Source organism: Trachypithecus francoisi, unplaced genomic scaffold (genome assembly GCF_009764315.1).
Source record: "Trachypithecus francoisi isolate TF-2019V2 unplaced genomic scaffold, Tfra_2.0 Contig00715, whole genome shotgun sequence".
Taxonomy (NCBI): domain Eukaryota; kingdom Metazoa; phylum Chordata; class Mammalia; order Primates; family Cercopithecidae; genus Trachypithecus; species Trachypithecus francoisi.
In genome coordinates, this window is record NW_022680843.1 from 1 (window position 1) to 66222 (window position 66222).

Consider the following 66222-nt stretch of genomic DNA (forward strand, 5'->3'; position numbering starts at 1 on the left):
AATTGCTTGAACTTGGGAGGCAGAGGTTGCAGTGAGCCAAGGTCACACACTGAACTCCAGCCTGGGCAACAGAGCGAGACTCTGTCACAATTTGAAAAAAAACATAAGAAAGAGGAGGAGGAGGAGAGGAGGAGGAGGAGTAGTGTGACCTCTCTAAGGCAAGGCAGTGTCCCACTCTGATTCACTTCCATGTGTAGAACAGGACCTCCACCCTGAAGGCACTCACTCAGGGAGGCTGCTGGGATGGGTGGATGCACAGTTAAGGTCTTCATGGTGGCTGGGGCTGACCCCATCCCCTTGCTCTTTCCACACACCTGCACACTCATCACTCCCACGCTCACACCCACCACTGAAAGCCGGCTGCTAATTTGGTTTGCCTAACAAGGTCCCCAGATGAACAACACATGCTTCCCTACCTCTCCCCTGCTAGGGCCCCACCGTGTTCTGGGATGTACTCAGGGATCAGGAGAACAAAACCTCAAGGAGTGAAAGGACATTCCAGGGTGCAAGCCTCTGCATCCTCCTCCATGCCCTAACCCCTGCCTGACACACCCTCACCCCTGTAACTGGCCAGCTCCTACCAACCCTTAAAGTTTCACCAAGTTCAGTGGTGGCAGCCACACCCTAAAGTGACTGACCCCCCCCATGACCTATGCCCTTACATAGTCTTCCTGACCTTGGGTACGAACAAAACCGGTGACTGGCTTCTAAACAACAGAGCCTGGCAAAGTAAAGGGATATCACCGTCACAGTTCATCACCTTCGCACACTAGAGAGAAAGGTTTCACCTGCATGGGCTGCAGGAGGGAGCTGCTGGGCTGAGGTCACCCCCCAGGACCCGGGCCCAAGCAAGCGCCACACCACGCCCCCCGGTGGCTGAGGGCCCCCGATCGCCGGGGGATGACCCACCTCCCGCAATCCGGGCCCCCAGCAGCCGCCACGTCCCGGCCCCGGCGGCAGTGTTGCTCCTGGCAGTGTTGCTGGGGCTATTCCCCTGGCTTAGTCTTAGGGAAGCACACGCCTTTGAATACTGCTGAAGCTGTGACTACCCAAAGCGCACCGGAGTACTTTTGCCATATGGGGTGTTAGTCACTGATACACGTCTCAGTCAGACCTGATGGATTCTTGACCCCTTCCCTTTTTAATTTTTTAATTTTAATTTAAAGTTTTGTTTTTTAAGAGCACAACCTCTCAGGTGGCCACCGTGAATCTCTGCTGTCTTCAGTTGGTTGAAGCCTATTTGCTGTCAAATATATTCAAACATATTGATCAAACATATTCAAAGCCTGATGATGCTTCCCTCGGTTGTTCTTCTGCTGTGTGACCTCCGCGCCCGCAGGGTTCAAGACTGTCAGAGCTGGGAGCCCCCTTCACAACTACCAGGATTTCGGGAACCTCCTTTATCTAGCCCTGGGGATGGAAGAGATGTCATCGGGGCGGAGGCTTATTAGGTTTACATGCCATTGATAACAAATGAGGAGGTTTTCTTTTATATAAGGGGAGCTTCTTATAATGTGCTTTAGTAGGGTAAAGAAGCTTTTGAGGTTTGCTTTCTCTAGAAGGATAATTTGTGATCCTGCCCTTGCTTTCAACAAAAATATAATTTGCATACCAGTGCATGTTGTATTACTGAGCACTGGCTGACAAACGGTTCTTAGTCATCATTCACTCAGCCACTGTTTCTTGATGGCATGTGTGCCAGCTGTAGTAGGAACTTGCTAAAGCTCTAGGACTAACCCTTATGAAACAGGGGTCCTGGGGGAAGCAAATGCATATAAATATAAACGTTTGTGGGGATATCAGAGGGGGTGACTATAGGTGCAAAACTTTATTAATTCATTGTCGTATCTAGGAGGTTTTGTGTCTTAGCAGCGTGTTCCATAGTCACACATTCCTGCATCAAAATATTCATCATATTATTTTGAAATTCTCTGCTTAGGTATGTATTTTCTCACTAAGTTTAGAACTGGTTAAGGACAGGCTATGGGGTATGTAATATATGTACAACACACACATATATATATATTACCATTGTAATATACAATATATACTTATATATATACACACATATATATTTTCCCCTCTCTATATATACACACAACACACACACACTATATATACACACACACATATATATGAAATACACACACACACACACACACACACACACACTTCTGCCAAGCACAGAAAGTCAAAACTAGGCAAGGGTTCTTTTAGGGTTTATGAAAAAATAGATGTGCTTAGTTGAGAGCGTCCTTAAGTTGCCAGGGGAAAGACAGGATGGATTCACAAAGAGAGATAGTTTTTTTTTTTTTCTCCTTTGTTTAACTCTTGAATTCAAAATAATCCAGACTTACGGAAAAGTTGCAAAAATAGTACAGGGAATTCCCGTATGGTCTTCCCTCAGGTTCCTCAAACATTTCACCACATTTGTACTTTCTTTTTCTCTCTCTGTAGTTTTTTTTTTTTTTCTGAAATGTTTGAGAGTGGAAGGTAGAATGCAGGCAGGGTGAAGGGGGAAGGAGAGAGGTGGATTTGGAGGCTTTTTTTTTTTAACCTTCTGAGATGGAGTTTCGCTCTTGTCACCCAGGCTGCAGTGCAGTGGCACGATCTCGGCTCACTCTAACCTCTGCCTTCTGAGTTCAAGTGATTCTCCTGCTTCAGCCTCCTGAATAGCTGGGATTACCACCACCACCATGCTCGGCTAATTTTTTGTATTTTTAGTAGAGGGGTTTCACCACGTTGGCCAGGCTGGTCTTGAACTCCTGACGTCTGATGATCCACCTGCCTTGGCCTACCAAAGTGCTTGGGATTACAGACATGAGCCACTGTGCCTGGCGATTGGGAGGTTTTTGTAGTAACCCAGAGCGCTATGATGAGGGCTGGACCTGGTTGGAAATGATGAGGAAGGTGAGAAGTGGTTAGGTCTGGCGTATATTTTGAAAGGAGAGTTTAAATGGATTGGATGACAAGAGAGAGAAAAAGAAGTTTTAAGGATGATGTCAAGGATTTTGGCCTGAGTAACTGGAAGACGAGAGATGCTGTTATTGGGATGAGGAAGATTATGGGAGGAGTGGGTTATAGCACGGGGAATCAAAAGTGCGTTTTGGGCATGCTAAATTTGAGGTCCAAAAAGAGATGTTAAGAAGTGTTGGCCGGACACGGTGGCTCACGCCTGTAATTCCAGCACTTTGGGAGGCTGAGGCGGCAGATCACCTGAGGTCAAGAGTTCGAGACCGCCTGATAATTATTAAAATTGATCATTGATGTTTACTAATTAATCATATTATTGCTGCTAATATCGCAGGGGGTGTACACCTACCTGTGATGTTGTTCCTAATATCCAGGGACAGAGGACATGATCTTAGTTTTAATATCGCAGTAGGTGTACACTCACGCTGTGACACTGATCCTAATATCCAGGGGGTAGAGTATGACATGACTCCCAACATAGCAATGAACGGACAGCCACCCGGTGATATTGCTCCTAATATTCATGGAAGAAGCATATGATATTACTCCCAATATCGCAGGGAGGATACAGCTCTTCTGTGATATGGTTCCTAGCATCCGGAGGGGGAGAGGATGATAATAGTTCCAGTATCGCAGGCTGTGTTCACCCGCCCTGTGATATTGTTATGAGGATCCTGGAAAGGATATGACTCCCCATAGAGCAGGAGGCGTACATCCAGCCTGGGATATTGTTCCTAATATCCATGGAGAGGAGAGGCTGATGTTACTCCCAATATGGCAGGGGGTGAACATCCACCCTGTGATATCCTTCTTAATATTCCAAGGCCGAGAGGTTGATATTACTCCCAGTATCGCAGACACTGTACACCCCCATGTGATACTCTTCCTGATATCCGGAAGGGGAGAAGATGGTATTAATCCCCATATCACAGGAGGTGAACACCCACTCTCATATCTTTCCTAGCATGCAGGGGGAGGGGGATAATATTATTCCAATATTGCAGAAGATGTACACGCCCCCCCATGATATTGTCCTTAATATTCCAAGGCACAGAAGATGATATTACTCCCAATATCGCAGAAAGTGTACACCCCCCAGTGATGTTGTTCCCATGATCCAGGAGGGAAGAGGATGATATTACTTTCAACCCCTATACCCTGCAATGCTCTCACCCTGCAACACCGACACCCAGCTCAACCTGACATGGGACCAGAGGTGCTGGCTGGGGGTGTTCATTGCTTCTCTTTTCTCTCTTGCCAGACTCAGTAGAGGAAGCTGAGAAGGAGCAGCCACAGGAACAAGGTAGCTTTTGCCCGTGTCTCAGGCTTCCTCTGGTTATGAGCTGGGCCTTGGAGTAACTCCGGGGGAGGGGACAGAGCTGAGTACGGTGGGCATTGGATGCGGCTGTCACCCCTCTGTGGTGCGGGCTGGGGGCTTGGGGGACGTTGACTGAGGTGGGCCTGAACCTCTCATCTACTCTGACACTGGAGGCTGTGGGGTCCCACACTTCTTCCAATGAACATGCTGGCCCCCGCCTGGTCCCCGACCGAGATGGGACATCCTTTCCACTGCTGGGGCCCACGTGGAGCTGTGGGTTCCTTTCACATGACCTGGAGAGGCTGCAGCTCACCCTGTGCTCTGTCTCAGAGATGGGAGGCCACACTGCCCTCAGCGGGTAGCAGAATTCAGAGCCTTAGGTTGCAGGGGCCTCAACTGAGGTCCCTGAAGGGTCTGCTCTTTCTGAGGGGTTGATTCAGGGAGGCCCTCCCGTCTCCGCTCTGGGGCTCTGTCTCTTCCCCTCACACAGGGTCCGCATGTGAACCCTGGTGATGTGGACGCACCAAGGGCCCTTGGAAGTTCCCTGGGAATGGGATCCATCCCAGTACATTTGGGATGCAGGCACAAGGTCCCAGAGGAGGCCTGGGAAGCCAGTGGGGAAGGGAAGGCTGTAGTAGGTTTAGCCTCGGGGAGGGGGTGGTTCCACCCTCTGCCAAAGTCCCTGGAGCAAAGGCACGTGGCTCTCCAGCTGCTCCAGAGGCCAGGGTAGTGGCTGGGAGGGGCTGTGTGCCTCTGCCGGGTGGGGGAGATTTCTTAGCTAATTTAGTGAAGTCAAGTCAGACATTTGCCTCTAAATCATATTTATTTATTTTTTAATTCCAAGGCTTTACAGATGAATAAGGAGACAGTTTTTGGGTTTTTTTTTTTGTCTTTTTTTTTTGAGACGGAGTCTCGCTCTGTGGCCCAGGCTGGAGTGCAGTGGCTGGATCTCAGCTCACTACAAGCTCCGCCTCCCGGGTTTAGGCCATTCTCCTGCCTCAGCCTCCCGAGTAGCTGGGACGACAGGCGCCCGCCACCTCGCCCGGCTAGTTTTTTTGTATTTTTTAGTAGAGACGGGGTTTCACCGTAGCCAGGATGGTCTCGATCTCCTGACCTCGTGATCCGCCCGTCTCAGCCTCCCAAAGTGCTGGGATTACAGGCTTGAGCCACCGCGCCCGGCCCGAGGAGACAGTTTGTATTGAAAATAGTTTTTACACGTGAGCTTGAAAAAGAGAGTCTGTTTCAATCTAGTTTTTTCCTTCCCTGTAATGCCTCCTTTCATCCCAGGTTTTCCAACAGGAAATGCGCTCGTTTGCTCACCTCTGGGAGGGGGCTTTGGCTAGGAATCCACCAAAGACAGCAGGTGCCAGTAGACTGCTTGAGCAGTCTGGCCTTTGTGAACCCTTTAGGAACTGTGGGCTTCAGGTTTTCAGACCATCCAAGGTGAAGGTGGCCACAGGGACCTGGAAGCTTTTCCATCCTTCCTGCAGGGATGGTCCGTTTCCCCGCACGGAGCTTGGTACGAGGGTACAACACTGCTGTCCTGTGCCGTCGGTGGCTTTACCAATTTTGCATAGCAGCTTTTGAGCTGATCAGTAGCTCTGATTGGCTGTTGAGGATTTCGTGGATTCCTGTACCCCATCAGGGGGCCCATATGCTGACAGAAGTTACATTTGTAGTTGTGGTGCTGCATACACATGGGTCCAGTTAGAAGGCTTGGATTCTTTCTAAAGGGAAAGGCATCTCTGAGGGATCGCTGAGCTGACATAGTCTCCTCAAACCATGCTGTCAGGTGGGCGACAAAGCAGGACAGGAGGGTGATTTCGTAGGAGAGTCAGGCCATGGGCCTGCGTGTTCTCTCTGTCCCCATAGTGCCGGAGTTCCTACGTGCTCCAGGGCCCGGGTTTTCATTGCACATAATTCTCAAGGGCTCATGGCAAGCTGCGCCAGGGACACAGAGGGCGGGGACGGGGGACCCTGCCCCCAGTGGACCAAGGACTCACTGCTGGACTCTAATCTGTCTAAGTATTTTGGTGACTTGCAGAAATACCTCCACCTTGCCTGGGCCTGGAGCCACAGGAGACCTTTCCGAAGGTGAGGAATGTTCTGGAACAATGCAAGGCCTGCCCAGGTTGCCCCCAGGAGCCAGCGTCCTGGGGTCTCTGTGCAGCATCCAGCAACGTGAGCTTGCAGGACCCCGAGGAGCCCTCCTTCTGCTTGGAAGCTGAAGACGACTGGGAGGATCCAGAGGCCCTAAGCTCACGGCTGCTGTTCCTGAACACCTCCAGATACAAGACCAGCTTCCGTGGCCTGTACAACGTGGCGCTGCCATGGCTGAGCGGCATGTTCTGCAGCTTTAGCGATGAGGAGGAGCTGACTGGGCGCCTGGCACAGGCCCGAGGGGCGGCCAAGAAAGCTGGCCTCCTCATGGCCCTGGCCAGGCTCTGCTTCCTCCTGGGGCGGCTGTGCTGCAGGAGGCTCAAGCTGTCCCAGGCCCGGGTGTACTTTGAGGAAACACTGGGGACCCTGGACGGCAGCTTCGCGACCTGTTCCAGGTGGTGGCTGTGTACGTCAACCTGACCAGCATTTACCGGAAGCAGAACCGGGAGAACTTTACACACGTGGTTCCCAAAGCCATGGCCCTGCTCCTGGGGACACCCGGCCACGTCTGCAGCACCAAGGCAGATGGGGAGCTCCTGCAGCTGGCGCTGCAGTGGGCGGTGGGTGGCCAGAGCCTGCAGGCCGAGGCCCGGGCCTGCTTCCTGCTGGCCAGGCACCACGTGCACCTCAAGCAGCCCGAGGAGGCCCTGTCCTTCCTAGAGCAGCTATTGCTTTTGCACAGGGACTCGGGAGCCTCAGACGCTGCGTGGCTCTCAGATTGCTCCCTGCTCCTGGCTGACACCTACAGCCACAAGTGCCTGCCCCACCTGGTGCTGAGCTGTGTCAAGGTAGCCTCATTGAGGACACAGGACTCGCTGGCCGGCTCGCTGAGGAGCGTGAACCTGGTGCTCCAGAACGCCCTCCAGCCCACAGCCTCCCCACCCAGACTTCCCACTATCTCAGGCGAGCGCTGGCCTCCCTAACCCCGGGCACAGGCCAGGCTCTCCGTGGCCTTCTCCACGACAGCCTGGCCCAGCGGTACAGCCACCATGGCTACCATGGCCCGGCCATCACCTTCATGACACAGGTGGTGGAAGCCAGTGCTGTAGCCAGAGTCTGTGCCATCGTGGACACCCTGGTGGCCCTGGCCTGGCTGCACGTGCTTCATGGGCAGAGCCTGGTGGCCTTGAACATCCTGCAGTCTGTCCAGGATGCAGTGGTGGCCAGCGAGCACCAGGAAGGTGTGATTGCCAACATGGTGGCCGTGGCTCTGAAGAGGACGGGCCGGACGAGGCAGGCAGCCGAGGGCTACTACTGCGCCCTATGGGTGGTTTGGGACCTGGGCCAGCGGAGGAACCAGGCAGTGGTGCTGGCCAACTTCAGAACCCTGTGCCTGCACGCGGGTGCCAGCAGGCTGGCCCAGCACTACCTTCTGGAGGCCATGCGTCTGTTCTCAAGGCTTCCCTGTTTGGAGTGTGGCCGGGACTTCACCCACGTACTGCTGCAGCTGGGTCACCTCTGCACCCGCCATGGCCCGGCCCAGCAGTGCAAGGGCTACTGTGAGTGGGCCCTTCTGGTGGCCGTGGAGATGGACCACGTGGACACTGAGTGCCCTAGTTCCTCCTGTGCGCCTTCTGGGGCCACTCGGGTCAGGGCACACCTGGGGTTTGTGATTCGGAAACAAGTGGTGGTTTTTCCACCATCGAAAGTGCTGAGTCATGGCCAGCAGCAGATGTTGACAAGCACCCTGGAGACAGGCAGTTCCCATGCAGGGCCAGGCCATCTGTGCCCTACTGGAGCAGCCAGCTCTTTCGGTTGCTCAGGGACCATCCTGCCTTGAGCACGGAAAATCGTGCGTGCGTGCTGAAATCCCTGGCCATAACCCTGGGATCAAGGCAGGCTCTGCTGAGCTGGGACTTGGGGCCCCTCCATGAGCCAGGCCCTGAACGCCAGTTCTTATGCCTGTGTTATCTGCTTGGTATCTCGGCAGCCCTACGCACCTGTCATCCCAATTCACAGAGGACACAGGGGCGGGTGATTGCCCAAAGCCACAGAGCAGTTCATGCGAAAGCAGCTCGTGCAGAGTGTGCCAGGCCCCACCCACAAATGGAGCTTGTGGGGTCCTCGCGAAGCAGGTGCTGAGCGCGGGAACGTGAACTTCTGGCCAGAGAAGCCACAAAAGGGTGAGTGGCTTGATGGCGGGGCAGCACTTGGCCCCGGGTTAGGGAAGCCTCTTTAGTCTGGGACCAGAGGGTTGAGAGGATTTAGTCAAGTAATAGGTGTGGATGAGGGGCTGGTGGTGGGGGAGGGGCTGGCGGTGTAGCCTGTGTGAAGGCCCAGGGGTGAGCGAGTGGGGTGAGTGAGCGGGGATGAGTGGGTTGTGAGCGGGGGTGAGTGAGTGGTGGTGAGTGAGCGGGGGTGTGATGGGGTGAGTCAGCGGGAGTGTGAGCAGGATGAGTGGCGTGTGAGCGGGGTGGAGTGAGTGGGGTGGTGAGCGGGAGTGTGAGCGGGGATGAGGGGGTGTGAGCGGGGGTGAGTGAGCAGGGCTCACACAGGGAGTGCAGAGTTGGGAGTGGTGGGTTGGGTGCTGGATGGTGAGAAGCTCTTCTGGAGAGCTAAGCAGGGCTGGGGCCTCAGGCTGTGGCTTGGCCTTTTCCCAAGAGCACTGGGGAGCCATGGAGTGCTGTTGAACAGTCACTGCACAATGAGCAGTAAATGGACAGTAGGTGGGCAGGGCTATCCGAAATCTAGGCCGCAGAGAAAAGATGAGGAAGTTGAGTCCAGGGAAATGGCTGAGACAAGGGATACTGTTGAGTCCCCTCTGCCTTGCAGCGCTTTGTCATGGCACAGTGAGACCACTCAGAGGTGCCTCCTGTGGCCTGGACCAGAGCCCCAGGGGCTGTGGCCAAATCTGCCCATTTCCCAGCACAGGCCTGGCACCCACTCCTGGCCCTAGGGGGGATGAGATTTTGGAAAGGACCGTGTGAAGGGGCCCCGGTCCCACACATCTGCCCAAGGAGGGGTGGGGGGTTCATACCCAGGCTTCTTTGCCAGGGGCATTCTCTGACTGGAAGGAGACCCTCCAGGAGCCCAGCACCCCAGCCCCCACTGCAGCCTCCGGTGGCTCCTGGCACAATAGCCTGTGGCACCTCCTCCTACGAGGCCCTCCCAGGGTGCTGGAGGATTCAGACTTGGAAATGCAGGCCAGGGAATAGAGATCATGCGTCCCTGTCTCCCCAACCTGTGCTGAACGGTCGAGGAGACCGAGGGTGGGGTTGATACCCCACATGCTTACTTGGGGTCATTTTTGAGTCACTTTCGGTAGTTCGTGTCCTTCTAGGAGTTTGGCTGTTGTGTCTAGATGGTCTGATTTGTTGGTGTACAATTGTTCGTAGTGTTTTCATGGAATCCTTTTATTTCTGTCAGGTCGGCAATAATGTTTCCTCTTTCATTTCTGATTTTAGAAACTTGGGTTTGTAATTGTTTATTTATTTTTATTAGAGATGGGGTCTCATCATGTCCCCCAGGCTGGTCTTGAATGCTGGCCTCAGCGATCCTTCCACCTCGGCCTCACAAAGCGCTGGGATGACAGGCGTGAGCCATGGTGCTCAGTCTCTGATTTGAGTCATCATCTTTCTTTTCTTGGTCAGTCTGGTGAAAGACTTGTCAATTTTGTTATTATTTTCAAAAACCCACTTTTGGTTCTGTTGACTATCTCTTTTGTTTTTCCATTCTCTGTATTTTACTTCCCATTTCCACTCTCACGTTTATTATTTTCTTCCTTTTATTCACTTTGGGTTTAGTTCATTTTCTAGTTTCTCAAGGTGGAAGGTTAGGTTTTTGATTTGAGATTTTTCTTCTTTCTTTGAATGTAGACATTTACAGTTATAATTTCCCTTTCAGCACTGCCTTAGCTGCATCTTGGAGTTTTGATACGCTGTGCTATTTTTTTTTTTTTTTTTTTTTTTTTTTTAGGTTTTGCTCCATTGCCCAGGCTGGGGTGTAGTGGTGCAATCTTGGCTCACTGCAACTTCTACCCAGGTTCAAGCCATTCTCATGCCTCAGCTTCCCGAGTAGCTGGGATTACAGATGTGCACCACGACACCCGGCTAATTTTTGTATTTTTTTATAGAGACGAGGTTTCACCATGTTTTCCCAGGCTGATCTCAAACTCCTGGACTCAAGCGATCCTCCCGCCTCGGCTCCCCACAGTGCTGGGATGACAGGCAGGAGCCACCGTGCTGGCCCGGGCTGTGCATTTGTTTGCATTCTTCTCAAATTAGTTTTCAGTTTCCCTGATGGTCTCTTCTTTGACTCACTGGTTGTTTAGGAGTGTGTAATTTCCACATATTTTTGAATTTCCCACTTTCCTTCACTCTTGATTTCCAGTTTCGTGCCAGTACAGCTGAAGAACACTTCTGCTTTGGTCTCAGTCCTTCTCCATTCACTGAGGCTCGTTTTGTGGCCTGGCACATGGTCTGTCATTGGGAATGTCCCATAGGCGCTCGAGAGGACTGTGTATTCAGATGTTGTTGGGTGGCGTGTGTGACAGATGTCCATTAGGCATACCTGGTTTCCGGTGTTAATCTTTGGAATGTTTCTGACACTAGAAAATCAGAAGATTTCCACTGTTCCCAGCACCGTGGCTTTGGGAGAGGCCAGTGAGCCTATGGTTTTGGGCCTGGTTGCATGAGAGAAGCATGTATGGAACACCAGGGGCTGGCTTTGAACCCCATTCCCCCAACATGATGCCATGTGTGGCAGACATGATGCTTGGCTTTGCTCTCTCAGGGTTCCATCTGCGACAGGGGCTACTTGTGCCCGTGGCCTCATCAGCTCAGGCTGAAGGCGGCCCTGGTCCTCGCCAGAGGGACTTTGTGAAGCAGAAATAGATGTCCTGGTGCAGGGGCCAAGCCTGGCCAGGACCTCGGCCCTGGGAGTTGTAAAGAAGGCCGGTCTCTACCATGAGCATCTGCACCAAGCTGTGCCCATGTCACGGTGTGCTCGTGTCTGCCCTTGTACAGGTGCATGGCCTGTCTGAGCTCAGGCTCCCCGCCTATGGGGCCCAGGTTCACAGAGGTGTGAAAGAGACAAGCACAGCAGGGGCCGCCGAGCCCAGCCAGCCTCGCTTCGATGCTGGGAGGCTGACATCTTCCATTTTGTCTTCTGCCCAGGCCAGCTGCAGGCCGTCCAGTGGCTGTGCTACTTCTACAGCGTGTCATGCCCAGCGAGGCCCAGTGTGTCCTCTACCACGAGTTCCAGCTCTCTCTGGCCCACAAGGTGACCGACAAGGTGCTGGAGGGGGCAGCTCCTGGAGACCATCATCAGTCAGCTCTACCTGTCCCTGGGCACCGAGCAGTGAGGGCTGGCTTTGCAGTGGTGGGGGTGTGGAGGGGGGCAAGGGGGTTAGGAGGGGCAGGGAGGGGGGCACAGGGAAGCTGGCCCAGGGCCCCATCAGCCCCTTTCCTTTGGATCATTTGGTTCCTTGGCATCAGATGCTTTGAGCTGGTGGGTCTGGGGTCGTCCCAGGGCTGCTGCTGGCCCGTGAGTCCCAGCTTGAGCCTCCCTTGTTGGGTCAAAGGTTATCTCAACCCCAGCAGAGGCAGTACATGCACTCTGGGCTGTTCTTCCTACTATGGTGGCTTTTGTCATCTGACCTCTGCCTGCCCCGAGTCTTCACTCCTGGCCTTCATCTGTCCCCTTAAATGTGACCACAGCAGCCACCTGTGGCTTCTCTCCTACAGAAGACAGAGCCAATAGTGTCACCTGCTTCCCTGGGGCAGGGTTTCATGGTCTCACGTCCCACAGGTGGCCCACTCGGCTTCCCCCGAGCATGGCCCTGGCCACCCCACCCACAGGGCCTGGTGACATTGCTGCAGTCACAGCCCCTCGAGTGTCGGACTTACTGGGACCCGGGAGACTGGCTCCAGTCTTGGCCTCAGGTTCACAGAAGGAAAATGGGCCAGTGTGCTAGAGCCATGCTTCTCAAAGTGTAGTCCCTGGACCAGCAGAGCAGCATCTATCTCACCTAGGAGCTTGTGGCAAGTGGGAGTTCTGGGTCCTGCCCCAGGTCTGTGGAGCCGGAAGCTCTGACGTCAGGGCCAGCAAGCTATACAGACAGGCCTCCGAGTGACTGTGATGCCTGCACACCTTTAGAACCATCGGCCTAGATAGCCTCTGAACACTAACGGCTCCTGGTGCGTCTGGAGAAGACACAGGCCATGTCTGGGAGGCAGGGGAGATGGACTAGCACACTCCTCCTGCCACAGGGCAGCATGATGCTCGATTCCCTCAGAAGGATGTCCTTCATCTTTTCCATGCCGTGTGTGTTCACCCTGGCCCTCCCAGCAGCCTGGGAAGGGCAGAACACTGCACACACAAGAGGGCCGTTCCCAGTCCCACATTCCAGATTCATCTGTCACCAGACCCACGGGAGGAGGCACTGGTTCCAGGAGGATGAGAGCCCTTGTTCTGACACCTGTGTCTGATTCCAGGACCTACAGATCCACTCTGGACTACACCAAACAAAGTCTGGGGATTTTCATTGACCTCCAGAAGAAAGGAGGCGCATGCCTGGCTGCAAGCAGGGAAGATCTACTACATCCTGCGGCAGAGCGAGCTGGTGGACCTGTACATCCAGGTGAGTGGCAAGGGATGCAGGAGGGCCCCTGTGCTGTTCACTCTCTGTCCATCCATCCATCCGTTCATCCTTCCACCCACCTATCCATCATCCATCCATCCATCCATTCCACCCATCTATCATCCATTCATCTTCCATCATCTATCTGTTACCTGTTCATCCTTCCATCCATCATTATCTATTCATCCATCCATCCATTCTTCATCATCTCCCATACATCTGTGGGTCCTTCCATCCATCCATCCCTCCATCCATCCATCATCCATCCATCCATTCACCTGTTCGTCTTTCCACCCACCCATCCATCATCCATCCATCCATCATCCATCCATCCTTTTATCATCCATCCATTCACTTTTCGTCCATCCATCACCTGTTGTCATCCATCCATCCAACTGTTCATCCTTCTATCCATCCATCCGTCATTCATCTGGTCACCTTCATTCACCCTGTTGTCCATCCATCCATCCATCTTTCCATTATCCAGCCATTCAGCTGTTCATCCTTCTATCCATCCATCTTCCATCCATCCATGATCCATCCATTCACCTGTCCATCCACCCATCCATTCATTCATCATCCTTTTATCATCCATCCATTCACCTGTTCATCCATTCACCTGTTCATCCATCCCTCCATCCATTCTTCTATCCATCCTTTCATCATCCATCCATTCACCTGTTCATTCTTCCATGCATCCATCATCCATCCATCATCCATCCACCTATTCATCCTTCCATTCATCCATCATCCTCATCCTCATTCATCATTCTTTTATATCATCCATCCTTCAGCCACCATCCATCCCTGTTCATCCTTCCATCCATCATCATCCATTTATTCATTCATCCATATATCCATCCATCATCCATCCATCCTCCCATCATCCATCCATCCATCATTTATCCATCCGTTTATCCATCCATCCATCCTTCCATCATCCATTCATCCGTTCATCCTTCCATCTATCCATCACCCATCCATTTATCCATTTATCCATCCATCCATCCTTCCATTCATCCATCCATCATCATCCATCCATTCACCTGTCTATCCATCCATTTGCCTGTTAATCCATCCATCTTTCCACCAACCATCCATTCACCTGTTCATCCTTCCATCGTTCATCCATCCACCCATTTATCCATATATCCATCCATCATCGATCTACTCACCTCGTGTTCATCCTTCCATCCATCCATCCGTCCATCTCTCCATCCACCCACTTATCCATCCATGCATCATTCATACATCCTTTTATCATCCATCCTCCATCCATTTATCCATTCATCTATCCATCATCCATCCATTCACCTGTTCCTCCTTCCATCCATCATCCATGCATCCATTTATCCATCCATTCACCTTTCCTCCTTCCATCCATCGTTCATCCATCCATTTATTATCCATCCATCCATCATCATCCATCTTTCCATTATCCATCCACTCACCTCCTGTTCATTCTTCCATCTGTCCATCGATCCATCTATCATTCATCCATCCACCCACCAATCTACCTATTAATCCATCCCTCCATTCATCTGTCTGTTTATCCATCCATTGGTCTATCCATCTATATGTACATACATCATCTACCCTCCACATCCATACTCTCTACCCACCCATACATACATACACACAACATTCCACCACCCATCCCCCCATCCGTCCATCCATTCAAGCTTCATCTATCCACACACCCATCCATCCACGTGTCTACACATCCGCTCATCCATTCATCCATCCATCCACTCATTCCTAAGCCACTGCTGAGCACCGTGTATGCCTTTCCCTCCCTCCAACTGGCTCCCTCACATCCTCCCCCAGTGGCCAGCATCTTCTCCCTGAGGGCAGAGGTGTGGCCCCTCACAGTGCCTAGCACCTGCTGGTATACAGCTCATGCTCAAAGAATGGGACCACTCAGTTAACCACAGAAGAACGTGCTCCAAGCGACACGTGGCCATCTCCTTACAAAATGAATCTGTCATAGCGGCTGTTTTCAGAGGCTTTCCCAACACAGTGTGATCTGGAACAAACTGTGAAGCCCACGACCCTGGTGAAGCTTTCATTATTGAGCACCTGCTGTATACCTCCTTGAGCTGAGGAGAAGGATCAAGAGCTCATGGCCAAGAGGGACCAGGCCCACCCACAACACTGTTGATGTGCGCCCTGAGCTGCGGCAGGGATGTGGCAACGCAGAAAGGAACCAGGTGATGGGCTCCCAGCAATCTGGGGGCCACGGAGACTGAGTGTGGGGGAGGGGGTGGGCTAGGGCTATCCTGGTGGTAGGATTCACAGGTGTCGGGCTCCTGGGCTGCAGCTGCTCAGTCACCTCCTGGCACTCAAGTGCATCATTTCATTGTCCTCATGCCAGTGGTGGGGCAGCCCTAATGCACAGGTCTGAAAAATGCTCAGGTGTACCTGCAGTGTGTGAGAGAAGGAGGCTGGCGAAGATGGGTATGGCCACCTTGCAGTGTGGGTCTTGAGGGAACTTCTGCTCCTTTCAGGTGGCACAGAATGTGGTCCTGTACACAGGCGACTCCAACCTGGGCTGGAGCCGTTTGAGGCAGCTGGAGACATCTTCAACGAGGCCTGGGAGTGGAGAAAGCCGTGTCCTTCTACCGGTGAGCTGGCCTGTGGGCTGATGTATGTGGGCCTCAGGGGGTCACCTGGAGGGCAGAGGCCTCCCACCTGGAGGCAGGCCACCCTGCACATGCTTAGTTTCCCAGTGGTCTCACCGGAATGATATTGACTGTGCCCCTGCCCGGACAAACGCTTGGGGCCTGGATGTGGCAATGGCCCTATCTTTGCCTAGTGGTCTCACCGGGAATGATATTGACTGTGCCCCTGCCCGGACAAACGCTCGGGTCTGGACATGACAGTGGCTCTACCCTTGCACCTGATGATCTCAGCAACCATGAGTGGGAAGTCCTGTTCCCATCTTCCAGATGAGGAAGCTGAGGCTCAGAGAAGCACAGGGACATGTCAAAGGACACACAGCATGTCAGTGGGAGGCCCAGGGCCAGGGCCCAAGTCTGCCCACACCCCGAAACGGGGACGGCTTCTCCCTTCCTCTGAGCTCACGATGTGGCTAAGCCCTGGGCACAGATAAATGTGTTTTTAGAGCAGAGAGGAGTGCTGCTCCCCCTAGTCAGACCCCCAGTGCCCAGGTGGGAGAGGCTGGTCTGAGGCTGCCGGGTGTAGCTAGATGGGCCTCAGGTGACTCTTCAACTCCCAACTTGGGTGTCTGAACCGTGCGTTATCCCAAGAGCACAGAGCTCTGCAGACGTGCAGGAGGTGCAGGGGTAACTGGGGCGTAGGATGCTCCAAGCACATGTTTGAGCTCTGAGGAAGGCGCTGGGCAAGGTGGGTGCTGCGGGAAGCCTGACCCCACCTACCTGTGTGGTAGGACCCGACCCTGCCCCTGGCAGTGACTATGGGCAACCACAAGGCGGAGCCGCAGCTGCAACTGTGCAACAAGCTGGTGGCACTGCTGGCCACGCTGGAGGAGCCCCAGGAGGGCTTGGAGGTTGCCCACATGGCCCTAGCACTCAGCATCACTCTGGGTAAGTCCCCTGAGCCCCCGTCCTGCCAGGATCCACACTTTGGCAGAGCCCAGCCTCCAGGTCTGTAGGGCAGTAGCTGAAACACTGCTGGATTTTCCTGGTCTCCTGTCCAGGCAGGCAGATCTGCCCAGCTGGCTTCCCCGTCCGCCGTGCGGCAGAGCCTGAGGTCTCTCACGCAGTGCTGAGCTCTGCTTCCTCTGTCTCTTCCCGCTGCTGACCACAAGGGCCACCCAGTGTGCCCTCTGCCTTCCAGACATGCCAGGCATCTCGGTCCCGTGCCAGGCTGAGTGGCACATTCCCTTTGTCTTGTGCCCTTTCCACCCTCATCACCACACAGCTCTCTGGCTGATGAAATCCCAGTTCCCCTTCCAGCAGCCCCCCTTAAGGCTGGGCATCCCCTGTGCTGTGCCAGGATCGTCTGTCCTCCTCCAGAGACAGGAAACCCTGGGCTGGCCGCATGTCCCAACGCCTTGTGCCTTGGGGCACAGTACACAGGCGTGCAGCTGTGTGGGAATGCATTGAATGCAGGCTCCACAGCACTCGCCCTGCAAAGGGGAGGACATCAGAGACAGCCTAGGTGGGTTTGTGCATCTGTGGGGGGACCTGGAGCTCAGGCATGCGGTGACTCCCCAAGGTAAGGGGCTCTGATCATGACACACCCAGGAGTCGGATGTCACGTCTGTGGGCTGCATGAAGCCGGGGTTCCCGGGAGCACCTGGACTGCATGGGTTGTGGGCTCCCCTGGTTAAAAACCAGTGAACAAAGGCAGGTGGCTATGTTGGCAGAGCTGGGCCTTCCAAATCCGACTTTGCCAAAGCCTCACAGTAGACAGGGGCAAGCCTTATTGTTCTGCGTTGCAGATGGGAAAGTAAGTCTGAGAACCCAGAAGGGACGGCCAGAGCTGCCCAGGTGACCACAGGTGCCTGGAGGCAAGCCAGGTGCTGCCGGGGCTCTGCATACCTGCTCCTGAGGGGCCTGTGCCCTGACTGCCCCAGGGAGCCACGTCCTCACACCTGCCCCTTTGGCCTGCACCCCAGGGGACCGGCTGAACGAGCACGTGGCTTACCACTGGCTGGCACCCTGCACCACTTGCTGGGCCATGTAAGCTGGCGGAGCACTTCTACCAAGGCCCGTAGCTCTGCAACTCGCCGCTGGAGTTTGACAAGGCGACCCTCTACTACGTGAAGGTGTACCTGGTGCTCGGTGACATCTTCTATGACCTGAAGGTCGGTGGGAGGGGCAGGGCTCAGGGTGTTTCCAGCCCCCTTGGAGTGGGATCTCCACAGACCCCAGAGGCCTGGGTTCCAGCCTTCCTTAGGAATGGCCCAGTGGCCTCCCTGGAGCTCTGCACACGGCTGGAGAAACCAGCAAGGTTCACAGATACAACCCAGCTCCCAAGCTGGCCAGGCCCCACCCTCAAGAACTCAGTCTCAGCCTGGGAGGCTGACACATGAGCGGGCAATGGTGGCCTCTGGGTAAAGAAGGGGGATTGTAGTCAGGGGGGCCCTCCTGGAGGAGGTGACACCAAACTGAGTCTCGACAGTCAAGTGTCAAGTTGCATTTAAGAAAGAAAACAAGGTCGGGAGGAGGACATTTTGGAGGACGGCATCATCCTCACATTGAATCCACATTGCAAGATCCAACCCAAATCCCAGTGCCTCCTCTAGGAAGCCTGCCCAGGGTGCCAGCCTGCACTGAGCAACTCCTTCCTGGAGTCCCGAGACACCTTGAATCTTCACATCACCCAGGAAGGGTGGGGTGGGACCCATGTCTTACCATCCGCTTCACAGACAGGGGAACCCCAGCTCACGGCAGGTGCAGTGGGGCGGGGCCCCAGCCAGCCAGGTTGAGACCTTGCTGGGTCGGGTCTGTCTCCAGGGGAGGTGCTGTGCTCTCTCTGCCCCCAGGCCTGCAGGGGTGAGAGCTGGGACTGGTAGACTCAGACCTGGGGTGTCTCCACCTCTGCCCAGCAGGCACCCGCCCCTCCTCAGCATCGCACTGGCACCGCGTCAGTACTCCTTATGGGCTGAGGGGCCAGGGCGCTCCAGTCCAGGGACGGAGATCTTGGCCTTAGAACAACATGAGGAGCTGGGGCAGCCCTAAGACCCCGCCCCGTATCCCTCACCACAGGCCTGGGGCTTCCCGGGAAGCCCCCACCAGTGCTGGCGACACCTGGTGGTCAGAAGCGGTCCCTGTGGCCTCCCAAGTCCCAGCCAGACAGGGAGGTGCCAGGTGTCAGGCCCAGAGGGACGTTGCCCACTACTCGGGGGCTCGCCTGGGACCCAGGGAATGGGCCTCCCAGAAGTGGCCCTTTATCTCTCTTGGTCAAGTCTGCCCGCCCACTCCGCCTGCCCAGGAGGAAGGAAAGGGCCAAATAGTACCTGAGAGGCCAAAGTCCATGGTTGGGGTCGAGGGGCAGAAGCCTCCTTCACCTCCTTCTCGTGCACAGCCCTCTGGGCCTCATCGTGACGGTGCTGTCAGCCCAGGCCAGCTTCCCACAGGGAGCCCCCTCGGAATTCCCCAAGGGCGGCTGTCTTTCCAAGGCCACACCCTCCTCTTTGTATAGGAGGCTCTGGACCCGGGGCCCAGAAGAGTGGGAGAGAAAGCTGGGCTGGATGGGGCCTGGAAGGCTGGCGGAGAGGCAGGGGTAAATGGGCATCCTTGCTGATTGCCTCTAAAATGGGGTCCCCTTTAGTCTACACGTGAGAGTGAGCCCTGGAATAGGGTGGATTCGGTGTGTCCTGGCTCAGCCTGCCACTCACTAGCTGCTGCACACACTACAGGCACATGGAAGTACACACGCAAATGCACAGACACAGGCACATACAGGCGCGCACACACACAGGCACAGGTGCACACACAACCACATACACAGGCACACATACACACGCACAGGCACACGTGCACACAGCCACACACATACGCACACAAACACGCACATGCAGAGACATGCTTTGGCTGGCTCCTTCCTGTTTAGTTAGGATGCCCCCACCCCTTCAGGAAGCACTTGCCTCCCACCCCCGGCTGAGTCAGGGGCCTCCTGGGCCCCCCACAGGCTCCTGGGCTTCCCTCTGCCACACCCCGGGCCACCTTTGTGGTCAGTGTTCAGTCCCAGGTCCCTCAGACTGGGAGCAAGGATGTTAGGCTCAACCATGTACCCAGCACAGAGTCCAGTGTTTCGCTGGGCCGGGGGCATTGGATGTGCAGCGGCGGTGACTCAGGGTCTTCTCACGCCCTGCTCCATGTGTGGGCGGGGCAGTGAGGGAATGGACTGCTGCATCTTGGACTTTGTCCTTGGCCCTGGGAGCCATCTTGAGACGGTAAAGAGGGACAGGCCAGGCCTGGGTCTTAGCGAGGTCCCTTGGGTGTCCCCCATGTGGAGGAGGCGCCTGGGGAGAAGCCGGGGGGAGATGGGAGGGTCAAGTGGAGGTCTGGGAGGCAGGATCCCAACCCAGGGATGGTGAGTTTGAGCCAAAGATGCATTGAAAATGGGAGTGGATGTCTGGGGAGTCACTCTCGTCAATATTTCAGGAAACATTGCCGGGGGACACCTGTGAGATGGTTTTGTACCTGGCCTGGCCCGTGGAGGGCTGGAAATGGTCAGCATGGACAGGGGCCAGAGGGGAGCCTGGGTCACTCAACGCTGTGCCCCTGCTGGTCTTGGAGCCACGGGTCCTGCATGGAACTCTCAGAGCAGGCAGGATCTGCCCTGACCTCAGCCCACGGGAAAGCAGCCACTGCCTGCAGAGAGGGTGGGACTGGGGCTTGGGGTGAGTGGAGCATAGGGATAGTCAGGAGACTTCCAGAGGTTTCAGGGTTGTCCCCAACTCCTGCAGCTGAGACCACAGCCTTGTCACAGGCTTCGGGGCTCATGGGGTGAGCCAGCATTGGCTGGACATGTGGAACGGCCTCTGGGAAGACAGGCTCTAGTCCCCCTTTTGCTGAGCATGGCCTGTCCCCTTCAGGAACGGTTTGATGCAACCGGGTACTACCAGCTGGTACTGGCGGCCGCCATGGACCTGGGCAACAAGAAGGCACAGCTGAAGACCTACACGAGGCCGGCCACCATCTCCCACAACTTTCTCCTGGACCGCAAGAAGTCGCTCTTCTTCTACCAGAAGGCCAAACCTTCGCCACAGTGCTCAATGTCTGCAGGGTCAACCTGCCTCCTCTGCCACTCTGCGGTGGGCCCCCTGGTTGGCCACAGCCACCCTCACTGAGGACAGCATCCGAGGAGTGGGTTTTGTGCAAGTAGGATGGTCTCCTGCCTCTCCTGGTGTCTCCCGTGGCTCATTTTCTGGGAAATGGAGGCATGAAAGCAGGGTTCAAATAGCAATAAATTTTTTTTGCAATAACATACTGAAGTCCCCAGGGCATCCTTCCCTGTGTGCTTCCTGGGTGGTGTCTAGGGGCCAGCTCCTTCCCTGGTGGCAGCCCTCTGATCTTGGGGATGAGAAGGACCCTGAGTCCAACAGACCTGGGCAGGTCACCATGAGCCTCGGTTTCCTTGGTGGCCAGAGGGGAGATGGTGTAGAACTCCCTGGGCAGCTCCCTGCTCTCCCTGCTCAGAGCTTTTGCTGTAGGTCTCGTGCCACCCTTGCCTTTCCTTCAGGCCACTGTGCCCGCATGTGGGGGCTGCTAGTGCCCCTGTTCACCATTGAAGAAACAGAGGCACAGAGAGTTAGGTGTCTCGCCCACCGTCACACAGCAGGTAGGGGCGGAGACACAGAGCCCAGTACACTGACCACCACACCACCCTGCCAGCTTGCTGCCAGGAAGGTGTCCCCCATTAGGATCCAAGGTCAGCTCCTGGACCTCTCTTGTGGTGTCAGGAGAGCCACAGGCCAGTGAGGGTGACACCCGGGATCCCTCACTCAGTGTCCTCTGCTCCCAGACTTGGCTGGGCCGAGCCTGGCCAGTCCCACCTCTGGCCAGCGGTCAGCCCTGAGGGAAGTGAGATGCAGGGATCTCCGCCTGTGTACACGCTGCTACCCAGTATTGAAAGCCTTATCTGGGCTGCCCCCTATTCCGTCCCCACAGGCCCCCTCCCCTTCCAGCCCCCGGCTCTCATCCCTGTCCCTGGAATCCCAGGTTTTTCTTCTTGAAATCTCTTGGCCCCAGGGAACACAGCTCACACGGTCTCTTTGCCAGTTTACGGCAAGGAAACTGAAGTTCAGAGACTGTGGGTGTCCCACGTGATTCTCACATACACTGCACTCTCCCAGGCCCCTCTTTTCAACGCTTTAAATGAGGTGACATTCACATCGCATGCAATTAACTATTTCAACGTGAATAATGTGGCATTTGTGCATTCACAGTACTGTGCAACCACTCACGCCATGTAGTTTCAAAACGTGTTCATCTCCCCAGAAGAAACCTGCCATCCTCACTAAGCTGTTACCCCTCCTTGGTATCCCCCAAGCCCCTCATTTAATGGAAGGGGAAACTGAGACCCAGAGAGAGACTTGCCAGTGGGTGGAGCTCTGATAATAAGGAATCAGGCACCCATCTGCTGCTTCAGTCCTGGGTTGGTTTTCCACCCAGCAGAGGTGACAGAGCCAGGAGGTTCTGGGACCCCATGCTTGCAGCCAGAGCTCTGCCCCGACCTTCCCCACCAGGGGGCAGCAGAGAGCTTTCCAGAACCGGCCGCGGGGCTGGCGGGAAGCAGCGGGTCAGAGCTGCTGACAAACCTCACGTGGACCCCAGATCGCTGTCCCCGTGGGTTGGGCTTGGGAATTGGAGAGGAGCCCGCATGCTTGGAAACGTGAAGACAGCACGGCCTGGCTGGAGGAGCGGGAAGCGCCGTCACGTTTACTGAGGACACAGATCTCCTGCCCGCTGGGCCGGGCATGCAGCCACTCTTCTCGGGGTGGGGTCTGCAGGTCCAGGTTGCTCTCGGCCCCCGACCTGCCTCAGAGTCCGGGGGGCTTTGGAACTGTGCCTCCCCATCTCCACCCACCCTGGCTGGTGCCACGAGGGGACTGGATCCTGGGATCCTGTTCCTCTTGGGCAGCAGAGACTGGGGGACCAGAGGAGATGATGGGTCTTCAAGCCCCACATTCAAACCCCAGCCCACCACGCACAGCCTGGGTGTTCGGGGTGAGGAGTTGATGTCTCTGAGCCCCAGTTTTGTCACCACTAAAATGAGGCCGACATACTGGGGCAGAGTGCCAGCCCCAGCGCTAACAAAGGCCTGTTTCCTACTGACAATACCTCTTACTCCTAGGAACAGCTCCAACCACACACACTAGGGAACACTCAACCCAGGCCAACTTGTCAGAGGCACGTGAGCCAGAGCGACTCCATCTTGAATGGGGGCTGGGTAAGGGAGGCTGAGACCTGCTGGGCTGCATTCCCAGGAGGCTAGGCATTCTTAGTCACAGGATGAGATAGGAGGTTGGCACAAGATATAGCTCATAAAGACCTTGCTGATAAAGCAGGTTGCAGTAAAGAAGCTGGTCAAAGCCCACCAAACCCAAGATGGCCCACGAGAGTGACCTGTGATTGTCCTCATGGCTCATTATGTGCTAATTATAATGCATTAGCTGCTACAAGACACTCCCACCAGCGCCAAGACAGTTTACAGATGCCATGGCAACATCTGGAGGTTCCCTACATGGTCTCAGAAGGGAGGCAGAAACTCTCAGTTCTGGGAATTGCCCACCCCTTTCCTGGAACACTCATGAATAGTCCAACCCTTGTTTAGCGTATGATCAAGAAACACCATGAAAATGGGCAACCAGCAGCCTTTGGGCCACTCTGCCTATGGAGCAGCCATTCTGTTTTTTCTTTCTTATTTTTTTTGAGATGGAGTCTCACTCTGTTGGCCGAACTGGAATGCAGTGGCATGATCTTGGCTCACTACAATCTCCATCTCCTGGGTTCAAGCGATTCTCCTGCCTCAGCCTTCCTAGTAGCTGGGATTACAGGCACCTGCCACCACGCCAAGTTAACTTTTTGTATTTTAGTGGAGACAGGGTTTTGCCATGTTGGACCAGGCTGGTCTCGAACTTCTCACCTCAGGTGATCCACCTGCCTCGGCATCCAAAAGTTATAGGATTACAGGACTGAGCCACTGCGCCCAGCCAGAGTAGCCATTCCTTTATTCCTTTTCTTTCCTAATAAACTTGCTTTCACTTTATGGACTCGCCCCGAATTCTTTCTTCTGTGAGATCCAAGAAACCTCTCTTAGGGTCTGGATCGGAACCCCTTTCCAGTAACAAACTTGCTTAACCTCTAAGACCCTTCCTCTCTTCATCTGTAACCAAAGACAAAGCCTCCCCCGAAGTTCCAAAACTGTGGAGAGAACGCATGGGAAACAAGGGGCACAGAGTTGGTGTGCAGAACCAATCACAGACTGGGTGTCAAGCCACTGTCATGTTGGAAGTAATATCACGCTCTCCCACACAAGTTATGAGGAACAATATCACAGGGGGATGTGTACCTTCTCCGGTACTGGGAGTAGTATCATCTCTTCCTTTAGATGACAGGAACAATATCACAGTGTGGGTGTACACCCCCCGTGTTTTTGGAAGTAATGTCATTCTCTCTTCTTCTAGGTTTTATGATTCATATCACAGGCAGGGTGTACACCCCTTGTTATATTGGATGGAGTCTCATCCTTTTCAACCTGTATCTTTAGAACAATATCCCATGGGGGTTGTATATCTCTTCAGTATTGGTAGTAATACCATCTTCTCCTTTCCTGGATATAAGAAACAATATCACAGGAGGGGTGTACACCCCTTGCAATGTTGGTAGTAATATCACTACCAAGGTGTGTGTGCACCTTCTGGGATAGTGGGAGTACTATCAGCCTCCACCCCGCTGCATATTAGGAACAATATACAGGGGGCAGGGTGGTTACAACTCCTGTGATATTGAAAACAATATTCTTCTCTTTCCCCTGTACGTAGGAACTATATCACAGGGGTCTGTACACCTTCAGCTATATTGGGATTCATGTTATTCTCTCCCCCACTGAATGTCAAACCAGTATCACAGAAGGGTGTACACCCCCTGCGATATGGCCAGTAATATCATCGTCTCTACCTTTGGATACTAGGAACAATATCACAGAGGTTGTGAACACTGCCCTGCAATATTGGGCATAATGTTATCCTTTCTTCCCCTGGATATTAGGAGCGATATCCCTGGTGGTGGGAAGTGGAGTACATTAAGAACAGTATCACTGGGTGGGTGTACACCCCCTGCGATATTGGGTGTAGTATCATCCTCTCTTTTCTAGGATATTAAGAACAGTATCACAGGAGGGGTGTACAGCCACAGTCCCTGCGTTATTGGGAGCAATAGCATCTTCTCCCCCTCTCGATATAAGGAACAATATCCCAGTGTGTCTGTACATCCCACCGATATTGGGCATAATATCATCATCTCTCAACGTGGATATTGGGCATAGAGTCACAGGGGGTGTACGCCTTCTTCAATATTGGGAGCAATATCATCCTCTCCAATCAGGATTGTAGGCAAAATATCGAAGGGGTTTTACAACTCGTGCGATATGGGCAGTAATATCATCCTCTCCCCACCTAGATGTTAGGAACTATATCACAGATGGCTGTACACTTCTTGCGATATTGGGAGTCATATCATCTCCCATCGTGGATATTAAGAACAATATTACAAAGTAGGGGTACACCCCCTACAATATTGAAGAATATTATGCTCTCTCCTTCGGGATCTCAGGAACAATATCGCAGGAGGTGTGTACAACCCTGATATTGGGAGTCATATCATCCTCTCCCCCTGAATATAAGAAACAATATCACAGGAGGATGTACACTCCCTGTGATATTGGGAGTCATATCATTTCTCTCCCTCTGGATATTCAGAACAATATCACAGTGGGTGTGTACACCCCCTGCGATATTGCCACTGGTATCATCGTCTCCCTCCCAGGACATAGGGAACAATATCACAAGGAGTTATACACCCCCTGCAATATTGGGAGTAATATCTTCCTCTCTCCCTCTGGCTATTAGGAACAATGTCACAGAAGGGTGTACACCCCTGCTCTATGGGGGCGATATCCTCTCTGTTCCTGGATATTAGGAACAATATCACTAGGGAATGTACACCTCCTGCAATATTGAGACTGATATCATCCTCTCGCCCCCTGGATAGTAGCAATCATATCACAGAGGGGATGTACACCCACTGCGAAATCGGAAGAAATATCATCCACTCCACCTTTGGATGTTAGGGACGTACCACAGGGGAGGTCTACACTCCCTGCGACATTGGGAGTCATATCATCCTCTCCCACTCGGATATAAGAAACAAGACGACTGAGGGGATGTACACCCACTGCGACAGGTTCAATAATGTTATCCTCTACCCCCTGGCTATTAGGAATAACATCATAGAGGGGTGTACACTTTCTTCGATGTTGGAGTAATATCCTCTCCCCGCCAGATATCAGGAACAAATCTATTAATATTAATAAATATAATAAAAATAATCATCGATATTAATAATCACAATAAAGATAATAAAAATACTGGTTTAAAATGTTAATCATATTAATAATAGTAATATCACTGTTAATAAAATATGAGCAATTAATGTTGCTTAAATCAAAACTAAGAGATGTTGGTAATAAAATAATGATTAAAACTGATAATATTGTTAAATGACATTAATATTAATAATTAATTTTAAGCGTGCATAATCATATATGTAAAATAGTTCCATAATAATGGTATCCTATTGTGTCATTGATAATTATTAAAATCGATCATTGATGTTTAATAATCATATTATTACTCCTAATACCGCAGAGGGTGTACACCTACCTGTGATGTCATTCCTAATATCCAGGAAGGGAGAGCATGGTATTAAATATCATAGTAGGTGTACAATCAGGCTGTGACACTGATCCTAATATCTAGTGGGATGGAATATGACGTGACTCCCAACATAGCAACGAATGGTCAGCCACCTGGTGATATTGATCCTAATATTCACGGAAGAAGCGTATGATATTACTCCCAGTATCGCAGGGAGGGTACAGATCTTCTGTGATATTGTTCTTAGTATCCGGAGGGGGAGAGGATGATAATAATTCCAGTATAGCAGGCTGTGTTCACCCGCCCTGTGATATTGTTATTAATATCCTGGAAGGGAGAGGATGATATGACTCCCCCATAGAGCAGGAGGCATACACCCAGTCAGGGATATTGTTCCTAATATCCATGGAGGGGAGAGGCTGATATTACTCCCAATATGGCAGGGGGTGAACATCCACCATGTGATATTCTTCTTAATATCTCAAGGCCGAGAGATTGATATTACTCCCAGTATCGCAGACACTGTACAACCCCGTGTGATACTCTTCCTGATATCCGGAAGGGGAGAAGATGGTATTAATCCCCATATCGCAGGAGGTGAGCAATCACTCTGTGATATCTTTCCTAGTATGCAGGGGGAAAGAGGATAATATTATTCCCAATATTGCAGAAGATGTACATGTCCCCCCGTGATATTGTCCTTAATATTCCAAGGCACAGAAGATGATGTTACTCCCAATATCGCAGAAAGTGTACAACCCTCAGCGATGTTGTTCCCATGATCCAGGAGGGAAGAGGATGATATTCCTTTTAATATCGCAGGGGGTGTACACGCTGTTCCTAATTTCCACCTGGAAGAGGATGATTTTACTCAGAATATCGAAGGGTTATAAATACTCCTTTGATATTCTTCCTAATATCCAGGCGGGGAGGATGATATTCAGCCCTATATTGCAGAGGGCGTACACTCGTCTTTGATACTGTTCGTAATGTCTAGAGGGGGAGATGGTATTACTCACAAAATCGTAAACACGCTGTGTGTCCATCGTGGTCCTAATACCCAGGCAGAGACATTACTCCTAAAGTCGCAGGGGGTGTCTATCCCGATTGTCACATTGTTTCTTATACCCAGGGAGGAGAGAATGATTTCGCAACCAATATCGAGGAAGTCAGCATGCCCCCTCTGATATGGTTACTAATATTCACGTTGGGAGAGGATGATACTACTTTCAATATTAAAGGGGTTGTCCAAATCGCCCGAGATGCTTTTCCTATTATTCAGAAGGAGCGAGAAAGATCATACTTCTAACAGTGCTGGGGTGTCCTCCGCCATGTGATATTTTTGTCAAGACCTAAAGGCAGAGAAGGTAATATTATTCATTGTACTGCACGTGGAGTACACCCATCAGTGATATTGTCAGGGGGGTGAGGCACCCCCCACGAGGTGGGGACCAATAGCCACCCCCTCTCCCTCCCTTGGCTATTGGGAGTCATGGTGGACTGAGCCTGTCTAGGATATTATGGGTATTATCATCTCACCCTCTGGAAATAATGACCTCTTTCACAGAGGGGTGTACACCTTCAGTGCATTGCTCAGGGAACAATGATATAATTAATTATTAAACATCAAGAATCGATTCTAATAATTATCAATACTATCAATATTTTACCATTATTATGAACATTTCATATAGATGATGGATGCCAAAAATTAATTTAATATTAATGTCATTTATCAATATTAATTCTTATGTTATTGCCAGCATCACTCAGTATTGATTTAACATTAATTGTTGATATCATTTTATTATTAATAGTATTAATACTAATCGTTATTTTTTTAACCAGTGTGTATATTTAGTGTCTTGTCATTAATATCGGTGATTACTAGTAATTTTTATTATATTTATTAATATTAATTAATATACTTGTTCCTGATATCCGGCGGGGAGAAGATGATATTACTCCCAATGTCGCAGAAAGTGTACACTCCTCTGTGATGTTATTCCTAATAGCCAGGGTTAGAGGATGACATTATTGAAACTACCGCAGTGTGTGTACATCCCTTCGATCATCTTGTTCCTTCTATCCAGGGTGCGAGAGGATGATATTACTCTCAGTATCGCAAGGGGCGTGGACCTCCACTGTGATATTTTCCCTAACATCCAGCCAGGGAGAGGAAGATATTACTAATAGCCAGCCAGGGAGAGGAGGATATTACCCCCAATATCGCAGGGGTGTACACCCCCTTGTGATATTGGTCCTCATATCCTGGGAGGGAGAGGATGATACTAGTGGCAATATGGCAGGGGTTTTATACGCCCACTGTGCTATTGTTCCGAATAACATATGACTCCCAATATCACGGGGGGGAGGGCACATCCTCCATGTGATCATGTTTCTTATATTCAGGGGGAGAGGATGATATGACTCCCATATCGCAGGCGTTGTACACACCTCCTGCGATATTGTTCCTAATGTCTCGAAAGGGAGAGGATAATATTTTCTCAGTATCTCAGCCGTGTACACCTCCTTTGTAATATTGTTCTTAATATCCACGATGGGAGAGGATGATAAGACTCCCAATATGGCAAGAAGTGTACAGCCACCCGTGATGTAGTTCCTAACATCCAGGTGGGGAGAGGATGATATTACTGCCCATATCGCACGAGTTGTAAAATCCCTTCACTATTTTGCCTGCAATCCTGAGGGGAAAGGATGGTATTATTCCCAATATCAAAGAAGGTGTACACCCCCTGGGACACTACGCCCAATATCCACGTTGGGAGACGATGACTATATGCCCAATATCGCAAGGGATGTACACAAACCCTGGGATATTGTTCCTTATATCAAGAGTGGGAGAAGACGCTATTACTCCCAATAACGCAGGGACTGTGGCTGTACATCCCTCCTGTGATATTGTTCTTAATATGCTAGGGAAGAGAGGATACTATTCCCAATATCGGAGGGGGAGTACACTCACCCAGTCATGTTGTTCTTAATGTACTCCACCTCCCTCCACCAGGGATATTGTTTCTAATATCCAGGGGAAGAGAGGATAACATTATGCCAAATATTGCAGGGGAATGTACACCCTCTGTGATGTTGTTCCTCGTATCCAAAGGTAGAGACGATGATATACTGGCCATATCGCAGGGGGTGTACCCCTTCTGTGATATTGGTTTTGACATTCTGTGGGGGAAACATTAATCCCAATATCGCAGAAGGTGTACAGACCTCTGTGATGTAGTGCCTACTGTACAGGGGAAAGAGAAGAATATTGCTCTCAATATCGCAGGAGTGTAACTACCCTCCCCCTGTATGTTGTTCCTAATATGCAGTGGGGTGGAGGCTGATAGTACTCCCACTATCCCAGAAGGTGCACACACACCTGTGATATAGTTCCTAATATCCAGCGGAAAAGAGGCTGATTTTACTTTCGAGATCGCAGTGGGTGTGCACCGCCCCCAACTCCGGGGTATCGTTCCTAATATCCAGGCGGGAAGAAGATGACATGGCTGACAATATCGAAGGGGGTGGACACTTCTGTGATATGGTTTCTGATATCCAGGGGGTGAATGGATGATATTACTCCCAATAAAGTAGGAACCATACAGCCACCCTGGGATTTTGTCCTTAATAACCACAGGGGAGATGATATTACTACCAATATTGCAAGGGGTGTACACACCCCTGTGATATTGTTTCTTATATCCAGGAAAGGAGAAGATGGTCTTAGTACAATATTGAAGGGATGGACAGCCCCCATGGGATATTGTTCTAAAGACACAAGTTGAAAGAGGATGAGATTCCATCCAATATAACAAGGGGTGTACACCCCCGTCTGTGATATGAGTCTTAAAACCTAGAAGAAGAGAATGACATTGCTTCCAAAAACACACGTGGTGTACACCCACCCTGTGATATTGTTCCTGTCATCTAAAGGAAGAGATGATGATACTACTCCCACTACCAGAGAAGCTACACACCCCCCTGTGATATTGTTCCTCATAACTTGTGGGGAGAGCGTGATATTACTTCCAATATGACAGTGGCTTGACACCCAGTCTGTGATATTGCTCCTAATTTCCAGTAGGTAAAGTATGATGTTCCTGCCGACAGAGTAGTAGGTGCACAGCCGCCCTGTGATGTGTCTCCGAATATTCAGGGAAACACAGGAGGACATGACCCCAAATCTCCCAAAAGGTATACACCTATTGTGTGATATGGTTCCTAATATGCGGAGGTGCAGAGATTGGTATTCGTTCTCCTGTCGCAGGCTGTGTACACGCAACCTGTGAAATTGTTCCTAATATCCTGAACAAAAGAGACTGCTAATAATGGACACACATTGCAGGGGGCGGTAATTGGCTATTACGATCCACATCGCAGGGGGTGAGGCACTCCCCACGATATGGGGAGTAATAGCAACCCCTTCTCCCCCCAGGCTATTACGATCCACATCGCAGGGCAGTTCAGGACACCAGCCCTGCCCCAACCTTGACCCAGACATTGGGTGTCATGGGACCACCTCAGGGAGGGTGGCAGCTCAGCTCGAAGGTATCCCTGCTGCCAAAGACCAACTCTTCCTGCTAGTTTGAATCTGGCCACAGGGTCTGTTGGTGAGACAGGTGACCATGAGGCAGACACCCTGAAATCTAGCACGACAGAGCTCAACGCCCCCATGAGAGGCACCGTAGCACGCAGACTTTGCAGACATACTAGCGAAGGCCACAGCAGGTCCTGAGTGAAGAACAAGCTGACCAAGATCCTGGGGTCCTGACACACAACTTTTAAACCAGGGACTGGAAACTGTTCCCTAAAGAGCCAGGAGTCAGTATTTTCAGCTTTGCCAACTATCTTTGCCTCAAGGACGCAACTCTGCCATGGCTGCACCACAGCAGCCTTCTGCAGGTGGCCTGTGAAGAGATGGGCATGACTGCAGCCCCATCAAACTTTACTTATGGACGTGGAACTTCTCAGTGTCATGAAGTGTTAGTTTTGATTTGTTCAACCATTTGGAAATATAAAATCCATTCTTGATTACGGGCCACAAGAGCAGGCAGGGACAGGCTGCCCCTGGCCGACCTCTGGAATGAGCTTAGAGAAGGAAATGACAGGCTGGGCTAGCGCAGCCTCCTCACAGCAGATTCGCTGCAGAGGGTCCTTCTTAGCAGCCACTTCTCATCCTTCATCTTGGCTTCAGATGCAGTTCAGGTGGAAAAAGAGAGAACAGAACTGGCCTCAGCAACAAGGAGGAAGGAGATGCAGGGTCAAGTAGCCACGTGGATCCATCACACTCAACACTCACACCAAGCGGAGCACAGGCAGCCACCCGGGGGCGCCAAAGTGGAGGCTCTCTGGGATGGCGACCTCTGGCTGGGCAAGATTCTCTACCTAAAACTCAAATAGAAGATCTACACGGCAGTAGTTATAGAAAAAACACACTAAGAAAGAGCCCAAGATAAAAACAGTACACCAGTTTGGCCAACCGGCTCTCACAAGCCAGTAGGTAAGATAGCCCAGGAGAGCCACCAGAGGAGCTGGGACTGTTCCTGCCTGCAGGGGGCCTGGGACACCCCATTCCCACAGACAAGGACCCATGTTTTGGGGAGGAAGCTGTCAGAGTCACCAGTGAGCTGTTCAGAGCTGGAGCCACAGAGCAGGTGAGGAGCTCTGGCCACGTCCCCGTGCAGGCTGAGAAGCTGGGGTGGGGGCACACCCCCAGGGGCACATGCAAACAGTGGACCGCAGGCAATCCTCCTGCCCACAGGATGCTCAGTTCCCAAGGGACCACCAAAGTCTGGAACCCAGGGACCACCCCCTAACCCACATGCCCAGGCCTCCTGGACCAGGCAATGTCCAGTACAGGCAGGCAGTCTGGGCTTGGGGCCAGGACAGAGGTGGATGGTCCTGCTAGGCAGGCCTCCTTCTCCCTACCAGCTGGGCTGGTTGCACTGTAGTTTTGTTCTGGCAACATATTGCTACCCACTTTGGCCACACCAGTCCCTGGCTCCCTGGCTAGGCCCAGTGCTGTCCAACCCACCTACACAGGCCTAGTCAGCCTAAGCCACATGGGAAGGGCTTTTTGCAGTAAAAGTGGGGGCGCGGTTTGGGGGGAGGGGAATGTCTTAACCATCACTGTTTTACAGGATCACAGGGATCAGGCAATGTTCAGTATTGTCACACACCAAGGTTTTACAGTCTAAAGAAAACTACAGTCCTAAGGTGTCAGTTCTCAAAGCCCTTAAGTTCCTCCTGGAATGGGCATATAAAGAAAAAAATAAATGTTTGACTTCGGGGGTTTGCCTACGACTTGGATAAGCATGATTTTCTTCTGGCCAAGCAGGAGCAGCTGGACCAGACTGAAGGGAGGAAGAACAAATTTCCACTCTGACCTCAGTTGGGCACCAGAGTCTTCCCTGTCAGAATGTGGGTGTGGTGCTTCCACACACCAGCCTCTGACGAAACTCAGCCCAGGGTGGGGAAAAGGCTATCTACTTCTGAAAAATCTATAAAGTGCAGACACATCAAAAGCTTCAGAAGACTGTAAAGGGCTAAGGAGACCACTACACCCTTGGAGTTTACAGAAAATGGTCAGCATCACACGTCCTGAGGTCCAGGCAGCTCCAGCTGCCGCGACACCATGAGCACTGCCCTGGCTTCCCCTCTGATGCAGAGGCTGGTCACTCTGCCGGCAGCACTCAGAGCTCAGAACATTCTAGATGAAAGCAACATGTTCCTTTTAAAATGGGGAACCGGGCAGCACAACTGAAGCTCTACGACTGTCTCAACTACTGGTTTTCGTGGTAGCATTAGGAAATCGTGAGAATCCAAATCTCAATTTCGTACAGATTCCAGATTCACTGCAGGTTCCAGAATTTCCTGAAACAATCTTCTAATTTATCACTCAGGATTCCCTTGCCAAAGCTAATAAAGTCTACATTCCTTACGGAAAAGCCACCATAAGCACCACCACAAATAAGATCAACTGACGCTCACCCTTTGCACCAAACATATAAACTGTTACACACACAAGACTGTGCTGGAGGCAGCTCTCAGCTGAAGCCGAATCCGTGGGACTTCATTATCCCCATTTTGGATCGAGTGTGAGGATTGTCAGCAAACCAGGACCCCAGTGTAAAGCAGAGAACAGATCCTCTGACGCCTGCCTGAACATTTCCTTCCCACCTCTGTCTTGGATATTGAACACCCTCAGAGCTACGGAGTCACCCACATTTGCAGGTCATTTATCCAGCCACCAGGATAACACAATTATGCGATAAAAATGCCTTCTGGGCTTTGTCATACTCAACAAGGAAGCTCAGAAGGCCAGGTAAGCGCAAGAAAGGGGGAAGCGTCCTCCAAACAGACAAAAACCAAGGAAAACCGTGCAGAGGCTGGAGAGAGAGCAGAAACACAGCCCGCTGTAGCCTTTCAGGTCCTGCTGGCCGCAGCCCTGCGTTAGGTGGCACCATTTCCACGGATGCATCCTGCTGGGCCCATTTGAAAGGTCCCGCTGGCGAGAAACTCACCCCCACTTCCAGCTCCTGCAAGACCCGCTGCAGCCGCACTCCACCCAGGGGGCCCATTGTGCAAGTCTTCCTGGAGCGACCCCTCAGCCTGCTCAGTGTCTGAGACTGGGAAGCACCAACGATCCAGAAAGGCACAATCCCGTTCTCCTCGTGCTGCTTTCTGGGTTCCAAGTTGTCTTAATAACGAGTCCTGCATAAACCCCGGCTGGGGAGCCAGCCAGGGCCCAGCAGCACCCGGCTCATGCGCTCCACTCACCCCACAGAGGACCGCGGAGGCCCCAGCAAGCTCTGTCTGCGGGGCAAGACACCAGAAACAGCCACAGTTCAGGATTCTGCCACCCGCCCCGCTGCTGTAATTACCTGCTGTGATCTGAATTCTCATTGGTTGGAAAGGTGATCCCACAGCTCCGCCTGCCTTCATGACCTGCTGGGATCTGAAATTGCATTGGTTGGAAAGGGAATCTCACTGCTCAAGCACTCCCTGCTGCCTCCTTGCAAACAAGATAAAAAATCCAAAATCCCTCTTAAAGAACGTTTACTGTAACCTCAAAACAAGACCCATCCCGAGACCAGGGAAGATACACACGCACATCTGACACCTGGTGGACGTCAGTGACCAACGCCACGGCTTCCGTGTGGCGTGTGAAGCCGGAGGCCTGTCACGGTGACTCAGGCTGGGGTCTGAATAGGGGTCTTCCAAGCAACTAGGCAACCAGGACGCACACCCCAAAACCCAAGTCCCCGCACTCATGTACCTGGCAGAAATGCTGCGTGGCCATCGACACCAGTTGTGAACAAAGACCGATCTGTGTCCTGTGGCTCTCACAACTTCCGTACACGCCTGGGCCCCACACAGGCCTGCACGGCACCCTGCTCGCCTCCAGTGGGGCTCTCTCCTGCCAAGGGGGATGGCCCTGAAGTCCATTGAGATTTCCAAAGCTGTACCAAGTCGTCCTTCCTCCAGCTTGTTCAGAAGGCCTAAAGCCCTGAAGACACCAATGAGAATTGACCTAGCCTCTTAAGGCAGCTCAAACGCCTAAACACAGGAACGCTGGACCTCTCTGCCCTCGAGAGCAGCCGATAACACACTGGGCTAAGCAGAAGGCACAGATGTCACATCCAGAAGCCAGTGGCGCTCACGTTTGCATTCCAGGAGCCGCCCATGTGAGTCCCTCCAAGGCTTCCAAGTCCCACTTGATTGTTTTCATCGTATCTCTGTAACATCAGAGACATTATATCTCACGGTATCTATGAGATCGTCTCTACTTTTATGAGCACATATGCTCCCTGACTTACCATGGGATGAAACTGTTCCAATAAATCCAGCGTAAGCTGAAAATATCCTAAATAGAAAGTGCATTTGACACAATAGTTTCAACTTACAACGGGTTCATCCAGAGGCAGCCCATCTCGGGCTGAACAATGCACTGAGTGTGACTAGTTCACACCATCACAAGGTTGAAAAAAAATCACAAATGTAACCATTGTGAGCCAGGGACCATCTGTACTGTGGCTCCTGTCTTCAGAGACAACAGAAACCTCTTCTTAGACAAGAACCACAATTTATAATCCTCAAAATATTAAACTAAAATTAGTTTAACAATCTACAGGTTCAAACAAAGCCAAAGTAGGCCCACAAGGCCGTTTGTGCCATTCGCTAAGACACGACTCTAATAACCCTCACCACAGCCCCTCAGGGTGGGTCCCAGAGGCAGCTGAGGCTTGTGGCTATGGACACTAATGAAACCAAAATCAGAGTACGCAGGGGCAGTCAAGTCATATGACTTCTCCACTAAAATATGCACAAATATTCATCAGCAAATCTGATCTTTGCTTTACCTCCCTCCCATGACCTAAAAAGGAGTCCACCACACTCACACACACACACACACACACACACACCCCACTTCAAAAACATAATTCACACTTGCATTCAATTCTGGGCATTTGAAATAGACCTAATGGGGGATTAAACCTCTCCTCCAACCCATTGCTTAGTCTTCTTAAAGGATGAAGGATTTTACATAACACAAGTCAGCATATAAAACAACTTGTATAGAAACAGACTTTCAATTGGTCCTCATTATAGTGATTCAATATACAAAGGACTCAACACACAGCACAATGTCTATTAGAAGAATGATTAATTTGTTCCCCTAAAAATCCTAATATCTACACAGAAAAAATACCCTATACACATTTTATCATTCTTTACCAGTATAGTCATACAAACAAAGGAGTATCACGAAAGCAAAAGAACATTTGGTTTGACTCGCAGTTCTAAATTTAATATAAAATTGCTAAAACCACCAAGACAAACATGACTATGAAATATTTAACGATCTTCACCTAAATTCAAGTCATCATTCAACCACCAATACCTCTGCTCTCCTTATAGGAATTTTCCAAAAGTATATTCTGGAATTAACAGGACAAATTTTTCTGGTGATAGAAATCAGGAAGAAATTGGTTGAAGGCTGTTCCTTGGCTGTCAAACTTTTTCTCAATAATACTTTGTAAAATAAAAGCATCAAACAGATCTTTACATTAACTTACAATCTATCAAGCAATACTGGAGGAAGCTTTAAATAGCCACATTCTGCCAAGGCTGACTAACGTTAAATGAGCATCAGTCTCATGTCTTGCAGCATCCACAGTTCGTCTTCTCAAAACCACTTAAGATTTCATAATTAACTCAATTAAACAATGTAAGTCATCTTCTTGATCTTTGACATGAAGGGGTAATTTTCCCCCAAAATAGTATCTCTTTCCTTGACATGATTTCATCTGTGGTTAGAGTATTTAACAGGATTTTTTTCTTTCTTAGAAAATAAAATATACACCTTTCCAATATGAAAAACACTAACTGATAACGCTTTTGACCTGGTTAAGCTATAGCATTTTTTTTTTTTAAGTTAAAAAAAGAACCTAACTGCATCTTTAGACCTTATGTGAGGCAGTGTCCAGGGTCACTGGGACCCCCGCTTGGTCAGTGCAGCCGGGTGCCAATTAAAGACAGAAACCCAAGCGTTCACTCAAAGCCCCTTCCCAGTGGTTCATCCTAGTGGAAGCCATGGGCACAAAGGAATGCGGCATTCCACGGAGGGCTTTGGGGATAGGCTGCTTGAGAACAACGAAATGACTCACATTCCCTGAGTATAAAGCCAGTGACTGCTCCCAGCTTCAATGCAGCACCATCCACAGCAGCCAAGGTCTGGAATCACCTGAGTGTCCGTCAACAGGGGATGAAGGGAACGTGGCCCGAACATACACAGGGGCAATACTCCACCACACGGCGGAGAGCCCTGTCATCCGCGGCAGCATGGATGGAGCTGGAGGACATTACGTTAAGCAAAGGAGCCAAGCAAAGAAACAGAGCATGTTCTCACTCATAAGCAGGAGCTGAGAGCAGATCTCATGGAGGCCAAGAGTAGGTGGTCAACAGGGCCCAGCAGAGCCCACTCATAAGCAGGATGGGCAGAGGCTGGTAATGGGCACAAACACACAGCCTCATGGGAGCACAAGACCTACTATTGACAAATCAGCAGGGGGATGGCAGTGGGTCATCTACTGTGTGTTTCAAAACAGCTAGGAGAGAGTAATTTGAACATAACCAGCACAAGGAAAAGAAAATGTTTCAAGTGAAAGACATCCCAAGTACCCAGATTTCATCAATATACGGATGAATCAAGATATCACATGCACTCTGAAAATATATACATATATTATGTATCAACAAAAACAAAAACTAATGACAGAACCATTTGCGAAGCACGTGCAGGAGACGAATGGGAAGCCTGACATGGTGTGACTGTGTCCCCAACCAAATCTCATGCTGAGCTGTAACCCCGTGTTGGAGGTGGGCCCTGGTGGGAGGCGATTGACTCATGGCGGTGGTTTCTAATGGTTTAGCACAATCCCAAGTGCTGTCCTCGTGGCAGTTCTCCTGAGATCTGGTTGTTTGGAGGTGCATGGCACCTTCCCCTTCCAGCCATGTGAAGGCATGCCTGCCTCCCCTTCACCTTCCACCCTGATCATAAGTTTCTCCAGATGTAGAAGCCTGTACAGCCCACAGAACTGTATGCCGACTAAACCTTTTTTTCCTTATTACCCAGCCTCAGGTAGTTCTTTATAGCAGTGGAAGAACAGTACAGTCCTCAGGACCAGCAATGTTTTCTTTCTACCCAGCAGCCAACAAGGTCCCACACCCTAGCTGGTTTTCTGAAGCCTTTGCCAGAATGCTGAGGCTGTTTTGGGGATACTAACTTTCCCCATCTCTGGCAAACCAGATGGGGCATCCTATTTCCCTCTTACCACCTTTCTCAGAGAGACCCCACCTCTGCAACAGCCTCCACCAGGGGCCTCCTTCAGCAGCAGCAAAGCCGAGTATTCCTTGCACCTCCCTTCTTCTGAAGTAAATATCTGAAGCTTGTTTTTCCATATTCCCAACTCATTGAAAAAAAAAATCTTATGCTTTCTATTTTCCACACACACACACACACACACACACACACACACACACGAGAAGTGCCGTGAGGGCAGGGGCTCTTGTTTTCCCAGATCTGAGCCTGGACCTCAAACACTAGCTGAATTCGTACTAACACAATATCCAGAGACAGAAATGCAAATATCCCCACGACTTCAAATACCCTAAGGATCTAACAGGCCTAGTGGCCCATGTAACTATGGTTTGTGCAGGGCCATTCAACTGGTGTCCAAATCCCTGTCCAAGTGAGCTCTTTAATTTCAGGACTTTTCAGACAGCTTTTTCTTTGGTTGTTGTTTTGTTTTTGTTAAAGGAATCTATTACAGTTACAATCAAGAATATCCCAGGCTGAGTGTGGTGGCTCATGCCTGTAATCCCAGCACTTTGGGAGGCCAAGGTGAGTGAATCACCTGAGGTCAGGAGTTCAAGTCCAGCCTGGACAACATGTTGAAACCCCATCTCTACTAATACAAAAATGAACCATCCATGGTGGCAGGCACTTATAATCCCAGCTACTCAGGAGGGTGAGGTAGGAGAATGGCGTGAACCAGGTGAGGCCGCAGTGAGCCAAGATCATGCTACTGCATTCCAGCCTGGGCAACAGAGTAAGACTGTCTCAAAAAAATAAAAATAAACCAATACACCCACTTAGTTCTTCACCAATGTCAGATATATCAGTTAAAAGAAAAATAATATGAAGCATGTTTTTAAATTTCAGTGTTGAATTTAACCATATATTTTAAGATATGGAGATAGAAATTCCCCAAGGATCAGGGGAGAAAAAAGCAGTTAAGAAAATTCTAAAACCTCAGGAGAAAAACAAGTATGGGGTAAGACCTCAAGGCAAAACTTTTTCTTTGCACTTTGAAAGAACGGAGATACCAAAAATATGAACTTTCAATTTTCTGCATTTTGTATTCCTCTACGTCCTTTGAAAGGCTGGAGATGGGATCCCAGGTTCCAAAGTGCCTGGCCACGGCTCACATCAGGCAGCATCTTTCACAGCCGTGTACTCCCCTGTGTCTAGAGAGCTCTGTGGCCCAATTTACACAAAAAGGTCCTAATTTACTCACGTTCATCACTTTGAACAAAGTCTCTAGAAATGAGACAAATATTGACACTCCACAGAAGTACTCTCTTCCGAAAACTCAAGTGTCAGGCTTCCATGAGCCAGGCAGCTTGGTTACAGAAAGCACTGGCTGACTTGCTGGTTTAATGTTAAATGCATTTAAAAATGCTAAGTGATCCGGCCCCACTCCCAGTGGGTGTGTGTGTTGAGCTGGCTGCAGTAGTGATGCACACTGACCACGTTCTTTCCTTTGGTTTGGCTTCAAGCAGAGCACCCCACACCCAGGAAGAGGCCATAGGATGGCATCAAGGTCTAGGACAGTTCTAAGGAGAGCTGCAGGCTGACTGCCTCATCTGCAAATAGTCTCATTTCAGAGAAAATCATTGAACAGAGTTCATAACACGTGAATGTTAAAAATTCATATTTCTAATTTCATCCCTTTAGAACTTTTGAAGAACAGATGTGCACCTGCTCCAAGTCAATGAGGACGCTCGGACAGTCCCTCACAGGTCCTCGGCCTCCAACTCCCACCTAGAAATTGTCAGCTCAAGCCGATCACATTGCAGTGCGATTTTCTATAAATAATGTGCACGCCTGCATCTAAGCAGAGATGTGAATGTCTAGAATGTGCCTGACAGGCCCAGGAGGAACTGCAGCAGCTGTGGGGACACAATCCACTAAGGAATCCGATTTGGAGGGAACTCAAGGCAACTAAAACTAGTTCCACTGTTTTTTCTTGGCAAGGCTTAACCAGGCAAACTGTTATCACTGTTGCTAATTCATGGTAATTGGGATGGGGACTTAACAGTAATTAAAGCAATGACAGAATTTGCTAGTCAATTACAATGGCACAGATTCCTGAGAATGGAAGAGCTGTTGCCCAGGAATAGTGTTCAACAGATCCTCCCCACGCCCCGGGAAACATGGCATTTCCACGCACCCCTGCTTTGGTCCCCTGGCCACCACCCTCCTGATCTTGGCCATCTGATGGCATCTCTCCACAGCTGGAAACACCTGACCTCTTGTCACCCTCCCATCTGCCCTGCCTTCCTCCAGTCCGGGATATTCAGGGATGCCCACATCCAGGACCAGGAAACCAGGGTTATCCTAAACCAGTGCCTGCATTCAAAGTCCTCCACGGCAGGACAGTCACCAACGGCCAACACTCCCAGAACCTTCCACCTCAAAACGCTGCATTCTCTTTGCTATGTACACACAGAGGCATGTCAGGTTCTACCTAAAGGCATCATCAGGTTCCACGCTGGTCAGGAGCCCAAGCCTAGTCACTCTACATGATCTCACTTCACCATCCACCGAGAAGCCTGCAGTTTTACTCTGGTGCACGGTGTTGATGGTGGATGCATTTCCCCTGAAGACTCGGAGACGGGAGCCTGGCCAAGGAGACCCGTCACCCCAGCCCCTGCAAGGCCTGGACATCCTCTCTGCTGTCTGCACCCAGTACCACAAGTCTAGCAGTGCTGGCTCAGTGGTGGGATCCACCTGAACCTGCAGAGGACTCGGGGCAGAACCATGCAGCCTGGCTGCAGCCAGAGGCCTAAGGGATCCCCACGAGGCTCTCCAGCCTAGGTGCCCTCACCACAGGTGGAGCTATGCAAGAGAACTGCCTGCTGAACTGGAAACGTCCCAACCTGCTCAGCCAACACAGAAAGACAACAGCCACCTACAGCTGCTGAGCCCCGAAACGTGGCCACTAGGCCTGAAGGGCTGAATCTGGAATTTAATCTGTGAAATTCTTTTCAAATGTGTTTAGCTATGTAATCAAATCTTTATTGTAATTGAATTTAGAAGAGCCTCTGGCTATGGGCTCCCTTGTCGGGCATCACAGCTCCATGGAGTAAGAATGGGAAGGAGGGGCCCAGAGCCTCTCCGCATTCTCCACGCTAGTTCAACATGTCATCTTAAGGAAAGGCACTCCAGCAGGAAAGGTGTGCACGGGAAGAACTGGGTTGGCCCTGACACAAGCATGACCCCCCGGCATCACAGCTGCCTCAGCCAACAGGCAAAAGACAATGATGCCCACCTGGACAGGCCACCGGATGTGATGACGCACCCCAAGCCCTGGTCCCACAGCAGCCAGAGACCACCCGCTGCTCGTCCCAGGTGAAACACAAGCCCTGGTCCCACAGCAGCCAGAGACCACCCGCTGCTTGTCCGGGTGAAACAGGCAGAGCTGCTCGAGCCCTCAAAAGCAGGAAGAATTAAGGAGGCAGTTCCCGCGATTCCCACGACACACACGACACGCCTCGGAGACAGACACAGGCTTCCCTGTGGAAGTGCAGAGGACGGTGCAGTCCCTAGGCGGGCTGCTGCTTCCAACCATCAGGGAAGAAACCAGATCCATTTCCTTGTAGGAGAATCATTTCTACCGTGATTAGACAGAAGGTGGCTGATGTGATCAAATCAGCAAGCACCACACGGCTGCTTCTCCAAGGAGGGCCTGGAAACTTGCAGCCACCCGCGTAGGGGCTGCAGTGTTTACAATGGAGACACGGGTGACTGAGGTCTGGTTTCCTCAGGGAAGCTACATTTGAACTTTCACCACTGAGGAATCGGTCATTTGCAGTCACTCACCCTCAATGCAGAAGAGAGCTCAAGACACTGCACCAGACTTCAACACTCAGGGTTAGGGTCAAATTCACAAGTTTTACAAAATGTCTATCTACTTGGGATGCCAGAAGAGATGTAGCTTCACACACACACGCGGGTTTGCTTAGCCCCTCCACCAGTGGATCTCACCAACAGATGACACATCCACACCTCATCCATGGCAGCACAGAACCACTTGGAAAACAGCCACTCCCATCAAGCTTCCTGGTTTTGGTGTTTAAAACCTGCATCTCATGCGTGAGATCACACTTCTCCGAACAACAGACATTGTGACTGTCATTTCACCCAAAAGGGCTTTAGGAAATGACACGCAGCCCAGACGCCAGAGGTCGCCGGCCACCGTACTCTAGCCAAATTCCTTTGTGGCTGTATGGAGGCTCCACAGATACAGCCCAGTCACATTAATGACCATATGAGAAGCTCAGGGCAGAGACGAACTCAGTGCTGAAGTTTTACACATTTATCGCCCTTTTGTTTTATCCAGAAGACAAAGGAGAAAGGCTGGGGCAGATCACCTCATTGAGTGTAATGACTCCAGCCACTTCTCTTCACCCCAAGTCACCCCTCAGTCACACGCTTTTGAGAAACCAAAGCCATTCTGTTCTCTTCACTCTGGGTTCCAAGTACTAAATTCTCCGTTTTATCAATTAGATTACCAAGCAGCCATTTGTAATCTGGACTGCAATATGATACAAAATTTAAAACTAATTTAGGTTGAGGTAATAGCTCCTATTTGTTATAGACAAGGCATGAATGAAAACTTTGATCTGTTTGTTCATAGGACAATTTTGTAAACAAACCAATTATTCAAGCAATGATTTCTTCAGTCAGATGCAAATTAATTTGCTCATAAAAGATTTTCCAATAGGAATTTTTAAATCCATGGTCTGTCTTTCCTGAGCCTGTCTCTGCACCTTCCCCCGAGTGCATAGCAGGACTTCCCAGGGCATCCCATCAGCAGGCCCACTGAAGACAACAAGCCCACAGCCCCCAGCCCAGGAATCAAGTCCGAGCCCCAGCAGCCCCTCATCCAGCCGAGGCTTCCTCACCAGCACAGCACCCAGAGGACTTCCAGGTTTAATGCCACGTGCGCGTGGAAAGTAGAGTGCTGGAAGGACCACAGTGGACATTCTACAAATGCAAATTCCCTCCTGGAACAGCCCAGCAACCCTCTGTACCTTCTTCAAAGTACCCATGCCAGGCAGGTGCAGAGTCTAATGGGGGGTGCCTAGGAATCAGCATTTAATATGATTCCGATGAATAAGAGTTTGAGAGGTTGGTCAGCGAGAGGCTGCCATGGCCTCCACTGATTTGCAGGCTCTGAAGAGACATTCAGGTAACAGGCCAGACAGGACAGGACAAGGATGGGAAGGTGGAGGGCAAATTCCATAGACCCCCCAACCACCCCGCCATCCCCACTGAGACTTCGTGATTTAAGGAGAGGCAAAGCCAGGGAGAAAAGATGCCCACACCACGCGAGGGACTGAGATTTCACCTAAAGCACGCAGCATGTGGCTGAGGGTCAAAGTTGGGCAAGCCAGGAGCACAGAACGGGGTTCACAGGCCCAGAGGTGCCCCCCACACCCAGACCTCCCAAGCACTGCCTGTCTCCTGCCTGGTTTATTTCCTGCCCCCCTCTACTGTGTTGGTTTCTCAGCTGCCCCCCACCAATGCACATACCTCTCTACAAGCTTGGTGGACTGAAAATAGCAGGAGGGGTAAGAGCTGGGCTCTGGGGCCAACGTCCTGCCTGAGACATTAGTTCCACCCTACCCAGCTGTGATGTGAGCCCGAGATTTCTCAAATATGAGATGGGAAGGTAACTCAACCCACTTCCCATGGTGGCTGTGGAGACTGAGATCACATATAGCCACACCTCGGCATCCAGCACACGTGGAACCCCAGCGTGTTGCCCCTGATGGGAATCCCTCTATGCCCCCTCTGCTACCAGAGCCAACTCCTAGCAGTAACTGGAGGGTGCATCCTCTATTCCCACTCCACTCACCTCCCATATCTCCATGCATGACCTGCCACGCAGCGGCACCAGCAAACCCAGCCCCACCATCCAGGCTCCTGTGGATAACCGGAACCCTCACCTTGGGAAGTCTTCCACTTGAGGTTCCAAAGGGGGCTGAGAAACCACCCAAGGGCACTCACCTGTTCCTTATTGCACGTAATGAACTGCAAACAGGGCCACCAGCAAACCCGGCTCCACCATCCAGGCTTCTGTGGATAACCGAACCCCACCTTGGGGGTCTCCACTTGCGGTTCTGAAGGGGGCCGAGAAACCGCCCTCAAGGGGTGCTCCTCTTCTTTATGCACGTAATGATCTGCCACGCAGGGCCACAAGCAAACCCGGCTCCGCCATCCAGGTTTTGGTGGGTAACTCCTCTCCCCACCCCCTGCTTCCTCCTGGGTGTCTGGGAGGCTCAGAAACTGCCCTAAGGGCACCCATCTGTTCCTTATTGCACTAATACCTCATTTACAGAAATCCACTTTGACTTCCAGCACTGCAGGTGTGACAATTTAGGAATCCTACTTGCTTGCAACCCCAAGAGCTTGAGGTCACGTCCACCTCACCAGCATCCCAGAGACCCAGCACTGTCCACTCTGTTTAAAATTCCAAAATACTCTTTCAAAATGCTAGTGGCATTTGGTTTGTGCATAAATGCTAAACACCTTCAAGTGAAACAAATATCTCAACAGTTTGATTCAATCATAAACATGTGAGTTACACATCTGCCAAGTTGTAAAGCCTCGGGCATTTATAACATTTTATGCATGGTCAAAGATTCACTAATATAAATTATGAGAATCTCTAACAGGTTTTTTTCTGGCATTAGATGACCAAAGGAAAAACTGGGTTCTGGGGCTTGTGGGCCTGTAGAGGCAGACATCAGCTGACACAAACCAAGCTCCTTCCCACTGATGTGGCCTCATCCCAGGCCCCTCACCGGATGCCACAGGCCCCTGGAGGAGCAAGCTGACCTGCCCACATTTCTCAACTGCACAGCTGTTGCTCACACTGCAGATGGAGCTCAAGGCACGAGCAGGCCACCATGCTAAAAATACCACGCAGCGTCCACGCCAGGTGATGGTGGTTTCTACTCCATCCCAAAGCCCCATATTTGAGTTTACAGCCATGACTACTAAATGGATTTTAGACCCTCAAGAACCTTTTGTTGCTTTTATGCAACAAGTAAAAGATTATCCCTCAGATATAGGCTCTGAAACTGTGGAGTAATTATTTGGGAACAGAGCCTCTGCCAGATCAGGATAAGCACTTGGGACAACACCCCGTGACCTCGGCCCACACTAACCCATCCAGACCAGAGGCCTCCCGCACTGCTCTGTCATTTCTGTGGATTTCTATAAATGAGATATTAGTGCAATAAGGAACAGATGAGTGCCCTTGGAGGGCAGTTTCTGAGCCTCCCAGCCACACAGCCACGTTCAGGCTGAAGCCGCACCCCTAGAAAACACTGTCCCTCACCGAGGTGTGCCTGGCTTCTCCCTTTTCCAGAACTTAACAAAAACCTGAAAGGACAGGTCAGTTCTGTGTAGAAAACACCAAACTACTTGCGATTCCTCTTCCCAGTTCAGGCTGTAGGAAGCTCGTTTCAGCCCTCACCGTATTCTGACTGTGACTTGGTTCCCATAAGAAATAAAGTCAGAATTCTAAGTCCCTGTCTCCTGGACGGACATGAGGAAAAGTGTGGCGAGCCCCCTTCCTTCAGTAAAACTGCACGGTTCCCAGAACCCTAATGCCATCCTCCTCATGCCACTGTGAACACCTGGACAGAGCACATTTCAATGCGTGCACCTTCATGGGCTAGTTTTACTATTTCTCTACTAAATCACCTCAAATTTAGCGCCCTAAACACTGACTTATTTTCTCGCATTTCTGGAAGCTGGAGTGCAAAACAGGTCCCACCAGCTAACATCGAGGTGTCGGCAGGGCTGGCTCTAGGGAGGCAACCGTCTCCTTCCCTCCCGCGGCCTCTAGAGGCTTCCGCATCCCCTGGTCCATATGGCACCCACTGTCTTCAGAACCCATAGCAGCCCTGACGGCCCAACAGAAAGATGCAGAACGTCAGGAACCCGGGCTCTAGTGCTACGGCCAAGCCTCCCCAACCTTCCAGCTCCTCACGCACTCCCATGAGAGCTAATATAGATTCCACTTTAACTAGTGTCATCTGTGTAAGGGGTAAGTGCCCAGCTGTGAACTGCTTAACCTCGCCCACACAGACCCCGGGAATAAACTCACAGGCCATGGACCACTCCACAAGCAATGAGCGACCACCTGCTTGGGGACCTCCATGGCCCAGCAGAGCCCTCCGGTGCCTCCCCATGGGCTCAGGGACCGGCGGCTGGGGTCTGCAGAGGGCTCTGGATAAAAAAGACAGCTCCCATGTTGGGAGGCGCCCGCCCGCGGTTGGGTTCCCGGTACTTTAAGTAGCCCAGGTGGACAATCCGCACCGCCTGCAACTCCATCACCAGAATAACGCCTGCACGTGGCAAGTGCACGGGTGTCCACCCCTCAGCCCAGCTGGCCGCGCTAAGCACATCACCGCCGTGACACCCAATCAGAGTCAGCTGCTGGCACAGTCAAGGCATCAGACCCCAAGAACATTCTGGATCACAATTCGCAGTAGTGATTGCGATCAGAGCCACACGTGGCTGAATGTATTTACAGGAGGACGCCACAGCCGATCTGTCTGGACTGAGAGCATTTCCCACTGTACATTCTTACAACACCATTTTATATTGGCCGGGCACGGTGGCTCAAGCCTGTAATCCCAGCACTTTGGGAGGCCGAGACGGGCGGATCACGAGGTCAGGAGATCGAGACCATCCTGGCTAACATGGTGAAACCCTGTCTCTACTAAAAATACAAAAAACTAGCCGGGCGCGTGGCAGGCACCTGTAGTCCCAAGCTACTCGGGAGGCTGAGGCAGGAGAATGGCGTGGAACCTGGGAGGCGGAGCTTGCAGTGAGCTGAGATCCGGCCACTGCACTCCAGCCTGGGTGGCAGAGCGAAACTCCGTCTCAAAAAAAAACAAAAACAAAAAAAACACCATTTTATTTGCACTTTATTAAACTTTTATGGCTTTTTCTGCCTATCTTCTTTATGGGAGTATTTCTTGTTCTTATGACTGCAGTGATACTTCAAGCTACAACTATCAATGTGTAAACTTAGTTTGGAAGGCGCCTTATCATTAAACATTTCACAAGCAAACAATCAGAGGCACCTAACCCGGAGGCCCGTTTTCTTCTCTGAGCCAAACCTACATTGGACTCAAAGAAAATGGCACACGGAGGGGGGGCTGGATCTCCAGCACCCATTTTAGGGGGGCTCCTGGGGAGCAGATATGGAGGGAGAAGCCTAAGCTACGGCACTGTCGTACTAAAGAAAAGTCCATTTGGGTAAATGCAAGCACCAGACTTAAGAGATTAAGCAAAAATGAAAAGAAACCACTAACCACAGCTTCCCCAAAAAGAACTAAACTCCCTTTAGTTGAATTGGAAAAGCAGAGAGAGTGATGATCAGGATACAAAAGAGAATGACAAAGTATCTGAACACAGGAGAATAAACAAGGGCCACTGTCTGTTCCTGTGTCAGTGGGAGCCTCGCATCTAGCTGGATTTAGAAGGTTGCTACTTTGACTGAAAGTTATCCCCAACCCTAGTTTGTAAGCAAGTGGAGCAGAATGCTTCAATTACTTCAAAGTTTAGCGGTAAAGCTTTGCAACTCTCACAACCATTTTAAATGGTGTGAATTTTAAAGTGATTCAGTCTGTTGGCTGGAGTATCTAATGGCTTAACCACAGGGTCATGTTGGAAAATTATTCAGTGCTTTTGTTTTTCCTACTGAAGGTGCATTTGAGGCGACAGGAGGCGCGAGGGGACCCGGCCCTCTCCTCCACATGCTAGGGGTGGCGTGGGGCGGAGTTGGGGGACGGGGGCCACTTAGGGAGTCATCGCGCTGTACCCACGCTTCGGAGGGGAAGCCCGGCCCCATCTACAGCTAAGAGGCAGAAACGACTCCGAGGGTCCTCCAGGCGACCCCCTCTGCCAGGCTCAATTTAAAACATAAACCGGAGGGGGTGGAAAGCTCACTATCTTCCGGATGGAGATTCCTACCGCCATGTCCCTTCCTCCTCCGCCCCACCCGGCAAGGACCCCGGGGCTGCCTGGCCGCTCATGCCGCGCCGCAGGTACCCCCGCCGCTCCCCGACAGGGGCTTCCCCCCAGTTGTCCCCATTGCTTCCCCGCTCTTCTCCCCGGTTCTTCCCATCGCTTCCCCGCTCTTCTGCCCGGTCCCCCCATCCCCTTCGCCCTGTTCTCCCCCTCTCCGTCCGTCCCTCCCTCGCCGCTGGGAGGGGGGCGCACACCTTGAGCATCCCCGTCGCTGGTCAGCAAGCCGATGGCCTTGCCGGCCCAGAGAGGTGCTCCAGGAACTTCCTCAAGGAGTCCTTGGGGGCCCGGGAGTCGTCCGCGTCCATGGCGAGGAGGCCAAAGGCAGCCGCTAGTCCAGATGCGCAGCAGGCAATGGGGACCCTGCCCGCGCGCGCCCGACTCGGAACCACCGCCCCGCCCGCGCCCCCGCCCGGCCCCAGCGCCAATGGGCGGTGACGGGGGGGCCCGACGGCACAGGAGGGGCTGCGGGGGCGCGGCTAGGGGCAGGGGCAGGGGAGGGAAAGGGGCAGGGGCTGGGGGGGGGGGGGTGGGTGTGGGCAGGAGCACCTACGCGGGGGTCGTCTTATGGGGGGCCGCGCTAGCGGTGGGGGAGGCCGCAGAGGCGGGGGTAGCGCCAAGGTGGGCGGGGTTCCTGCGGGTGGGGCCGCTTTGCTGGTGCGCGAGCCTGGCGGGTGGGTTGGAGGACTCTGGTTGAGGGCTTTAGAGATGCCCGGAGCTCCCCAAGTCGGGGCAGGGGCAGCGTCCGGGGGAGGGGAGACCGCGGGGGGGGGGCGGGGTCACATCGTTTGCGGGGCGCGCCAGGGCGGGACGGGATAGAACGCAGGGAGCGTCTCCCGAGGGGGAGGGAGACTGTGAGTGGGCGCGAACGCCGGGGCGGGTGGAAACCCCGCACTTGCGGGGAGCGCCGATGGCGGGGCGGGGTGGAATTGGGGCGCGGAGACCCACCTGGACGCGGAGGCTCGCGGCAGGCCCGGCCGCTCCGGCTGTTGTCTGCGCGGAGCCCGGCCGCGCGCACAGCTTCTAGTTCCCGGCAGGATTCCTCCTGGGGCTGCGCTGGGAGCCTCAGGGCGCGGCTTCCTCGACCCCCGCCCCCAAGTTTTCTCTGCAGCCTGAGGTCGGGAAGGAGGCACAGAGAGTGGATCCTCCAGGTGGTGGGAAAAGCTGAGCGCAGCGGGCTTAGCTATGACGAAGCTACGATTTCCCGGGCCCATGGGGGCTGTGGCACTCCTGGGCCCCCAGCGCGGCCCTTGGGGAGAAGAAGCCTTGGGGTGGAGGAGGGTATGGGGGCGCGACCCTCAGAGACACCTGGGCGCGCGAAAGTCAGAGTGGGGCAGGAGGAGGCGCAACAGGACTGGCCTGGGGGGGAGGCGGGACGACCCTTCCTCCCCACTGACACGCGCGCTGCTGTAGGCTGTGTCGACCTCGGCCGGCTTCACTGGCCAACTCCATGTGCTGAAATATGCACATCCAATGCGATGTGCGGTTGCCCATCCACAGCTTAACAGCCTGGTGCCTGTTACCCTGCCGTGGTTGAGGGGGCAGCCCCCACAAAAGCACGGGCTTATGGGGCCCCGGTTCCTTCAGTGCCCACCCCACGAAGAAGGGCTCCCAAACGGCCCCACTCGACGGCTTACCGGAGGATGGTCCTGCATAGTGGGTGTTTGTTGAACAGACAAGAGACAACAAAAGAGACTAAGAAGAGGTTTGTTCTATGAACCGGGGAAGGTGAAGCAATCGCAAAGGAGAGTCTTGCCAAAGGGCAATCCTGGGGAAAAGATGGAGAGGCATGAATTTTTCTTGGATGTGTGCCTCATCCTGGGGCTCATCCCGCTGAGCATCAAATATTCATTGCAAAAGAGGGGAAAAAAATATGCTGCGGACAATGCTGGATGGTCTGATCTCTCCCTTGGCCATAATTAACGGGGCAATTCCTAACCCCTCGTGGTCCTCAGAATCACCTGGCCTATGCACACCCCCACTAAACCACTGAAGTCCAGTTTCTGGGAGCCCAGCCACGGAATGTGTAATTCTTTTTTTTTTTTTTTTTTTTTGAGACAGAGTCTCGCTCTGTTGCCCAGGCTGAAGTGCAGTGGCCGGATCTCTGCAAGCTCTGCCTCATTGGGTTTACGCCATTCTCTGGCCTCAGCCTCCCGAGTAGCTGGGACTACAGGCGCCCACCACCTCGCCCAGCTAGTTTTTTGTATTTTTTAGTAGATACGGGGTTTCACCGTGTTAGCCAGGATGGTCTCCATCTCCTGACCTCGTGATCCGCCCGTCTCGGCCTCCCAAAGTGCTGGGATTACAGGCTTGAGCCACCGTGCCTGGCCAGGAATGTGTATTTTTAAACAAGCCCCCTAGGTTACTCTGATGAATGCAAAGTCAGAGAGCGCTGCTCTCATGCACTGAGCCTGAGCATTACTCTACTAATAAAAAAGGAGAGGAGAATCCTGGGGGTCTTAAGGTGGCAGTTGAGTGGCCTTTGCCTTCTGGCGGCAGAAGAGCAGACCGAGGCTCTAAGCACCTGCACCCACCGCTGGGCTCAGGATCTGTGCTGGAGAATGGAAGGGCTAATTTAATTATTCATGCCTTTTTAGAGCATATCACATGTGGAGAAGGTGGAGCACACTGAATTTTATTTTAGCCAAATACCCCTTATCTCCTTATACAATTGATATTTTTATATTGAACATTAGGGGATTGGTCATTTGTCATGAAATTGTCTGTAGTACAGAAAACGATAGATGCAACCTAACAGTTCAAACATAATGAGTTAAATAAATGATGGTAAAAATAGACGCTGCAGTAATATTTAATTGCTGTTATCGCTACGAAGGTAAGTGTCTACTGACATGGAAATATGTTCAGGACATACAAATAAGTGAAAAGGCAGGCCTAGACACAGTGTGAGCCTGTGTGTGCGAGTGTGTGTGTGTATGAGTCTGCATACATGTGTAAATGTTTCTGAGCATTTTATTTCCTTTCTTTTGCTTAGTATAGGTAATGCCATTTTTCTCTCTGATGAACCGGTATTGTTTAGGGAATAGAAATAGTTAATTAAAAACAATAAAATTTAGAGTGTCAAGACCCCCAAGGTTACGGATTATATTCAAAAGTTTGTCTGTATGTAAGGGCTGGGGTCAGGGTGGTCACTTACCATCCTCACACATCTGTTCTCATGAGTTTGGCCCATTGCTCAGTCAGTCAAAGGAATTAACATATATTAATATATACCTGTAGCTAAGATGCAAAAGAATAGCTATGGCTCTTTTTTTTTTTTTGCAAGTCATGTATTTTAATGGTGCTACAACTAGAGATTTTTTTTTTAAATCTTGAGTCTTAGCAATGAATCATAATTCAAGAGGAAGATATTACATGCCGTGCTGACCGTACAGCTTCTACCCAGTAGGATCTGAGGTGTGTGTTTGTTCTTTATTGTCCCTTGACAAATTACTCCAAAGTGTGGCCCACACCAGCACACACTTATACCCCAGGAATGATTACTCCTTGGGCCAGGAGTGCAGGCTTCACTGGGTCCTCTGCCCCAGGGGCTCTCCGCGGTTGCAGCAGGTGTCTGCCCAGGGCTGCCGTGTCTTCTGAAGGCTCAGGCTCATCAGGGGAGGAGCTGCTTCCACGCTCACTTCTGTGTTGCTGGCAGGATTCTGTTGCTTGCAGGCTGTTGGACTGAAGGCCCCAGTCTCTCCGTAGCATCAGCTTCAGGATACCCTCTGCCCTGGGCAGGTAACTGGCTTTGCCAGAACTAGCACCTGGCAAGAGCCAGGGGGAGAGTTCCAGTGGACAGAACCTGCAGCCCCTCCCAATCCTATCTCAGGAGAGAACGCCATCTCTTTTGCCTGGTTCTATTCATTAGAAGTGAGCCTCTGAATCCAGCCGTCTTCGAGGGTCTGGCTGTGCACACTAGGGGCAGGGGCCAAGGGTAGCCACTTGGGAGGGGAGGTGCTGCCTGGGACCTGCCTAGAACAAGGTGAAGGAGAACATGCATAGGGACAGATGCCCTTCCCACTTTCCCTCTGTGGTGAGCACAGGAACTGTGGATGTGCCCTAAAGGAGTTCTGGCATCCCAGGAGGGAAGCAGCTCCCAGCCATGAGGGCACCATGACCCAGTGCCCCAGCATGTCGGGCTGCACATTTCAGGGCTACCTGAGCTGCAGCATCTTCCCCTTCCCTGCTGTCTCTGCCTGTGCATGGAGTGGGCATCTCAAATCTGCAGAGGCCAAACTGAGCTCAGGCCTCTGCATCCCCGCACAATCCCCCACTGCTCAGTCTTCCTCAGCTCAGCTCCTGGTGACTCAATTTTCCTAGGGCCTCAGGCTGAAGCCTTGCAGTTCTCCTCCACCCCGGCATCTAAGTCCCTCAGGAAAGTCCCTCTTGACTCTTCGTTGCATCTGGAGCCACTGGGGCCAAGCCACCACCTCTGACCTGGACCGGAACTGGCTCCCTCCCCATCCCCCGCTCTGCCCCCACCTCCACCCCACCTCCATGCCTCAGGTGTCCTCAGCTTCAAAGTCAGGGTGCACCTATCAGGATGTAATTCAGGCATCTTCTCTGCTGACTCGGAGTCACAGGCCCCACACATGGCACACTGGCCTGTCCTCTGGTCCCTTCAGATCCTGGTGCTGCCCAGAAGCCCACGCAGGCACCCGACAACCTCAGGCCCAGCCTGCTCTTTCCTCAGCCCAGCCCTCTCCCTACCCACTCTGCCCACCTTCCTCAGGTCTCTCTTGCAAGGTCTCCTGCATGGTGAGGCCTCTCCAGATCACCCTCTTAGAAATGTTGGGCTCATGCACACTCCTGTTCCCTCCCTGCTTCTCTTCAAACATATTCATCCGTGTCACACATGGGGCATTTCACCTATCTGCTGGGCTTCTCCAGAGGTCCCCCTGCTGAACTCTGAATGCCGTGGATTCAGACATCTTTGACTACTCCCTGCTGCAGGCCCAGGGCAGCACCAGAGCCCAGGACAGAGTGAACCTGTCATGGGTGCTGCTGAATGAATGAATGAAGGAGTGAGTGAATGAAGGAGTAAATGAGTGAATGGGTGAGTGAGTCAGTCAGTGAATGAGTGAGTGAGTGGATGAGTGAAGGAGTAAATGAGTGAGTGAGTGGGTAAATGAGTGAATGAGTGAACGTGAGTGAGTGAGTGAATTGCTGAGTGAGTGAATGAGTGAGCGAGTGAATGGATGGATGAGCGAATAAGTGAGTAAGTGAATGAATGAGTGATTTAGTGAATGAGTGAGTGAATAAGTGAGTAAGTGAATAAGTGAGTGAATGAGTAAGTGAGTGAATGAGTGAGTGACCGAGGGAATAAATGAGTGATGGGTGAGTGAGTGAATGAATGACTTAGTGAATGGGTGAGTGGGTGAATGAGTGAGTGAGCAAATGAGTGGATGAGTGAATGAATGGGTGAGGGAAAGAGTGAGTGAATGAGTCAGTGAGTGAACAAGTAAATGAGTGAGTGAAGAAGTAAGTGAGTGAATGAACCAATTAGTGAGTGAATGAGTCAATAAATGAGTGAGTGTGTGAATAAAGGGTGAGTGAATGAGTGAGTGAGTGAATGAGTGAGTGAAGAGGTGAATGAGTGAGTGAATGAGTGAATGATTGAGTGAGTGAATGATTGAGTGAATGAATGAGGAAATGAGTGAGTGAGTGAATGAGTGAATGAGTGAATGGGAGAGTGAGTGAAAGAATGAGTTAGTGAATGGCTGAGTGAGTAAATGAGGGAGTGAATGAGTGAATGAGTGAGTGATTGAGTGAGTGAATAGGTTAGTGAATGAATGAGTGAGTGACTGGGTGAGTGAGTGAATGGGCGAGTGAATGAGTGAGTGAGTGAGTGAGTGAATGGGTTAGTGAATGAGTGAATGAGTGAGTGAATAAGTAAATGAACGAGTGAGTGAATAAAAGGTGAGTGAATGAGTAACGACTGAGTGAATGGTGAGTGAGCGAGTGAGTGAATGAGTGAATGATGAGGAATGAGTGAGTGTGAGTGAGTGTGAAGGAGTGAGTGAGATGAGAATGAATGATGGGAAGTGAGTGAAGAGGAGTGAATGAGTGAGTGAATGAGTGAGTGAATGAGTGAGTGAGTGAATGGGTGAGTGAATGAGTGATGAGTGAAGGAGTGATGAAGTGGAGTGAGTAGTGAATGAGTAAAGAATGAGTGAGTTAGTAAAAGGGTGAGTGAATGAGTAAACGACTGAGTGAGTGAAGAGTGAGCGAGTGAAGCAGTGAATAAGTGAGTGAGTGAATGAGTTAGCGAGTGAATGAATGAGTGAGCGAGTGAAGCAGTGAATAAGTGAGTGAGTGAATGAGTTAGCGAGTGAATGAATGAGTGAGTGAATGAGTGAGTGGGTTGCTCAGAGGAGATGAGGACCGGAGTTGCCCTCTGGCTGCTACAGTAGACAGGAGCTGAAGGAGGAGTCTGAAGGGTGGGATGTACCCACTGGGTACATACACCCTGCTCGACACATCCCCAAAGAAACCCAATCTCACCAGAGTGGTCTCTTGAGATTTATTAGTAACAACCTTTTTTCCCAATATTTCATATATGCAGGATGATTTCTTACTTTCCTTTAAAAGGCCAATCGTTTTTTGGACTTGGAATTCTCCACTGCTGGTCAATGCCACTGTATTCTGCCATAGAGGCATGCCCCGAGTTGGAGAAAGAGTCATTCCCAGGAATGGATAAAAGCCAGAAGGGCATCATCAGGTGGGGCAGCTTCTTCTATCATCCTCCCCTTCCTGCTTGGGTTACCCTGAGTGACTGGGTTTGGAGGTCTACAAAATGCGGACATATCAAATTTGGATAAAAGCCTAAGCAGTTTAAGAGGCTGCAGTGCTAGCAGGAAGGTCTTTGGCTCCCGGCACCCTCCTCCCCTCCAGTCTCTGCTGGACCCAGGACTCTGACTCCACCTTCGGCCCTGGGGGCTTCCTTCCTTCCTTCCCAGCCACTGAGCCGCCTTGGGCTAATCTGCAGCCTCAGAGGCGCAGCCCTCCTCCTTTGTTCCTGCCTCTTCCTCCGTTCCCACTTTCCTTCTGCTTCTTTCGGGACTTTGGAAAGTCCAAGAATAAGCAAAACTGTAGACCAGAAAACGCTGCCTTCAGCCCATTCCCCTCCCACCAGCTTCCCTTCAGACTCCTTGATCTTTAAAAATTATTTGCTTTGTATCTAGATGCTAAACTTTATGTAGAAAACAGGTGGGGTTGGTTTCTTGGCCGGGTACAGTGGCTCACACCTATAATCCCAGTGCTTTGGAGGCCAAGGCGGAAGGATTGCTTGAGGTCACATGTTTGAGACTAGCCTGAGCAACACAGGGAGACCCCATCTACAAAATTTAAAAAAATAAAAATTAGCCTGGAGCGGTGGCACATCTGTAGTCCCAGCTACTTGGGAGGCTGAGGCAGAAGGATCACTTGAACTCAGGAGTTTGAGATTACAGTGAGCTACGATTATATCACTGCACTCCAGCTTGAGCAAGAGAGTGAGACACTATCTCCTAAAAAAATAAAAATAAAAAGTGCTGGAGTCCACATCCAAGCCCACAGCCAATTGTGACATGTGGCTCTTTTATTTTTACAATCCGCCTCTCTTGTCTAAGTGCCAAATGACACTCACATTGTGTGTAACTACTTCCACCTTTGTCTGGCTTCTCTTTCCTTAAGTATTAAGAATCAGGTTGCATAGAGTTCTGAGAAAATAAAATAATGAATCAGCTGTGTGCCGTGGCTCACGTCTATAATCTCAGCGCTTTAGGAGGCTGACACAAGGATTGCTTGAGACCAGGAGTTTGAGACTGGCTTTTGCCACATAACGAGATCCTGTCTCTACAAAAAATAAAAAATTAAAATAAAATATTCGCAGGACCTGGTGGCACACCTGTAGTCCCAGCTACTCAGGTGGTGGAGGCCTGAGGATTGGCTTGAGCCTGGGAGGTTGAGACTGAGGGCAGCCGTGATCATACCACTACACTTTGGCCTGGGTGACACAGTGAGACTCTATTTCTAAATAAATAAATAATAAATAAATAAATAAATAAAATAAAACCAGGTAGAAGCTTCCCAAGACTTTGATGCAGAAACAGGTTGCCCTGAACTAATTAAAATTAATATCTAAAAACTGGAAAGAAAGAAGTTGCATTATTTCTGTAAAGTTTGAGGCCATTACAAGCTTTGCTTTCTCTAGGACATTTTCTCAGTGGTGTCAACTGAAGTCCACTTCACAGAATGACTCCATCTCCTGAGCACGTTGGAGAACGATGATTAAAGAGACTTCCTGACACTCCCAATACTTTTAGGGTCATATGGAAGCAGCAAGAGTCATATGTGTGAAATAGGTGGTATTACAGCGGAAGACATTGGTTTATCCTTTCATGAACATCATCGGAACAGTTCCCTAATGACTAGCGTTACGTCAGAAAATGGGGGGAGAGAGCTGGTTCTTTATTGGCAAATAAGTTACATAAATTTCCCAGTTAGAAAAAAATCATGATTTTAGCCATGTCAGATGAGGTCAGATATGCCCTATGCTTCAGTTATGGAATGTTACCTCTGAATATTGATTGACAGGTATCTTCCACAGCCTGTGACCTGTCGCTGTGTACAAGCTTGAATTCATAACTACCAGTCCTTGAAGCTCCGTTGCTGCCCACGCTGGACTGAAGTGGCTCCCGAATGAGGTATTCAAGGGAAAACTCACTGAAATATTTGAAACCACTGCCATGAACAAGAATGCTCTTCATGTGTGCCCGGATGTACACCCAGAGAGTTATCTTGTTAGTTGTATATGCCAGCATCCGGCAGGAGCTTTTACCTTTTTTGGGTGTCAACTTTGAGATTCTGATGTAAGCCACAGACCTCTTCCTCTGCCTGCAAGCACACCCACCCACAACCACGTGTTGCCTGGTTTAGAGAACTCCTGAGCCTGCAGCTGCGTCCACCTACAGGAGGAGGAGTGAAGCCCAGACCAGGGACAGGGTCAGAGCTGCGGTCACTCATCCATGGGCGGACAGCTCTGCATTCTTGCGAGGGCCCAGATACCCTCTTCACTTGGAAGGCCAAGCCCAGAGCCTAAGTGGTCTTTGAACCCAAATAGACTTTGTGGTCTACAGAATGAGAGCCCCACTCACCAGGGGAAGAAATTGGGGATCTTGGTCCTGAGTTTGTGGGGCAGACTTTTGCCATTTTCCTCCCCCTTTCCCTGCCATGCCTTATTTGAAAAGTGGTCACTTCCTGAATTTCAGTGAGCCAACATCGAGCCACTGCACTCCAACCTGGGCAACAGAGTGAGACACTGTCTCAAGAAAAAAAAAAAAAAGAGAGATCACTTCAAAACTTCCCTGTTCAAACAGTTGACCCTTGAACAGCAGGGTTTAAACCGCGTGGGTCACTTACTTACAGATGGATTTTCTTTCACTTCTGCCACCCCTTAGACAGCAAGACCAACCCTTCCTCCTCTCCTCCCACCTCCTCCTCCTCAGCCTACTCAATGCAAAAATGAGGAGAAGAACCTCTATGATGAGCCACTTAATGAATAGTAAACACATTTTCCTTATGATTGCTTTATTTCCTCTAGCTTACTTTACTGTAAGAGTACACTATACAATACATATAACACACAAAATGTACGTTAACCAACTATCTGCGTGATCACTGAGGCTGCCACCCAAGAATAGACTATTAGTAAATTCCTTTTCGCGTAGTCAAAAGTTATTGTCTGAATTTCAACTGTGTGGCGAGTTGGTGCCCCTAATCTCTGCATTGTTCACGGGTCAATTGTATTGCTTAAGAGGTAGTCATTGGAACACTCCTTAGGGGCTATTTTTTTGTTTAAAAAAGTTTTTGTCACAATGGGCCACTCATATAAGGCCCTAGGATTCCTTACTTCTGAGCTCCTGCTGCCACAGACCAAGTGCTGATCATTTTTGTTGCTCAACATATTTGTCACTTCCATCCGTCAGAGGACCCACTCCGACCTTCCAGGAGCTGCTCCTTCCACTGCCTGTGATCCTGAGGGTCAGCACGTCCAGCCAGGCCAAGTAACGAGATCAGTCCTCTTCTCTGCTCCAGTTCATGGATGGGCATAGGATGCGGGTGGTGGCCGTAGTCCACTCGGTTCCTGCTAATCCCACTGGATCATCAGGTGGGGAGAGTCCGCTTGCATAGTGAAACCAAAGAGAGCTGTGAGATGGAGAGTGAGAGTGAGAAACCAAGAGAATGAGACACACACACAGAGAGAGAGAGAGAGAGAGAGGGAGAGTGAGAGAGACAGAGAGAGAGAGACAGAAAAAGTCAGAGAAGCAGGGACACAGAGAGACATAGAAAGATGGAGAAAGAGATGAGGGGAAGAGAGAAACAGAGACACACACAGAGTCTTAAAAAGAGACAGAAAGAGGACAGAGCAACAGGAGAGAGACACAGAGAGGGAGAAACAGACAGACAAAGTGAGAGGCAGAGAGAGAGGAAAGAGAGATGGGGAGAGGGACGGAAAAGAGAGAAGCAAAAGCACAACATTCCTTGAATTGCTTCTCCCTGAAGTCACCATTCTATTTCTGCACTTCCAGTCGCCACCAGGAATCTTTCTAAGTCATCTGTCCTCCTTCCTTCCTCAACTTCTCACGCACTCTTACTAAAACCTCCTGAAATCTGCCTTCCCAATGACAACTCCTCCTTGAAATGTCACCACTGACTTCCAAAAACCAGCCAATAAAAAAGGTTTTTAAAACAATGACTTCCACAGTACTCAGTTTTACTAAAGGTTATGGTGCTGTTCTTTTTTATTATTATAACTTTAAGTTCTAGGGTACATGTGAAAACGTGCAGGTTTGTACATATGTATACTTGTGCCATGTTGGTGTGCTGCACCCATCAACTCGTCAGACCCATCAAGTCATCATTTATATCATGTATAACTCCCAAATGCAATCCCTCCCCCCTCCCCCCTCCCATGATAGGCCCCAGTGGGTGATGTTCCCCTTCCCGAGTCCAAGATTCCTCATTGTTCAGTTCCCACCTATGAGTGAGAACATGCGGTGTTGGTTTCCTCTCTGTGATAGTTTGCTAAGAATGATGGTTTCCAGCTGCATCCATGTCCCTACAAAGGACGCAAACTCATCCTTTTTGATGGCTGCATAGTATTCCATGGTGTATATGTGCCACTTTCTTAATCCAGTCTGTCACAGATGGACATTTGGGTTGATTCCAAGTCTTTGCTATTGTGAATAGTGCTGCAATAAACATTACGTGTGCATGTGTCTGTAGTAGAATAATTATAATCCTTTGGGTATATACCCAGTAGTGGGATGGCTGGGTCATATGGACATCTAGTTCTAGATCCTGAGGAATTGCCATACTGTTTTCATAATGTTGAAACTAGTTACAATTCCACCAACAGTGTAAAAGTGTTCCTATTTCTCCACATTCCTCTCAACCCCTGTTGTTTCCTGACTTCTAATGATTGCCATTCTGACTGGTGTGAGATGGTATCTATTGTTGGTTTTGCTTGCATTCTCTGATGGCCAGTGATGATGAGCATTTTTTCATGTGGCTGTTGGCTGTATGAATGTCTTTTGTGAGAATGTCTGTTCATATCCTTTGCCACTTTGTGGGGTTGTTGTTTTTTTCTGTGATATTTGTTTGAGTTCTTTTAGATTCTGGATATTAGCCCTTTGTCAGATGAGTAGGTGCTTCTGATGCCTCAGAGATGTCTGGAAGAAAACCACAGAGAAAACCTTGAGTGCCATGTAGTCTGTCTTATCTAAGTGCCCTCTGGACTTTGAGAAGGCTCTTTCTATGAACCAGAGAGCTAACAATGTAGCCCAGCTCAAGGCACTTTCCTGGGAAAACTTTCAGAACATAGCCATTCCTGGGGAGCATCACAGCTTTTAGACTTCACAACAGGCACCAGAGAACAGTCAGAAGACCATAGAATATTTTGCCTGAATTCCTTCCAGCATTGTGTTCAGGAACCTTGAAACTCCCTCCCCCTCCAAGTAGGTCTAAGTTTTCTTTCCAAACCCAAACAGACTTGTTTTTAAACAATCCCCAAGAAGAGGATGTCTTATCATTATATATAATTGACTTGTAAATCTTCTAAATTCAGAAAGAAAGAATACGGAAATAATTCAGAAGCGCTTGAGTTTTAGAGAGAAGAATCTGCAGTGAGGAGGAGACTTTTTATCTGTGAATTTCCGGCGTGCTTCTTCCACACACCATCTTGCTTGTGTCTCTCTCCAAGCCGTCTGTGAATAACCCACTCATCCTTCCAAACTCAACTAACATGCCATGTGACAGAAACAGTTGGTTCAACATCCATTTCCTCTCTCTTGTGACCAAGGCTCCACACTAAATGCTTCATTCCCCAGCTGTCTTTGTGCACCCATGTGGCCATGTGGGTTCATTCTGGCCCATGTGATATAAGTAGAAATGTTGAGCAGGACGTCCAAAAGGACTCCTTAAAAGGAGCCAAATTACTGAGTATGGCTTTTTAAATTTTTTCTTTTCCTGCTGCTTGAATGCAGCTGTGATTGCGAACAAAACTGCTCTCTTGGGGCATGAGGTGATCTAGAAGATACAACCACCTTCAGTCAAAGTGCCTGAGGGAATGATAGGAGAAGCTGGACTCTCTGATAAGATCACAGATCCAGTGAACAGGGAGGATTGAAAGCCTTCAGATTCCTTTCATGTGAAAAGACAGACTTTTATATGTGTGAGCCTCTGTTACCTTGTGTCTTCTGTTTTATGCAGCCAAACTTAACCCTAACTGCCACACACCGTCTACTTACATTTTATGATGCGCTCTCTAATCTCTTAGGTAATTGTATCCTCCCAGAAACCTATGGAGAGCTGAAGGGATTTTAGGAACATGGAATCCACTCTCCTCCTTTGGTAAAAGAGGACAAAGGCCAGAGAGCTGTGCGATGGCTGAGGCATGCGATTGTAAACCAAAAGGTGCCTGAGACTGATCTCAATCCATTTAAAAGTTAATTCTGCCAAGGTTAAGGCCATGCTTGGAAGAAAAAAAACATGGAATCACAGAAACAGTCTGTGGTCTGTGCCTTCCTCCCAAGATGATTTTGAGGGCTTCAGTAGTTGAAGGGGAAGGGTGGGCTGAAGGGAAGGGTGGGCTGGAGGGAAGGGTGGGCTGGAGGGAAGGGTGGGGCTGGGGAAAGAGGGAGCCTGGTGTTCCTCAGGTTGCAAGAGAAAGAGAGCAGGTGGGGAATAGTCAGTTTTGTCTTCATCTCACATGTGGTAAAGCAGTCCTTTACATAAGATAAGGTGAACATAGAGTAGCATCCTGTGGAGATATGTAACCTTTATCTGTAGCTATCTGCTTAGGAACAAGAGGAAAGGCAGTTCTTGCATGATTCAGCTTCCAGCTTAATGTTTTTTTCCTTTTTGGCTGTGAATTGGGGTCCCGAGGCTTTATGTTTCCTGCACACTATATTGTATCTGAAAATTGTTGTTCGGGACCTAAAGTTGTTTACTTACTCCAGCTACATACCCTTAGCTCAATTTCCATTTGGAGTGGCTTCTGGAAGGCTGGAATTGAAATCCACCAGTGCCCATTTCAAGGTGTTCCCAACTTTGCCTGGAAAAAAAGGAGCCCGGATACGCTTCCCTGTGGATGCAGGTCAGTCACCATAACGCACAGAAACAGCATTGACCTCAGCCTGGAGCCATTGTCCTGAAAGGGGACTCTTCCCAGCTCGGGCCTGAGACTGATCCCTGAGAAGCGGCCGCTCCATCCCTGAACCCTTCCTGCTTGTGTCTCCTCACTTCCTAGTGATCATGGCATTCAGGCTCAGAATGCTGCAGGCCTATCCCACTGGAAGCTGCCGAGGTGCCTCCTGCCACACAGGGCGCCCAGCACAGCAGCAGGATCAAGGGACCAGCAGGGAAGAGGCTGCAGTCATTTGGGGGAACAGCCTGAAAATCACCTGGAGCCTGGTGGCAGGTGGTCCCACCTCCTCCCCAATATTAGGTCCCAGAAAAAATGACAGTATGAGCAGCTCATGTCACATTATTAGCAGAGTCTTTTTATTCTTCCTTAATTTTTGCCATTGAATTGAGCTCTATAGACTCATTTTCTTTTTCTTTTTTTTTCTTTAGACAGAGTGTGGCTCTGTCGCCCAGGCTGGGGTACAGTGACGGGATCTCAGCTCACTGCAGCTCTGCCTCCCGGGTTCACGCCATTCTCCTGCCTCAGCCTCCCGAGTAGCTGGGACTACAGGCTCCACCACCATGGCGGCTAATTTTTGTATTTTAGCAGAGATGGGGTTTCACCGTGTTAGCCAGGATGGTCTCGATCTGGACTCGTGATCCACCCTCCTCGGTCTCCAAAGTGCTGGGATTACAGGCGTGAGCCACCCTGCCAGGCCTATAGGCCCATTCTCTGCTTTTAATGCCAATACATGAAATTCCAGATGCTTTGTAAAAAAAAAAGTTTCATTTCATTATTTATATTTATTACATTAATTCTATTATTTTATTCTCTCTTTTTTTTGGTTTTGTTTTTAGAAGAACTTCAGTGTGAGGGGGCTATCCCTGCTGCCTTGTGGCTGCAAAAGGAGAGAAGGAGCCTCTCCAAAAAGGGTTACATGAAAGCCTGAGGCGAGATACTTACTTCAGAGGGTTCAGGACAAGGACACTCACTTTGTTCTGTGCGGTGTGGAGACGCGGGTGAGCATTCCTCAGTGGCACCAACTGGTTTCCCTCTTGTCCTCAGCTGCCAGTGCCCTGGGACATGTCATTGGACAAAACACTTTTCCATGTCCTGCCATCCATTCCACGGAGGCAGGAGAAAGTGGTCTGGAGGCAGGAACATAAGGCCGATTCACCCTGACTTTGAGAGAACTAAATCAAATGGAAACTCTTGGGCTATGACAGGAATGTATCTCTCCATTGACACAGGGCATCCACCGAGTCCATGACTTTGTCATTGACTCATCCTCTTCATTTACATAGGGTGCACACCAAGTAACAATGCAAACTCTAGAGGGGATCTGAACCCCAGAAACTTCAGTAACAGGCTCCCTGTGCTCAGGCGCTCCCACCCTGTGGAGTGTGCTTTCATTTTCTGTCAGTCTCTGCTTTGCTGCTTCATTCTTTCCTTGCTCCGTTTTTGTGTCATGTCCAGTTCTTGGTTCAAGGCTCCAAGAATCGGACACCTTCAACCAGTAACATTATCTTAATATCTTGTTTTAAAACTGAATTCTGCTTTTCATTGTTCACCTAGTTTTTAGAAACTGACAATGAAATACAACTTGGAACTTACCACAGCTTAATACGAGGGTCACTATGAGCTATACAACAGGTTTGATGTTAAAAGTTTGCAACATTTTTTATTCTCTTCATTTACAAACTACAGTAAATGTTTTATTTTATGTTAATTATGAAATATAGGACACATAAGAGTCTATAAAATTTGGGTAGGCACGGGGCTCATGCTGTAATCCCAGCACTTTCAGAGGCTGAGGGGGGTGAATATTTGAGGTCAGGTGTTCAAGACCAGCCTGGCCAACATGGTGAAACCCGTCTTACTAAAAAAATACAGAAAGTTAGCTAAGCATCATGGCAGGCACCTGTGATCCCAGATACTCGGGCGGGCTGAGGTGGGAGAGTTGTTTGAACCCAGGGACAGAAGTTGCAGTGAGTCGAGATTGTGCCATTACAGTCTAGCCTGGGCTACATGAGCAAAACTCCACCTCAAAAACAAACAAAACAAAACTGAATGCATAATCGATAGATAATAATCGACTGGTGTCATCATCCTTAGCATGGAGGTCTTGAAAGGCTACAATATGCCTTCCTTGATCCTGGGTCTCCCTTCTTCACCCAGACCATAGGGACTAATGTGTTAAGTTTGTCTTGCTTTTATAAGGTTATCATTCTGTGTATATTAAAGCAATGTCATGTTATGGATTGTGAACGTACATAGAATAGCAGGTATTTTCAGATTTCCTTGTTCACTATAATTTTATTTTTTTTTTGTTTTTTTTTTTTTTTTGAGAAGGAGTCTGGCTCGTGCCGGCTGGCGTGCGGTGGCCAGATCTCAGTCACTGAAGCTCCGCCTCCCGGTTTCGCAAATTCTCCTGCCTCCGCCTCCCAAGTAGCTGGGACTACAGGCGCCGCCTCGTCGCCGGCTAGTTTTTTGTATTCTTTAGTAGAGACGGGGTTTCACCGTATTAGCCAGGATGGTCTCGTCTCCTGACCTTGTGATCCGCACGTCTCGGCCTCCCAAAGTGCTGGGATTACAGGATTGAGCCACCGCGCTCGGCCAATTTTTATTGTGATGCTTCTAAGTGCAGTTCATTTTCACAGCTGTATCATATTCACAAATGTGACTATGAGCTTTTTTTTTCTTTGGTAGAGGTGTATTTGGATGGCTTTCAGGTGTTTTCTATTTCTACAGTCAACTGCCTAAATATTATGCCTGTATGTGTCTCTTGGAGAAGACAGTGCAAGGGGATTCTGGGGCAGACATGCCTGAGAAGCAAGTGTGAGGTCACAGAGGGACGTGTCTAGCTTTTTATGAAATACAGTTTCTTAACAGGAGCAACAGCAGTGGATACTTTGTCAGCAGTTGATCTTTTCCTCTTTGGATTTTTGTGGCTCTGCTGAATTTGTTTCTTGAATATTGGATGTATCCACAGTACTTTGTTTACTTATATTTTGTAACTTTTGCACGTGGACTTATCTTCCTTGGAATTTTATGTGCAGAGATATTTTGAGGACAGGATTGCATTGTTTCAGCAAAGACATTCACTCACATGGGGTAGAGGTGAAGTTGGCAGCCGCCTGGTGCCACGTCATTTGACCCATGCTCTCCAGGACTTCCAGCATGAACTCCTGGAGGACTGTTTTCATCGGTTCTCAGGGTCAGTGGTTTTCCCTCCACCAGCACCAATGCAGGGGAGGGTCTCCTCCTGCTGCTCTGCTCTGAGGTGGGCTTTTATTTGAAGTCTAAGATGTCAGGTTTCTGACCTCATTTGGAGAGACATCCGGTTTTTTCTGATGCCCCATCCTCTGTGCAAACCGTTCAAACAGAAAAAACAATTCCACTTGGTTCCCGCCAATTCTTATTGATGCTGTGGATTCCATCTTCAATGCCCGCGCAGTAATGCACTTACAAAGAGGCATTTTTGCAGGTTTACCCAACATCTCAGTTGTTTTTGTGGGAAAGCTATTAGTGGCCCTTATGTTGAAAGTTGGAAGACCTGGACAACACATAGGTGAGAGAGCTGCTCTTCCCCCTTTTCATTCTCTTATGCTGGGTCCAGGCCTTCTTCGCTCTGTGATAAGATGCCACAATGGGCCAGGCAACGGGGGATCCTGCCTGTAATCTTAGCATTTAGGAGGCCAAGGTGGGTGAATCACCGAGGCCAGGGCTTCAAGACCAACCTTGCCAACTGGTGAAACTCGTCTCTACTAAAAGTACAAAAAAATTAGCCTGGCATAGTGGTGGGTGCCTGTAATCCCAGCTACTCCAGAAGCTGAGTCAGGAAAATCACTTGAACCCACGAGGTGGAGACTGCAGTGAGAGGAGATCACGCATTGCACTCCAGCCTGGGCAACAGAGTGAGACTCCATCTCAAAATAAATAATAATAAAATAAAATGAATAGCTGCCATGGCCTCGAGCTGCTTGCTCTGCCTTGGCATCCGTCTCATGCCCCACATTAGCAGAGATGCACTCAACCCAGTGGGAAGGCAGGGCAACTGAAGGACTTATTATATAACAAGAAAGACAAAATTATTCTGAGGATATGTAATACTTCTGTTTCCTAGAAATATTAAAATGCTCTGATAAATTATTAAACTAACAAAATTCAGTTTAGCATCATGTTCAAAATGATCACCAACTTTAATATGCCAACAGTAGCCAGA

At 50.5% G+C, this 66222-nt stretch overlaps 1 long non-coding RNA gene and 1 pseudogene across 2 annotated transcripts; both read left to right on the forward strand.

Annotated features, from left to right (window-relative positions):
- Positions 1-4234: 4234 nt before the first annotated feature.
- Positions 4235-34047, forward strand: LOC117088032 (annotated as a pseudogene).
- Positions 34048-57003: 22956 nt separating this feature from the next.
- LOC117088047 lies at positions 57004-62504 on the forward strand. 2 transcript variants are annotated; one of them, XR_004438981.1, is made up of 5 exons: positions 57004-57180; positions 58299-58478; positions 61149-61285; positions 61845-61967; positions 62447-62504. It is a non-coding gene; the product is annotated as an uncharacterized LOC117088047 (long non-coding RNA). The 2 variants fall into 2 exon arrangements; XR_004438980.1 differs by lacking the exons at positions 61845-61967; positions 62447-62504 and having other exon boundaries at positions 57007-57180; positions 61149-61317.
- Positions 62505-66222: the final 3718 nt, after the last annotated feature.